General features: G+C 47.8%; 1 protein-coding gene across 1 annotated transcript; it reads right to left on the bottom strand.

Moving 5' to 3' along the window:
* Positions 1–19908: 19908 nt before the first annotated feature.
* Positions 19909–68174, bottom strand: TUNAR (TCL1 upstream neural differentiation-associated RNA). Its single transcript, XM_060293666.1, has 3 exons — positions 67797–68174; positions 67204–67521; positions 19909–22348 (listed from the first exon to the last, which is right to left on the bottom strand). Exons 2-3 carry the CDS (start codon positions 67213–67215, stop codon positions 22163–22165), a joined length of 198 nt encoding a protein of 65 aa, XP_060149649.1. The 5' UTR covers positions 67216–67521; positions 67797–68174; the 3' UTR covers positions 19909–22162.
* Between the last annotated feature and the right edge of the window lie 3915 nt (positions 68175–72089).

Genomic DNA, 72089 nt, shown 5'->3' with positions numbered 1-72089 from the left:
TACTGCATTTTTTTGTGAGATGATATACGCATATTCTTGGGCACATATTCAATCATGAATGATGTTTCCTCGCTCCCTCTTTCGGCTGTTTTACCTAAAATCACTAATTCCAAGTGCAGGACTCCACACGGTGCTGTTGCTAAGGCAGTGTGTGGCAGATTACCAGAGCACCAGCCAATAGGCTACGGCATGTTTCTCACACTTCCCTTAACGTTTTCCCTTCTTATTGCATCAGTACTGGTCTATGTCCCTAAACTCTTTCATCTCTAACATAGTCCCAAACTGGTTTACCTCCCTGGGCGTGATTTCTACCACTTGAATCCATCCCCCATACTCCAGCCAGAGTTATGTTCGTAGAGCACAGCTCAGCCAAAGCCACTAGCCAGCTTAAAAACTATCAGTGTCTTCTCTTTTCCAACAGAGCTGAGCCCAGGCTCACTGAGATAGCGGTCAACACTTGCTGACACCTGGTTCCAAATTTCCTTACTCTGCACTACTCTCTCCACTCACCCAATGCTCTGAGAGCTGAATTTCTCTGTTCGCTGTGTATTTCTGCATATCATACTTTTGAGTCTTCCCTACTGTTGCGCCTCTTACCTGGGATGCCGTTGGTCCCATCTTCATGCCAAGAGCAACTCAGCTTTCGAGGATTAGCTCTATAATAACTAGAACTAGAGGTCATCTTTCCCTTCGCTGACACTTAAAACTAGTTCAATGTACTCTCTACGACTCACATATCACCACCACCACTACCGCTACAGACCAAATGTATGTGTCCTCCCAAATTCATATACATATTGAAATCCTAACCCCCAATGTGTTAGGAGATGGGGGTCTTTGGGATGTGATTAGCTCATGAGGTTGAAACCCTCATGAATGGGCTTAGTGTCCTTATAAAAGAGACCCCAGAGAGATCCCTTCCCTCTTCTGCCATGTGAGGACACAGCAGGGAGATGCCATCTATGTACCAGGAAGATGGCCCTCATCAGATAGTGAATCTGCCAGTGCCTTGATGGTTTGATTTCCTAACCTCTAAAACTGTGAGAATAAAGGTCTGTTGTTTAAGATACCCAGTGTGTGGTATTCTGTTATAGCAGCTCAAATTAATTTAGAGCGCTGCCACCATTACTATGGTCTCCCTCTTCATCCTATACCTCTTACTACTATTATCTAAATATGTCTTCTTTGTCATTCTAAGCAGAGCACTTCAAGGGCAGGGTTAACATTTGTGTGGGCTTTGTATCCAATCCCTTACAGTTCCCTGGGTCCTGGGTTAGGAGTCTCAGTAACTGAGACCCACAAGTGAGTGAAACTTTTCACTTTTCTCCTTTCTTTACCCAATCCTTGCTGTATCACCAGTTTGACTGTTCAGGTTCCATAACACCGATGGGGCTGTTTTTAAGCTGGAGACACTGAGTGAATAAATCAGCAAGTGAGCGTGGCTTCCTCTCTGGTTCCATGGGCTGATGTGGCTACAGGAAAACATTTCCTTTCCCTGGTGCCAAGTGGTCAGCTTCTTTGCTTTCTCTCTGGCATTGATCTCTTCCTCCCAGGGGCAGGTGAGTTGGGTCACTGTCCTGGATGTCCAGACCAGCGTGGATAAATGCACTCACACCGGTCTCTCAGTTCCAACAGGTCTGCAGTATTGGCTTCTGACCTGAAGCATTAAAGCCAGCAGGTTTAGACCAATAGGGCCCGCCCACACTTCCAGAGGTGGCAGAGGCTGCTACATGCTCACCTGAACCCGTTCCTTGTCCCTCCTGGTTACATCCTCAGTTGACTCTTCCCAGACTCCCTTGCAGCTAGGTCAGAACTTGTGGCTGCCTTTTAGCCAATGGAACAGGGGTACATGTGGTACATTGCTGTGGTAGAGCTGTCTCACATGTAGTCCAAGAGCTGATTATTGAATTTTCAGGAATTTTCTGAACTGGTTGTGAACTGTTATTAGCTGGAAATCAACCATGGTGGGGGATTTGCACCATGAAAATTGGCAAATGCTACAAATCAGATTTTTTCCCCCTAAAAAGAGCCCATTGTTAACCACGTACCAGCATATCACTGCATGTTTGCCCCCTCCAAGACTGGCTTATGAAGTCCTCCCATACACACTCCTTGCTCTTTCTGCCACCAGGACTAAGAAAAGGACAAAGCCATAAGGCATAAGGAGCCTGGGTTCTGAAATGACCAAACGTAACCAGGAACACTGACTTTGGACTATGACAGAAGTAAGAAATACAATTTACTATGTTCGGCCCACAAGAATTTGGGTTCTGTCTGTTGCTGCAGATAGCATTACTTTTCCTGATTAGTATAGCAGAGTTTGGATAAGAGAGGAAAGTTTGAATTCTGGCTCTGCTACTTGTAAGTTATATGACCCTGGTCAAGTTGCATAACCTAACGGGTTCTCTGTGAACTGGGGATAATGAAACCATCCATCTCATAGGGACCTTGCAGTTTGGAATGAGATCGTGAGCAGAAAGCACTTAGCACAGCACTTGGCACAAAGTAAGTGCATGTCAGTGTCTCTGATAGTTAACGTTGTCCTCGGCATGGGATTTTGGTCCCCAAATTGCCACTTTGCTTCCTGCCTGGCATTGCTCCTTGTGTTTCATCTCTTTTAGGAAGCTTATAGAGTGAGGAGGCTACAGTTTGGTGCATGTTCTGAGTATTCCCTGGATCCCTGGTTATGATAAGCACCCCCTCATCCTGTCATTTTTGATGAATAAAATAGTAAAACAATGTAACATCTAATAGTGGAGAAGACAACTAGCTTCCCTCTGAAGGAAGAGGGGTTCCCCAAGTTACTTCCTATTGAAGTTTTGCAAGTACTAAGATTTAACATGATGAAAAACTGGTTACTGTCTCAGGTGCTTTGAGCAAGAACCCAGACTCACTAAATGAAATAAAGTCCAACAGGGAAGGAACTTGTTTAATGTAATCCTAATGTCACATCTTTGCATGAGCCCTTAGCAGAAGATCTCAGATGGTTCTGGACACATATGTAGCTGGGTGATTCTCTTCCCGTCTTCCAAAAAGAGCTCTCCTTCCATGGGAGGTTAATCTATAAGCAGGGAAAGGAAATCGATGGAGGCCTGGTGGTTGCAGTGGATTTCTCTCAGGTGTTGTTTCAAATCAATTTCATTCAATAAACATTTGCTGAGCACCTACTGTAGCAGGCACTGTGCTGGGCATTGAGGGCCTCAGACGGAAGTTGAGGTGGGCGTGTCCACAGGGACATCAGTCTAATAGAGACCAGGGTGAGTCTTCAAGTCCTGACAGACCAAGGCAGGTGTCCCACGGAGGCATAGAGAGAAGGCTGAGGGGCTCCAGGGAGGGAGTGAAGGGTCAGGAAGATGGTCTGGACCACCTCACGGAGAACTTTGAATGCTAGGCCAAAGGTTTAGAATAACAGAGGCTGTTGAAGCAAGAAAACATGATCAGAGGTGGGTGTCAAAGAGAACAGCCTGGAGTGGAGACCAAGACAGGATTGGTGGCAAAGAGACTGTAAGTGGCAAGCCCATTCTGCAGCCCAGGAGCAGGGTCGTTGATGAACATGTACTCCAGGGGTCAATTGGCTCAGGTTCAAATCCAATTCCATCAAGAATTAGCCATGTGACTTTTGGTGACTCTCTTCACCTTTCTGTGCCTCAATTTCTCTATCTGTAAAGTGGGGATAATAATAGCACCAATCTCATAAGTTTGTTATGAAGCCCAGTTGGAGCAATGTCCCCGAAAGCACCTGGCACGTATGCTCACCTGGCAAAAGTTAGCTCTCAGTATGATCACCTATTGAAGCGCCTAAGATGTGACAGGCACTGGGGAAAATGTGCAAAGACAAGCACAGTCACTGACCATGGCTCTTGGGAGAGAGAGCTCAGTAACCGTGTCTAGCATCTGTCAATTGCTTATGACGATTTGAAACACCCAACATGCTTTATCTCAGCATTCTATGAGCTGGATACCATTACTTACCTGAATAGTAGAGATGAGGAAACTGAGGCACAGAGAGGTTAAACAATCAGCCCAGGTCGCAGAGTTAGAAGGAATGGAGACAGATTTAATCCCGGGCCTGTTCTGACTTCCTCTTAATCGTTGCATCAGCACAGAGGGCTGTGTTTGCACAAAGAAGGGCCCCCAATAAAGGGTTGGGGGCAGGGCAGGTTTCTCAGAGGACGTGATGTCTAGACCAGGGCCAGAGGGCTAAGTGGGTGTTAACTTGCCCCAATTTTTATCCATTCTAAGTGATTCATTTCCCCACATTATAACTTCTCTGGTTTGGGGGTACACCTATAAATGATGGTATGTGATAAATAACGGGCAGCATTCTTTTCTTTCTTAGAAGCACATAAAATGATGCAGCCTAGAAATACAGGTTGATGGGTGAGGGCACAGGTAGGAGAAGCGAGGCGGACGAGCTTCAGGTGAAGGGGGGCATAGGCAAAGGGCCTTGGGAAGAGGAGAATCTGGCCCAAAGGAGCGGCTCTCGTGCCCAGGGCTGGAGGCTTCTTGCTGTGTTACAGATCAAGCATAGAGCTGCTGTCTTGCACGTAGGGAATGAGCGCTCTTGAACTTCTGTAGCAATAAATTCTGCTGTGATGGAAATGAGGAAGCACTACCCTTGGCATGCCCGTAAAGACTGGGAATGAGAGGGCCAGGGCTGCCCATGGTGACTGTTATTCTCTCCCTGAATGGGATTGTAACGCTTTCCCACCCCATACCCCCACTCCTTGCCCTCCCCTTCCTGTCCCCAAATCATCATCTCCCTCTGTGGCCTGCATCCCAGGCTGCCTCAATACAGATTTACTCTACCACCATAGAGAGAGCCGTTGGGAATTGGGGGCTATATCTTATTCGTTATTACGACTCCCACCCCACCCTGCAGTGTGGTGTATAACGCCCTGCACACAGTCAGCGCAAAATAAATTCTGGCTGCATTGAATCAGAAGAAAAGAAACCTGGAATCCCGTTCCAGGTCGCTTCACTTTACAGTGAACCTTCGCATTGACACTTATAAACGACCTGGTTCGGGGCAGCTCGGATCATAAAGAAGCCATGGCAGGTAACTGGCTTTATTTTCTGAGCATTCCTTCATTCCTGTACCTAGGAATGACAGCACAGAACCTGGGGGATTTCTGAAAAATTCTCAGATCCCATCTCAGAATTGGAGATATCATCATTTACAGGAATACAGCTGTGAATCCGGAATAATAATAATAATATAGTAATAAGAAAACAGAAACCCACTGAAAATGACTTAAAGAAAGAAATTTATCAGTTCTTGCCACTGAAAATCAGAAGCATACTATCATTAGGTATGGCTGGATCAGGGGGCTCAAATTAAGTCATTTCTAGTAAGTTCTTCCACATAGTGCCCCGTCTTTAGATTTAAGGGATCCTGAGTCAAACACTGTGGCAGGTGTTACCAGCTTCCAACCTGCAGGAGAGCCTCATTACTCTTTGAGTCATCTCCTTGAAGGCCATCTTTCGAGGTGAAGGGGGAGACATTCCCTGTCCTCCAAGTCCTTTCCAAAGAAACACTTCCTGCAAGCCCTTCTCCAAGCTCCAGACATGACCCCTTTGTACCCTCAGTGTGAGCAAGGGGCTATCTCAACACCCACTTTGACATCTAATATCTGCTATATCTTGGTGTTTCAGTCAAAGCTATTAGACATCCTATTATATAATTTCTGTGCAGCTCTAGGGGAAAGTTGGAAATGGAAATTGACTTTAAGAAGCTTGAAAAGCGAAGATAACTTAGAAAGGATCAGAGTGAGTGATGGGTACTTAAAAGGTCTGCTCATGGGATTGAGGGCAAGGGTACCTCATCCCCAAGTCTCTGTTTTCTTACCAAGATGCCTTCAAAAGCACTTCATGGGCGTGTGATTAAGATTGAACCACGCAGTGATTTGCACAGAGCCGTAGCAGGCCCTGGATAATAACGGTGAGTCACTGTGCTTGGTTACTCACACCCATGGAAACTCATTCAATTCTCACAACAATCCTATGTAGCAGGCTCTGTTGTTAACACTCCCGTTTCACAAGGATGATCGTTAAAGCGCAAAGAGGTTGAGTAACTTGCCAAGGTCTTCTGGTTAGTAAGTAGTAAAGACAGGATTTGAACCTAGAGAGGCGAACTCTAAGACCTTGGTCTTAACCGCTGTGCCATGCAATCTCCTGATAAGTTATAGCTCCTTTGCCCCTGTCCCTTGCATTGAATTCAGCTGGCTTTTCCCCAGCCTTCCCTCCCATGTTGTCCACACCTAGTTCCATCTTCATTGTAGTTTGACAAGTTACACAGCACTGTGCGGTTGATTGTGCCAAAAACTTTGGAGTTATAGCCTATGGATGGACGTTTGGAAGAGTTTGCACAAATCTGGGTTTTGGAACAAATCCAGTTCTTTACGTAGGTGACAGTCTGCATGCCAGATTTATGAAGCCAATCTATATTCTCCATTTGGACAAGGATTCTCCGGGAATAAAGGATTCTCAGCCTAGCTGCTGGCTGTGAACAAAGAAAACAAATATATCACATTACTTGGCAGGAAAGAGTGCCACACTTCCAAGTGACATCAGGAAAACAGGTTGTGTCTTTTTCCCACCAGCTGGTAACCACACCCTCTACAGAGGCAGCCAGCCTGTAGCCCAAAGCAGCCTGTGAGGTAGGAGCTGTGCCAGGTCTGGCCTTTCCACATGTGTCCTTAGGGAGGCAGGCAGTTCTCATCTGGTCATGCTACCTCCTCAGAGTATGACTCTGGGCTAGTTACTTCCCCTGCTTGAGCCTGTCTTCCCAATTGTAAAACAGAGCAAGGAGTGAACTAGAGGATGCCAAAGGTCCCCCTTGCTATGTACGATTATAAATTCATGGGTCCCTGCATACTACGCAGTGAGGGGTTTGGATGCTGTGGAAGATACACAGGACACGAAGCAAGACGGAAATCAGCATTTTGTAATCAGATGTGTTACGTAAAGCATGGTCGGGAGGGAAGGTAATGTTCGGGTTCTCAGGATCTCAGAATAGGTTTATATCTTTTGTTGCTCCTATCCTGGTGTACACAGACCCTGACAGAGTGTGAGAGGAGATTCTGGGCTGTTGTCTTGTGTTGAGCCCTTTTGATTGCTAGTAACAACGAACAACGAATTTCTTTTTCAGTTCCAAGGACCACAGCCCAGGAAGGGAAGAGATGCACCTGGGCCTGAGGGACTCCTACTCATCTTTGTGTCTTATTGCATGTAAGCTTCAGTCTCTTGGACCAGTTTCCTCTCATAGCCGGAAATCAAATGAGCAACGTAGAGCAGTGGTTAAGCATGTCAATCTGCTTGGGCTTAAATTGAAGCTCTTCTACTTATTAGCTCTGTCCCATTAGCAGACCTGTTAACCTCTCCAAGCCTCAGTGTTCCCAACCGTAGGATGTGGATGATATCAGAAACTACCCCATAAAGTGTTGCAAATACTATTGAGTGTTCAGTAAATGTTAGCTATTATGAGAATCATGATGATGCTGTCACAGCCTTGCCATCCAAGGGGCGATACTCCTCCTAATCTTTAGTCTAATTGTCGGTTCTGGTGATTATCCCTGGACCATTCAATGCTGGCCATGTGGGAAATTACTATGATTGACTCACCATGAGCCAATCAAGAGTAAGGGGGAGTACAGAGAGGTAGGATCTGGAAGAAGATGACAGCTCCTTTCTAGAATCACCTCAACTAAGAGAAAATCACCGTGCAGAAGAATGAGTTCTGTTTTAGCAAAAAAGATTGTAGATGTCCAAGATCCAGTAGCAGATTCCCCCCTAACTAACAAAGCCAACATTTCAGGGCCTCTCAGAGCTGAACATGATTTTTACAAGGCCCTGGGCGGGTCACTGGCAACATGTTCACAGGGTCATATGTTTTGGTCAAAGTAAAATATTTTAACCACAGTTGGTTAATGTTGCTGTCTCTTTCCCATCTGATTTCCCCTCCATCACACCTTCCTCTGTGTCAGGTGACACTGGAGTGGCAACACCTGCATCTGGCTAAAGGGACATTGAGTTAGGGACACATTTATTTTTAGTTTTGTGGAATGAACTTATGTCATTCAGTGACTTTCATATATAGTTAAGCTGTTACTAGCTCACCCAGCGCAGGAAGACCTTCCAGGAAAATTGTCACTCATTTAACTGACTTAACTGGCATTAAGACCAAAAGTACAAGGCCAGGGATGGATTCTTAACATGAATATGATCTGTGGCACCTACCACCAGAAATATGTGGTCAACAGAGGAGGAGAAATAAGGTTTGAAATATACAAGGAAGAAGCTTACCTGGAAAATTTCTGATGCCTTCAAGCTTCCAGAGTCTCATAGTTGGATGGTTTTAAGCATACATGACAACTTGGATTTTAGAGCAGGAGTAAGGAGAATGTCTGCACATTATAAAACTGCTTAAGTCTTACACCGTGGGTGACATCTTAAAGAGCCTAGCAAATATCTTGGAGACTCAGAAGACACAAGATGCAAAAACTTTATTCTAAATGTGGGCGTTTAGTTGGCATTTAAAATTTTCATTTCCCTGATGATTAATAACATTTTTATGTGATCATGGGTCATTTGTACATTTTCCTTTGTGAAATTTCTGTTCAAGTCTTTTGCTCATTTAAAAAAATTGGGTTGTCTTTCTTTTTATTATTGAACTGCATAAGATATTTGTGCATTCTAATTATAAGTCCTTTATCAGATAAATGTATCATGAATATTTTCTTCCAGCCTGTGTCGAGTTTTCTAATGGTGTCTTTTGATGAATAAAAGTTCTGAATTTTATGAAGTCTAATTTATCACTTTAGTGTTTTTTAATGAGTGCTTTCTGTGTCCCATCTAGGAAATCTTCACTTATCCCAAGGATGAGATATTCCCTTGTGTTTTCTTTAGGCAACTTTATAGGTTTAGCTTTTACATTGGTCTTTGACTCACGTCCAACTAATTTTGTATAATTTGTATGAGACAGGGAGTAAAGGTTCAGAATTTCCCCCCACATGGATATTCAATTGATTGAGCACTATTTGTTGAAAAGATTTTCATTTCCCCATTAAATTACACTAGAACTTCTGTAAATAATCAATTGCCCTATTAGGTATGGGTTTATTCCTGACTTCTCTATGCTGTTCCCTTCATCCCTCTGTTGCTCTTTACACCAAATACAACAACATCTTGGTAATAGTAGCTTCAGAGAGAGTCTTGAAATTAAGTGAGGGGCTTCCCTGGTGGCGCAGTGGTTGAGAGTCCGCCTGCTGATGCAGGGGACACGGGTTTGTGCCCCGGTCCGGGAAGATCCCACATGCTGCGGAGCGGCTGGGCCCGTGAGCCTGCTCGTCCGGAGCCTGTGCTCCGCAGCGGGAGAGGCCACAACAGTGAGAGACCCGCGTACCGCAAAAAAAAAAAAAGAAATTAAGTGATGTAAATCCTCAAACTTTGTTCTTCTTTTAAGACACTATTTTCGGGTGGTTTTTTTTTTTGTATTTTATTTATTTATTTATAATTTAATTTAATTTATTTTTTTATACGGCAGGTTCTTATTAGGCATCCATTTCATACACATCAGTGTACACATGTCAATCCCAATCACTCAATTCATCACCCCCCCACCCCGCCACTTTCCCCCCTTGGTGTCCATACATTTGTTCTCTACATCTGTGTCTCAATTTCTGCCCTGCAGGGTGGTTCATCTGTACCATTTTTCTAGGTTCCACATATATGCGTTAATATACGATATTTGTTTCTCTCTTTCTGACTTACTTCACTCTGTATGACACTCCCTAGATCCATCCACATCTCTACAAATGACCCAATTTCATTCCTTTTTATGGCTGAGTAATATTCCATTGTATATATGTACCACATCTCCTTTATCCATTCGTCTGTCGATGGGCATTTAGGTTGCTTCCATGACCTGGCTACTGTAAATAGTGCTGCAATGAACACTGGGGTGCATGTGTCTTTTTGAATTATGGTTTTCTCTGGGTATATGCCCAGTAGTGGGATTGCTGGATCATATGGTAATTCTGTTTTTAGTTTTTTAAGAAACCTTCATACTGTTCTCCACAGTGGCTGTATCAATTTACATTCCCACCAACAGTGCAAGAGGGTCCCCTTTTCCCCACACCCTCTCCAGCATTTGTTGTTTGTAGATTTTCTGATGACACCCTTCTAACTGGTGTGAGGTGATACTTCATTGTAGTTTTGATTTACATTTCTCTAATAATTAGTGATGCTGAGCAGCTTTTCATGTGCTTCTTGGCCATCTGTATGTCTTCTTTGGAGAAATGTCTATTTAGGTCTTCTGCCCATTTTGGGATTGGGTTGTTTGTTTTTTTGTTATTGAGCTGCATGAGCTGTTTATATATTTTGGAGATTAATCCTTTGTCCGTTGATTCATTTGCAAATATTTTCTCCGATTCTGAGGGTTGTCTTTTGGTCTTGTTTATGGTTTCCTTTGCTGTGCAAAAGCTTTGACGTTTCATTAGGTCCCATTTGTTTATTTTTGTTTTTATTTCCATTTCTCTAGGAGGTGGATCAAAAAGGATCTTACTATGATTGCTGGACATTTTTCTTTTATAGTTTCTATGGCCTTGTTTTCAAGTTTAGTGATCTTATGTATGTCCAAACTGCTGTAAACCCTATCCAGTGAATTTCTTTTATTTTAGAAATTGCATTTTAGAAATTGCATTTTTCAATTGGCTGTTTTATATAACTTCTACTTCTCTACTGAGATGCCTCATCTGTTCACTCATTACTTCCATCTTTTCCTTTAAATTCTGAAACATATTTACATATCATCTATTCTGAAGACTTTTTCTGCTAATTCCAAAATCTCTGTTATCTCTGGGACTGTTTCTTTTGGGGGTTATATTTTCTTGTTTTGTATTTGTAGCAATCTTTTATTGTATATTGGAAATTGTGAATGCTACATTGTTGGGAGTCTAAATTTCATTGTAACACCATATTTATTTATTTATTCGTTTATTTATTTAATTGATGCACCTTTATAGGGTGTTATGTTTTGTTCTATCTGGCAGTTAATTTACTGGCAGACCAGCATGATTTGTTTTTGTAGGCTCGTTTTTAAGCTTTGTTTGGGGGTTAGAGCAGTCTAACCCTATGGCATGAGTTTCTGGCCCTCAGTGGAATGCCTGGTATATTTAGTAAAGTCTCTCTACTCTGGGTAATTGGAATTCCTATATATCCCAGCTATGTTTGACATACAGAGTTTCTGTTCAGCTCACAAACTCCCAGTAGTTGCCAGACCCTCTGTCAGGTAGCAGAGAGTCTCACCCTTCCCATTTATGGCATATTACCTGGCAAAGACTACAGGGGACCCTTATACAGATTTCTGGATCTCCTTCCCTGGGCAATTCCCCTTTCTCCAAATGCTGTACTGCAAAATAAAGGTATCTCAGCTTTCCCAAATTCTGGTTTCTGCCTCTTCAGCTCAGTGAGACTGCTATACTCTGCTTAGGCTCTTCCTCCCATATTATTATCCAGATAATTCCTACAGGCAGAAAACCAGAAAGATCTAGGAGCTCATCTCATGTGTTTCCCTTCTCTAAGAATCAAAGTCCTGTGTGCCTGTTGGCTAATAATGTTGAAAACAGTGGCTTCATATAGTTTGTCTATATTTTAGTTGTTTCCGGTAAGAAGGATGATCTGGTATAAGTTACTCCATCATGGTCAAACGTAGAAGTCTGCTCAGACGTTTAAAATCCAGTAATTTGTTGTGATGTTTTTGATCATTATAAGTAAAGGTTCACTTTAGTATCTAATTTTGCATTTCTAATTTTGTATTCTTTTTCTTAAGGAGGGCCCCAAATTGTAGAAACTGTAGACTCCACAAAACTGAATCTGTCTTTTTAGAAGACTATTTTCTTGAATAAAAATAAAAGTTTATTGCACAAGCCGAAAAGAGCTCCACAGAAACCCAAGGGGAGGAATGGGGGCACTGCCAAGTTCAGGAAAACTCAAACTTGGAAGTGTCAGAAATACAAGTTTCTCCCTACCATAGTATTTTCACCTCACTTTGCCTGTATTAGTCAGCTATGGCTGAAAAACAACCATAGAATCTCAGTGGTAGACAACAATAACAATTTCTTTCTCATTCACACGTCTTCAGGTTGACAAGTGGCTCAGGCTGCAGGTGTGTGTTGGCTGGGGAAACTCTGATCCTGATGGCTCATTTTCAGACTCAGGTGGCAGTGGTGGCAGATACCCAGAATATACTCTCTCATGGTTATGTTAGAAGCTCAACAGGGAAAACCCAAATGCAGAAGCACAGAACCCAAGTGCAGAATCCAAATGCAGAATGTGATGCTACTATATCATGTTCACTAGCATTCCTTTAGCCAAAACAACTTATGTATCCAAACCTAAAGTAAAGGCTGGGGAATTAACCATGGGAGGTGGGAAGAGGGAGGAGAATATATGTTACTATTACTGTATAGGAATAAAAAAATTAGAATCAATTATTCAAGCTACCACACTGTCCATATACTTCATTTGCTTCTTCTGCTTACTGTACTCCAAGCCTTCAGGCTGTGCATTTTCCCAGCCATCTGTACATCATGAAAGCTGTCAATATATTTATCCTTCTGACCTAGATCCCTGCTGGAAACTTCTACGTATATAGCTTAGAAATTGGATTGGCCCAGTTCATCTTTTCGAGCCAGGTTACATATGTTGTGGTCCTTGGCTTGTCAATGGAATGGCCACCCTTGGCTCAGTCATCCATCCCTGGACAAATGGTGGCTAGCTCTGAGCTAAGAAGAGTCTGGCACTGTTTTCCCGCAGAGTACTAACTGTGAGGCAGCCTCAGCTAGAAGGGGAATTTTGGAATGGATGGTACCATGACTGGTATCTCTTGTGCTAGGAAGCAATACTGGGCAAATCATAAGAACTTCTGCAGTAGTTTTTGCCTCAAAGATTCTTCCACGTGGCAGGAAGCATGAGAAGTGGTGGGAGCTGACGGTGGTTGAAGGATAGTGGTGGAGGATACAGCAAATGAAGGAGTGTACTGACCCCTTCTAGGAAGGCTGGGCATAAGGTAACAGATGGAGGCAAAGTGCTATTGAAAATATCTACTCATCTGTATGGCATAAGAACTAGCTAATGAGAATGGGATTCCAACCAATAAGAACAGGTGTCAGCCCTGACAGCGAGCACCTCCATGCTGGTGTCTACCAGCTAAAGACCAGCTCTGGAAGGAGGAGAGGAAACAGGAGGGAAGATCTAGAATGAGACTCCCAAATCACCTTGCATCCCAATTATTGGAGACATAGTTAGGATTATATGAAGTATAATGGAAGTATTCTAAACTTCAGGAGGAAGAATAAGTCTTGGTGTGTTACAATCCATCCCTGGAGATGCCATTCAGATATCATTGCCTCTAAGAAAAAAGTGCTCAGACAAGTAATTTGTCTCAAGGCCATACAACTAGTAAGTAGCAGAACTCTTCAACTCCTTACACTTTCCAATGCCAGATCACTTCGCAAAAGGGGTCTAGAATGTCATGTTAGAAGAGATGGTTACTAAGGCTGACTTCAAAGGAACTGAGTGGAGCCCTTTACTCTTTTGTCTTGGTGAAATAAGGAAAATAACTTCCACTCAGTAAGCACATTCTATATGCCAAGCACCGTGCTAGGCACTGGACACGCATGGTCTGTAAACCTTACCGAATTTTTGCAAGGTAGCATCCTATTTTATAGATGAGAAAATTGAGGCTCACAGAAATGTACCTCAGAAATACAAATGCCATCTACTGTAGGAGAGTAGCAGAGACAAAGAACTTCATGGTGACCTCTTCAGCAGCCATGACTACGGCTCTGTCTTCTGGAAAAGCAAAGACCCAGCAGAGGGGACAGGAGAACTGGCTTGGGGGTTCAGGAAGGATGTACTCATTCCTGATTGAGACTGATGTCTGGTCTCCAGCTGCTGCATCCATTCCACAGAGATTCTTCTGAGGATCACCTGGCATGCAGGGGGTTAAAATACACGGCAAGTTCTGTCTACATGGAGGACTTAAAAAATTTCCCATCCTGTCATACTGTTCACAACACACACACACACATACACACCTTTGTCTTCCTAATAATTATTTCTCTTTTCATTTTCTTTGTGAGTAGAAAACAGAGCTAAAATTTCAAATTACTGATGAAGTAATTGAACTTGTGCTCAAATTGTGCTCAGATTTTAATATGGAGTTACTTCCAAGTCCCTAATATTTAGTTTTTCAATTAAATAGACCTTTGCCATCATCCCACGTGAAGCTACGCACAATTTCGTCACCACTGAATCTGATTCTTTTATCCTTATTATTATTCTTTAGTGGAAAAAAGATTTTAAACACACACCTTTTAATTGCTCTTATTAATAGCTAATAGAAGCTTACTTTCCTTACTTCCCAAAATGCTATTACATAAAAATGTAATCTACACACCTACACTGAGAGACCAGATTTATTAAATTCATGACATGAAAATGAAATATTCATTCAGAAATATTGAGAGTCCGGTCCAAGATCAATAGTCAGTCAGTGGCAGAGTTGGGGCTTGAACACGGATTTTCCGGCTTTGAGCCCCATCCCCATTCTGGATGATATCCTGGTCCTCAAAAAAAGTGAGATGGTGGTCCCTGGTGAGGAGAGAGTGATGGACTTCGTGCACACACTTATTGCTCAAATACCCACAGGCAATGGAATCACCCACCGACTTTTCTGGGGGAAAGTGTGGGAAGAAAGAACTACCACCCAGCTCGGGTGGCCAAGCCAACATCAAACCAGAATATTGCATTGAAGCTGAGTTCAAGTCTCTTTAGTACAGAGGCAGAATCTTTAGAGCTTTAGAACCCAAAGTTCTGCAGCAGAGTCTTCAGAACTAAAAACACTAAAGTGGACTCTTTAGAACAGAAAACAAGCTACCAAGGAAAAAACATGGCCAACGTTGTCAGGTAATGACCTCAGAGGCTGGGACAATAGGGACTCCGCTGGCAAGAAGGTGATACAACCAGGGGAAGGACAAGCGCATTGGGTCGTGTTGCCCGATTCCTGTTCAGAATTATAAATACGAGTCTCTGGGAACTGATCAAGGGGTTAGCTAAGCTAACATGTATGGACACGCCAGTGGAACCTACAAGTTTATTCTGGAATATACAAGTTTGTGAGGAAATGTCTGAAGTCCACCTTTCCTGGGCTGGAGGTCCCAGAGGTTCAGTGACCTGTAGGCATCTCAGCAGCTTTAATTTGTGGCTGGTCCACACCAGTGGATCATCAGTCTGTGCTTTTGGCCTTTCATGATAGAAGCGTCTTCCTGATTAAGAGAAAGATGTCAGCTTGCAGGTCAGGGAGATTCGAGGAACAACCTTTGCATCTTGGCAGAATTCAGGCTGGCTCACCTCTGCTTGATCTAACTTTGATTCTTTTAAGTCCCAATGAGACAGATACTAGTGAAAACCATTGTCCTTTTATTGCTTACTAGCTACAGTGCTTAGAACTATTCAGCTGTTACTCTTTGGCTTCCTGCCCTTGGCTGGGGGTGAGACACTTTGACTCTCTGTACAGGACTTTGGGTTGTGCTATCCTGCAGTGATTAGGGGCAGGTGACAGAGTTGAACGTCTAGGCTTTGGAGCCAAGTCTCTGCATACCTGGCAGGCTGCTGTCCCAGATAGGGAGAGGTGTGTTAATCATTTATTACCTTGCTGTAGAGACATCTGATCATGACTCTTACCTCATTCTGCATTCCCCATTATTGTCTAATAGAAATAGAGTAAATAAGCACATCTCTTAACAAAGAATCTTGTAGTGAAAAATTATACATTATGTGATCTTATTTCTCGTGGCAGCATGTAGCCCTTCTGTGAAAAGTATACACAGTTTTGTATAACTTGTTTACAAACAACAGAAAATATTAAGTCTGTTCATTCCATCTGCTTCCCATGAGAGGAAAGAATCATTATGTAATGATGTCAGAGGGTATTCCAGCCCCCAAGGGGATCTTTCTGGAGGCGTCTCATATAGAAGTCCTTCCTTTAGGGGATGGGCACCAGAGGGTCTTCTAGGAGAGTTTCGCAGAAGAAAAAGCAAGAATCTGGCCTCTGGAACTTTCTCTTCCTAATGTGTGTCGTTATAATAGCCAGTCTGGGCTCCCGAAGCAGCTATTAGGAAAGCGCTTAGATGGCCAGTGAGATTGTTTCTATTACAAACAGTGAAACACGAGATGGGTGGGCTTTCTGGTGTTCTTCAGGCCGTTGATGGAAAAAGAGAGCCCTAAGTCTAGGCATGGGTGATGGCAACAGCGAGGGAAAGGAAGCAAACTGGGGTTTAGAGGAGAGAGAGAGGGAGGAAAGAACAGAGGGAGGGGAAGAGGGAGAGAGAGAGAAGGAGGGTGAGAGGGAAATGTGGGAGAGAAAGAGACAGAGAATCAGACAAGAATTGTTCCTATATTAGATATACATAGGTGTTTGTTAGAAGGAATATGAAAGAAAGTTTTGGCCCAGCGTTTCTTTAGTAAATGGTACCCATACGCAGTGTGTGACGCATGAAGCGAACTGTTGATAAGATCTATAACTTCAGGGTTTCTACAGGCTATGGCCCTGCACTGAGCGCAGAGTTCTAATAGCGAGCAGACGTGCCAGCCTATCCGCCCGTGATTCTGCCACCCAGCCACGTGCACAGCTTTCGGCCGGGAGCTGTATCGGCCTTCCCTCAGTTGACTTTCATGATGACCTGTGAGGCAGATGTTACGATCAGCTTTTTATAGATAAAGAAACACAGGGGAATAAAGACGAAGTGACCTGTACAAGACCAGCACAGCCACCAGAGTCCCAGGGGCTCAGAATCAGGCCCGAGCCCAGATGGTCATCCTGGGTTCACCTGGATCAACATCTCCAAACATGCCTGATCATCTGGGAGATGCATTAAAAAGACCCCAGGCCAGGCTCCACGCCAGAGCTATTAACCAGAGATCTCGGGGAGAGGCCCGAGAATATGCATTCTTAAAAAAGCATCCAGGTGATCCCCACCTTCATTTTAGTTTGGGAAACAATGACTTATGGGGATACCACCTCAGACCACTCTAAGGGGTGCTGGGCAAGGGAAGGGCAATGCTTGGGATTTTTTTTTTTTGAAGTATAGTTGATTTACAGTGGTATGTTACTTTCTGCTCTACAGCAGAGTGAATCAGTTATACATATACATACAGCCACTCTTTTTTAGACTATTTTCCCATATAGGTCATTACAGAGTACTGAGTAGAGTTCCCTGTGCTATACGGTAGGTCCTTCTTCGTAATCTATTCTATATACAGTAGCGCATATAGGTCAATCCCAATCTCCCAATTTATCCCTCCCCCCATGGTAAGCATAAGTTGGTTTTCTACATCTGTGACTCTGTTTTGTAAATAAGTGCATTTGTACCATTGTTTTAGATTCCACATATAATGCTTGGGATATTTTAAAGAGCAAGGCTGAGTAGTTCGTAGAAAACACTGACAACCACCTAAAAACCACCAACAGTGAGAGAATGGGAAAGTACGTGATGGTACATCTAAGCAACAGAATACCAAATGGCCCTTACAAGCGGTTTGTCTAAATAGATTGATGAATATAGGCGCATATTCACAACTGTTAATGAAAAAATATATGCGGGCAACGTTTGCAGCATGGCGCCATTTGTGTGAATTGTAATATTTAATATTTTTTAAAATATTTATTTCCCCTACTGTTTATAGGGAGATGTCTGGATGGCCATCTAGAATGTTTTTGGATCTAGAAAATAACAGAAATGAGGGAAGCTGTCCACTGTCACAGGGAACGTGGGGACAGTGACCTAAAGAGTGGCCCTACCTAAAGGCAGTGGAATTTTAAAACTCCAAGGAAAATGGTCTCACCAAACAGATATGCAGGCCACCTCGTCTATAATTTCTATGCTAAACACTAGCAGTGGTTGCCTCTAGGTGGCGGTATTTGGGGATTCTTCATTCTACAGAACTTTATTTTAATTCTGTAGAGTTTTTTTAACTGCAATTTTTTCAGCTGTAACTATGCATGTGTGATTTATGAAAAAAGTGAGAAAGGAAGAGTCGTTCTGAGTTGCTTGTCCATCAGTCCCCTTTCGTTGTTGGCATAAAAGGCCTCTCTCCAGCGCCCCCTGCAGGAGAGGGCACCTCAAAGCTGTGCTCTTTGGGGTTAGGTTGTCACATTTCTGAGGACGAGGCAGGGGCAGAGCCCTAGATCCTCTGAGAGCCCATTTGCTTTGCATAGAAATCCCAGAACAAGCAATGGGAAAGGTCTTGTGGTCCAATACCCAATACCCAGCAGCAATACCCAATAACCAGCAGCCCTTTTCATGAAAGTAAATCTCTGCATTTTCCTTTCCCAGGCTACCTTTGAGAACCCTGGACTACAGAGCTATGTGACTTTGGGACTTGATCTTGTCTGGGCCTCAGTTGGTTATTGGTTACTAAAAAGAAAAGAAAAAAAAAAAAAACATAGGAAAAGGGTCTCTCTGTCCTGTCCTCACCCCATCCTATAGAATCACAGGGGCCTCAAGCCCCTCTTCTGCCTTCCCACAGTCCGGGTCCCTCACACCGAACTTCAAAGTCTTTGAGGCATCCTGTCCCCAGCCCCCTGGAGATCTTTATTTCGGGGTTTAAGTGTCATTCTTTGGCTGTCAAGGTGAAGGCAGCAACTTCTGGAGCCGCTGACGTCATGGTCCCCAGGCCTTTGCTACGTCAACTCACCTTTCCAGGCCACGCTTTTTCCATCAGTTAAATGGGGTTAAAATACCTACCTGATGGGGTTGGGGGCTATTAGCACCCCTCGTTGATAGATGAGGGAAACCAAGGCTCACAGAGCTGTGTGAATCGCCTGCCATCACCTAGATCATATGAGGCAGAGATGGGATTCAAGCCCAGGCTGTTTCTGGCCATCGGCAAGCACCTCGCAGCCCCAAACCACCAGGGCACACTGCCATGCGTGCCTGGCTCTCCCCTGCCAGAGGCTGGGCTTTCTGGGGTAGAAGTTAAAGGCAACGATTCAGCCACACCGACCAGGCCAGCTGCCTTGTGACAAAGGAGAGGCAGGCGTGGTGGGAAGCTGTGTGCTGGGACTAGCCAGACGGCTCCAGCAAGGCTCAGACCCACAGTCTGGACCACACAAGGTACAGACGGCACACAGATGTGGAGCCAGGTCTAATTCTACTGGTTTCCAGGTGTGCGACCTTGGAAAAGTCATTAGCTGTTTTGAGCCCCTTTCTCTTTATCTTGTAATCTGGGGGTAGGCGTGCATACCTCACGGTGTTGATGTGAGGGTCCCGTATGCTGGTTGGGAAGTATACAGCCCTCGTGTCATTTAGGTCGTTGCTATTGGTGCCAAGGCTGGGCTCGGCGTGCTTAGACACTCAAGATCCAGGGCCACGGGCTGCTTTCCCGTCACATCCCCTCAAGATGCCTTGGGACCCTGGGGGAAGCTGCGAGTTCGCCCAGTGCGTGTTCTCGGACTTTCCTAAATTAGAGCAGAAATGAAGGCCTCTCTCTGCAAGAGAACAGTGCTGCCACTTTGGTTGGCAGTCACTGAACGGGCAGCGTTATTTCTAGGCTGTGGATTAGGACAATCTAGAAGAACCATCGGGGAGCTGTTGAGATGATTGGAAAGGCAGTTCTTCCCCTCAATAAAGTCCAAATGAGTACACTTGGAAACTCACCAGGGCTTCTACAGTCCAAACGGAACAGTTTCAGTTGAACAGTCATGTTGTTTTGTGTGCTTTTTTTTAATAAAACAACAATATGTATAGATAAAGGAATGACACGGAGTTTTAAAAATACCAGGACGCTGCAGGGGAAAAAAGGACGTCGGTAGTTTTGTTTTTGTTTTTTTTTTTCCATTGCACCTTTATTGTTTACTCTGTCCACTGTTAAGAATTCTTACATAGTCTTTCTAGAACCACACAGAACCTGTGAGACGGCCCCCTCCCCTGATAGTCCATTATATTTCTAACCAGCCTCTTGGCCCTCGTCCTTACACGTGGGACATTCTGCCAGGGTGCAAGGAGTTCCCAGGCGTTGTTTATTTTTATGAGGGAGGGATGGAGGGGTGCAGAGCTGCCCTCAGCAAAGCCATCGGTTTGCATCTGACCCCCGAGGGCCCTTTCCTGGACCATCCCCACCTCTCTATTCCCTCTTTTCCCAGCATTTGACCGACCCTCACTGGGCTAGGGAATCAGACAGACCGGGGGTTTGCATCCTGACTCACCACTAGAAGCCACCTGATCTCAGGGAAGTTTCCCAATCTCTCTGAGCTCTCCTTTCTTCTTCTACAATGTGGGATAAAGACTCCCTAGCTCACTTACTGGGAAGATTCAGTGACTTAAAGGAATACAGGGTCTGGCGCAGCGCCTGGCACATGTACTCCCTGAATGCACATCAACTTTGTTTCTTCTGGTGGGGAAGAGAAGACACCTGATGAGAGCCGGGTGCTCAGGGCATTTGCTTTATAAAAGGGCCTGGTCCCTAGCAGAGTCCAAGAAATGACTCTCTAACAGTAGAATTTCAGACACCACAACAGAGGGATGGAGAGACCTGGCGGTGGAGATCTCCTGGGCATCATTCGAATCCAACTAGGCAGACTGCTGCTTCTTTTGCCCACGGGCAAGGCTGACACTAGCAGAAGGAATTCTAACACTCCTTTTTAAAGGCCGTGCCGCTGCAGCCAGTGAAAGGCCCATTTCAGGGAGCAGAACAGGGCAAATTCACATTGATGCAACTGTTCCTGCCAGGGAGGAAGTAGCTTCATGTGGGTATAAACCAGGAACTTTAAGAAATGCAGCAATCTTCTAGGGTGATCATTGCATCCCCTTCTAGTGCCCTGGTAAAAGTCACCTGTCTCAGGGGTGTCCTCACAGCCTGAAACACCCAGGTGAGCTCCTACAGTGGGGAGTCCATGTGCCATTTACACCCCACCTACTTTGAAAAGGATCCCAGGCGGCTCATTAAGGAAGGAATGATGCACCTAAAGCTCAGCTTTCCCCCTTGTCCTTCCCATCTTTCATAGTATGTGGCCATTAAAATCAAATGTGCTCAACAAATGGTCACAAGAATGCTGCCAATAAGAAGCTGGATACTCCATCCTACAGTCGATCTGCAGATGCAGCCGCGCTCCTCCTCCATGGTAGTCCTTGTAAAACATTGTTTAAAGCTGATCTATCACTCAGCCCTTGTTCATGCATAATTCTCAGTAAGGATACGGTACGTCCAAGGTCCACATGCCCACGATCGTTTTATATCTCCGATACAACAATAAAAAGCCGCTCGACAGACAATCTTAAAACATGCGCCAACCAAGATCACGGCTGGTATTACAGAGAAACGTCCTCCAGACTGAGAAGAGCTAGAGGGAGGAGAAGGTAAACAATACAAGATGACAGAATGAGGACTAGCGTGATTACACAACAGAACGTCTGCAGTCTAGGGGTTTAAGCAGGTAGAACCAAAGAAAGCTCTATGGATCCAGGAGCGCCTCCCCAAATATCTGGTTCATGCTAAAAAATAGAGCACGTTTATTAAAAATATATATTTATAAACCTCGATATGAACAGATACACACGTCAAGCCAATGAAAAAAGAAAAATAAGTTATCTTCCCAGTATCAAATAGACACTTTTGATGAATGGGATGCTTGCCCAAGGATGGTCCCTGTGGTTTTTTGTACCAAACAGCTCATCGAGTTAGGAGGAACTGCGTGTCCTGGGAGACACACCATGAGCTGCGTCCACTGTGAGCTGCGTCCTCCCTGTTCCTCTTTTTGAACATGTGACATCCGTCAGCGACCTGGGATAATGAACCTCTGCACCCATCCGCTCCCAGACGACGTCAAAGGCGAGTCTCCCAAGCGTCCTTTCGGGTCCCCTGCCAACGGCGTTGAGTTCCCTGCTGTGTGAATGAGTTTTGCTGGATTCATTGTGCTTCAGTGTCTGATCCTCGCAGCAGGATCGGTTTCTTCTGGTGACCCTTTATCAAGTTCGAAGGTACATCTGATTGAACGGTGTGTGTAGGTCAAAGCCACTTGTTTGCGCAGTGTCCTGTCACTGATCTGCAGACACACAGGACTCTTTTGGCCATCGCAAGGCCTGCGCACCCTCTGGGCCATTCACAGAGTGGTGTATATGTACACAAATATGATGACGACTAGGTTCAGAATGGTCCCAAGAATTCCCAGCATCGCCAAGACACTCTCTTCTTTGCTCTCTTTTTCTTGGCCTCCTCTGTCTTCATCATTTCCACTCGTGATTACCATCTTGGTTGCAAATGTCTTTATCTTCCTCCCCAGGCTAACCTGTAGTTGGAAAGAGGCAGCACAAAAGATGATGGTTTATAAGCATCCTCTCCATAGCCAGGCAGATTGGGCAGGGCAGTGATTTCCTGTCTGGGGACTAGATCTCAGGTGGGGGTGAAAAATCTTCCATGGAACCAATCTTGGGACCCATTGCTCTTGGCCGTGGAGAAATGGCAGAGCACGACTGATCCATTTCAAGGATGAATGTCCTGACACGGGCATAAAGAGATCAGCCCTGGAGTCCAGCCTGGGCGCCACCTACTCCACTGAGGTTTTGATTTAGCCCTTTTCCTTGAAGCAGACAGCTGCACAGTAGTCTGACTGAAACATGTGGGCTCTCCCACAGCGACGGCAATTTGACACACGTTCACATATTGGATCCCACCCTAGAGAAGCGCTGTCCGGCATATGCACGAAGTGTGTAGGAGGGCATCACAGCCACACTGTGTTCTAAGTGCCGGCTGCCCTGTGAGCAGGGGTGACTGCACCTAGGGAAGGTGGTTAACTGAGACCAGACTGGATGGAAAGGAGGTGGGGAGAACATCATAAGGAACCTGCATCACCTCCAGCAGGAGCATAAATTGGTATAACCATTCTGGAAAGTTCCTTGGCATTACCTAGAGAAGCGAAGAGACATATATTCTACAACTGGGCTGAGCACCTGATCTCCTACATGTCCACCCTAGAGAAATCCCTACACCTGTGCACCTGGAGACGGGGACAGGATCACTTCTGTGAGCTTCATCCGTGACAGAAGAGGACTGGAAGTTACCCAAACAGGCACCAAGAGTTGAAGAGACCAACGCATGGCCCATACAATGGACATGTCCACCAAAAAGAATATTATATGCACTGAGGCTACACGTGACGGCGTGGATGAGGCCCCAACACTTCAGGTAGTGTGAAAAAGCATATTGCACAGAATACACACAGCATATGTCAATTCATAAAGGCTCAAAACAGGCCAAAGCAAACCTATATATTTAGAGACATATACTTTGATGTTTTTTAAAAAGCAAGAGAATGATTAACACAAAATTCAGTAGAGTGGCTTCGTATAGGTGAGGACAGAGTGGAAAGCCATTGGGAGGAGCCAAAGGCCTTCAATATACAGGTCATTTTCCATTTTTTAGGCTGGATGGGGGGGTACACGGGGGTTCATTTTTATCCTTATCCTTTCAACTGTTTCAGAGATTCTCCGGAATGTATGATATATTTTGCAATAACTAAAATCTTTTCTTTTTATTCTTTAAAATGATAAATGTGGCCATCCAGGGGGCCTAGTGGGCAGCTGAAGCCTTCTTTTCCACTGATTACTAATCCAAACAATATGTAAGAAATGAACTATGTATGTGGGGTATCGACAGCTTGTCTGATGGGATGTGACACGGACCAGGCCAGGGCCCCTGGCTGCATCTCTTCCAACAGAGAGCTGTGTCTTTAGAGCTGGAAGGCTATTCATGCTCTAGAGTTGTGACAGTTAATTTTATATGTCAACCTGACTGGGGTGCCAAGACATTTGCCAAACATGATTCTGGGTGTGTCTGTGAGGGTGTTTCTGGATGAGATGAACATTTGAATTGGTAGACTGAGTAAAGCAGATTGCCCTCCCCAGTGTGGGTGGGCCTCATCTCATCAGTTGAAGGCCTGAATAGCAGAGGAGGGCTGAGTAAGAGGGAACTCCTCCTGCCTGACTGCCTTTGAGGTGGGACATCAGGTTTTTCCTGCTTTCGAATCCAAACTGAAACCTAGGTGCTTCCCAGGTCCTGAGCCTGCAGGCCTTCAGACTGAAATGAAACCATCAGCTCTCCTGAGTCTCCTGGTTGCTGACTCACCCTGCAGATCCTGAGACTTGCTGGCCTCCATAATGACATAAACCAATTTCTTATAATAAACCCCCATCTATCTATCTATCTATCAATCATCTATTATCTACCTATCTATCAACTATCTATATATCCATCTATCATCCTTCTGTTATCTATCTACCTACCTATTATCTATCTATATATCTATCATCTTTCTGCTATCTATGTATCTATCTATCTCTTATCTGTGTATCTATCTATCTCTTATTGGTTCTGTTTCTCTGGAGAACCCTGAGTAATCAATTCAGGACTCAGAGGATATCTCAGGACAAATATGTGAGAAGGATCACGAAAAGGAGTCCGGGAAGGTGAGGAGTATGGTTGCAAGGTGAAATGTCTGCATGTCTCTTCCTCTGGGTACGGGAACCCCTGAAAGGGCCAGGTCATGCCTTGTGGATCAAGTTTGGATTTGGAACACAGCGTATGTGGATAGATGTCTGTGTGGAGGAGAGAGACAGACAGTCAGTGAAGACTAGGGGAATTAATGCAACAGGAATGAATGAATGAACAAATGAACATCTTAATGGGAAGTTTCACTTCCTTCACAACTTTGGTTTACTTGGTAGGCTCAGAGGGGGTTCCTACCCCCCTGAAGTGATTGGAGCTGACTTCATCTTTTCAGAGCTGTCCACTCTGTCCTAGACAATGAAATGAAACTTCTTGGAATAACTCCTGTATGTAGGATGTAATTTCTAATTAAAATTGCTTTAAAAAAAAAAAAAAAAGCTTTGGCTAGGCAAACCTTCTAACTGGAACTGTTTGGCTTTCTCTCTTTTTCTCCCTAGTACAGTTTTTAATGATGTATAATACACATAAAGAAAAGTGCACGGACTTTAAGTGTACAGCCTGATAAGTGTTCATGTCTGTTAGCTGTCACCAATATCAAGAAACAGAACCTTCCAGTACCCCAGGAGGCCCTATGGCCCCCTATTCCACTCACAATCTCTTTCTTCCTTCTTCTCAAAGCCATCATCCTGACTTCTAACATCCTAGGCTGGTTTTGCCTGTTTATGAATTTTATAGAAATAGAACCACACAGCACGTCCTCTTTTGACTCTTTTTCCCCCCAAGGTTATATTGGTCAGATTCACCCATGTTGTGTGTAGCTGTGGCTCATTCTCAGTGTGAACAGTATCCCATTATATAAACAGACTCACATGTTTCTGCATTTATTTTACTGCTGATGGGCATTGCGTTGTTTTCAGTTTGAAGCCATTATGCTGCTATGAACATTCTTGTACATTTCTGTTGGCAAACACATGTATGCATTTTCCCCAATGTTTTAAATGAAAATTTTCAACATACAGCAAAGTCTAAAAAGAATTTATAGTGAGCACCCATACACTCAACAACTCAATTTCACCACTAGCATGTTACTATACTTGCTTAATCAGATACCTATCCATGCATCTATCCGTCCATCTTTTGGGGGGTATATTTCAAGGTAGACTTCAAATATAATTACACTTCCCCTTAGATACTGCAGCATGCATGTATTAACTAGAGTTCAATATTTGTTTACAAGGCTTTCTTTCGATGTAAAATTTATGTGTGTGCAATTTCCTATTGGTTGCATACATCCAAGAGAAGAACTGCTGGGATATAGGGTATGCATGTGAAAGTGCTTGTATCTGCCTGCTTGTTTGTGAGTGCTAGATTGGTCCCTTCTTTTATTTTGGTGACTCCATGGCCTAGCCTTTGCATGGAGTCACAGGAAGGCATAGGTACATCCACTCCCTTCTCTGCCCTGGGCAGACGTCTACCCAAGCGCCAGTTATCTGTTTCATGGGTCTCTTGTTTCTTGTAGTTTCCTTAGCTAGACTGCAGGCCCTGAGAGAGCAAGCTTTTGGATCTCCACCTCTAAGCACAGGGCTTGGCAGGGACCAGGCATTTGGGTAAAGCATGCTGAATGAATGAGGGGGTACTGAAGAGGAATCTGGCATCCCCCCCGACCCCATCTTTGCAGGGCAGGGAAAAGATCACCAAGGTCGGTCTAAAGAGATACAATGAGTGCTGCCCTTAAAACCAAAGACCCATCATTGCAGTCACTCAAGCAAAACAAAGTGCCGGTCGTGGAGGCTGCTTTGGTTTCAAGGCTGAATTTAGCCTCTTCCCTGAGTTAACCCGAAATAGCTCTGACTTAGGAGGAAGTGGAAGAGAATAATGAGGTCGACTGTGTTTACTTTCTGAGCTCTCTGCAGCAAACCAAGAGCCCGGAAGAGGTCCTCTCCGACTCACAAAAGAGTTGCATCCCCAGAGTTTGCTTCCAAGGTGCGTGAGTTATCACCCTGAATTTCCCCAGAGAAACCGTGTTGGGAGTGCAGCTAGATTCCCAAGGGAGCTACAGGGGGCTTCCTAGCAAAGAAGTGGTTGGGACACTGCTTTCTTTGGGAAATGTTATCTGGCCAGGGCGTGGAGGAGAATGAAAGAGGCTGGAGATTAGCTTGGAAACCAGACCAGTAATAGAGATGGGAGGGGAAAATAAAACCAAAATAAAACAGAAAGCAAAGACTGGGGCCGGGCAGTATCTGACATGAGGCCTGCTACACAGGCATAAATTCATCCATTCGCTCACTCGCTCATTCCTTCCTGCCAGGATATGCAGCGGGGGGTAGTGGGAATTAACTGCTAACGGGAAAGGTGTTTCTTTTGGGGGTGATAAAAATGTTCTAAACTTAAGATTTTGGTGATGGTTGCCCAACTCCGTGAATATACTAAAACCACTGAATTGTACACTTTGAAAAGGTGAATTTTGTGGTTTGTGGATTATATCTCAATAAAGATGTTTATTTTAAAAAGACAGCATCTGCAATAATAGCTGAAATATAAATTATCTAGGAATAAATCTAACAACAACGTGTAAATGTGTAAAATCTTTATAAAGAAAATTAAGAGTAGTTTACAAACAGACATAAAGGTACGTCTACATGAAAACGTAGCTATACATCTTCAAGGAGTGTGAGAGTCAATATCCAGAAAACACGAGTTCTTCCCAAGGTGATCCCTATAGATTTACTGCAGTCAAAATTTCTACAGGGTCTTTGGTGCCCCTTGGCAGGCTGATTCTAAAGTGTATATCAAAGTGCAAAGAGATAATGACAGCCAAATTATTTACTAAAAAAGAGTAAGGTAGGGGCACTTGCCTTATAAGACATCACAAATTACTATACAGCTTTAGTAGTTAAGCTTTAGACAAATAAGCCAAAAGAACGGAAATGGGGCTACACATACGTGGACACGGCTCATCACTGGGGGAAAATGGGCCTTTGGATACACAGTGCTGGAATAATTGAGTATATGGAAAAATAAATAAAATCAAACCAGTATTTCACCAGTTCCAGTTGGATTATACACAACCGTGAAAAGGAAAACTTAAGAACTTTTATAAGACAATATAATGAGCATCTTTATGACCTTGGTGTAGAGAAGGATACCTCAACAAGACATAAAAGCTCCCCATGCGGAGCCTGTAAGAGTTGTCTTACAAAAGTTCTTAAGTTTTCCTTTTCACGGCTGTCTATAATCCAACTGGAATTGGTGAAATACTGGTTTGATTTTATTTATTTTTCCATATACTCAATTATTCCAGCAGGGTATATGTATAGCTGATCCACTTTGTTGTAAAGCAGAAACTAACACACCATTGTAAAGCAATTATACTCCAATAGAGATGTTAAAAAAAAAAAGATCTATGCACATGCATATTTGCCATACTGATTTATACAATAAACTGAAAGAAAAAGAAACATCATAATGCACAACAAGGATTGGTTAAATAAATGATGGTAATAAAAAAGGGAAAAAAAGACATAAAATCTCAAACGATAAAGGAAAATATTAATGAATTCAGGGACATTAAATTTAATACCTCTGTTTATCAAAAAATGTCATAAAAATAGAGTTAAGCGACAATCTGGAATATACGTGTGTGTGTGTGTGCGCGTGTGTGTGTATGTACTGTGTGTCTATCATATGTATGCTATATACACTATATATATCATACATATCTAGTTAGTGTCAAGTCAGCAAGAAAATGATACACTTCCAGTAGAAAACTGGGCAAAAACCATGTCCAGGCACTTCTCAAAAGAATAAATAACCACAAAGAAGTTAAACTTCAGTAAGCAGAGAAACGCAAACTAAAACACAATGAGTTACCATCCAACAGCCAACAGATCGACAAGAGCTAAAAACTTCAAGATCACCACTCAATACTCACGAGGCTGTAAAGCAAAAGGGACTCTTACACACCAGCTGCAGGAGTACAACTTGGTCTCTGTCACTCTGGAAAACAGGATGCTACCATCTTATAAAGATGAACATACTCAGACCCTGGTGACCGCCATCCCAACTGCAGGCACACACCTGGATACACCTGCACCGCTGTCCCAGGGTATGCAGCCAAGCATGTTGACCGACAGCAATGTCAGTGTTAGCGACATGCTGGAAACCACAAAAGTGTCCATCCATGGTGGACTGTCATATATCCATACACCGGAATTCTACATGGCGCGAAAAGAAATGAAATGCTGCAGCCTGCAAGAATGAATCACGAATACAGTGTTGCATGAAAAACACGTGTCGCCAAAGACTACATAAGGGATGTTTCCATTTGTATGAAGTTCAGAAACGAGGAAAACCTAACAATGTGTCATTTAGAGGTATAAGTGTGATAAAATTACAAAGAAAACGAGAGAATAATAAACCCAAAAGCCAGGGGAGCAATTACTACTAAGTGCAGAAGGGAAGTGGATGGGATCAGGGCGGGGTGCTCCAGGAACCCTTGAAGTACTGGTAGTATTTCTTAAGTGGGGTGGTGGGTACATGGGTGATAGTTCTTTATACCTTATATTTTCTAAATAGGCTTTTGTTATCTCTCCAATAATTAATACATCAATTAATGAATAAAGAATTATTTCAACTGAATACTCAATAATAAAACAATGCTTATAATAAAAACAAATTTATAATTTATTAAGATGACTTTAAAAAACAGATCCACAGGGTTCTAAAGACTAGGGGTATTGAGTGTCATGCTAAGTGCCAGGAGGAACCCTGTACTCTGTAGCCAGGAAAGGGGCCACTCTCTCTGCAATGACAGAGCATCCTTAGGGAGCGATGGACAATTCGGTTTTGGACATGGCTCTCAGCAAACTGGTCCTCCGCTGGGCTGCTTCTGATAAACACACTGGAGAGTTTTTAGTAGTTGGCCTATTTAGTATGTCTTGGACAATCAGCTCCATGAGTCTAGGGTGCTGGGTATGGCCTGGGTGTAGAGGCTGCAGGGCCAGCAGGGAGAGCCCTGAACAGAAGTCAGGCCTCAGTGTGGTTCCTGGAGACACAGCGACTCAGGGCTGCCAGGGACCCAGGTCGCTATGCAGTGCACATGCCCAGCGCCCGTGCCCTTCCTTCAGCATCAGTGTGTCACTTTCCCTCTGGGAAGTTAACGTCTCAGTGAACGCTGTCAATCAAGGTACCAAGGAGATGGGCCTGGAACCAGGCTAAGCCCATGTGAGGCTCTTTCTGGAACTCAATCTTTGGTGGGATGATGGAAGGTGGGGCAACCCTAGATGCTGATCATCGCGGCCACGGCACCGAATGAGATTCTAGTAGCTGCTGCCTCCTCGGGGCCTGGAGCCAGTCTGACTTCTGGCCTTTTTTTTTTTTTTTTTAATTTTTACTGGAGTAGAGTTGATTTACAGTGCTGTGTCAGTTTCTGCTGTACAGCAAAGTGAATCAGTTATACATATACATATAGCCACTCTTTTTAAGATTCTATTCCCATATAGGGCATTACAGAGTATTGAGTAGAGTTCCCTGTGCTATACAGAAGGTCCTTATTAGTTATTTTACATATAGTAGTGTGTATAGTAAGTCTCCTACAAACGAACGAGTTTCGTTCCGAGAGCGCGTTTGTGAAGTCCAATTTGTTCGTAAGTCCAACAAAGTTAGCCTAGGTACCCAACTAACACGATCGGCTATACAGTACTGTACTGTAATAGGTTTATAATACTTTTCACACAAATAATACATAACAAACACAAAAATAAAGAAAACATTCTTACAGTACAGTACCTTGAAAAGTACAGTAGTATCAGCTGTATCACCACTGCTTTTATGCTTGCTTCCAGACATCCTGGGCTTGAAATAAAGATACTGTACTACTGTACTCTCTATAGTCCTGTACAGTAAAGTACACAAAAGCACAACCACGTGTAGAGGATGCATGCACGTGACAATGTACGCCAGACACGCGAACTAACTCACGTACTGGACACATGGACGCACATTCGCATCTTTGAAAGTTCGCAACTTGAAGGTTCGTATGAAGGGGACTTACTGTATATGTCAATCCCAATCTCCCAATTTATCCCTCCCCTCCTTTTCCCCCCAGTATCCATAAGTTTATTTTCTCCATCTGTAACTCTATTTCTGTTTTGTAGATAAGTTCATTTTTTAAAGCTGGGTTCACCATTTCCTTCCATCCCATGAATTACCTCAAATCCCTGCAAAAATAGTGTGTTTTTGCTTAAGGCAGAACCCGTTTCTTACCAACACCTGCTGTTTACAAACAAAGATCCTTCACTCGTACAGAAGTGACATTCAAGTTTATTTTGTTTGCTTCCTCATTTGACCTTTGAATTCCCCCTAGAAGAACTCCACTAAGTGTTCACTGGGCCTCGACTTGAATCCCTCTTGTCACTCTGGAATTTACCACCTGTCAGGACAGCTTATTCTACCTGCTGACAGCTCAGTCAGGAAAGTTCTTCTTTGCTTTAGAATAAAATATTCTCGCTGTACCTCCCACCCCGTGAAACTACTTCCATCACTAGGAAACAGCAAAAATAAGTCCTTGTCATCTTTTGCAAGGCAACACCTCAGGTTTTGAAAAACTGATATGCAGTGGGAAGAGATGATAACTCTGGCCTCAAATACATCTGACATCCAATCTCGGCTCCGTGGTTTACCAGCTGGGTGACTTGGGCAAGCTGCTTCACCTCTCTGACTCAGTTTCCTTATCTGTAAAGGGGAGGTAATACTTAGCTTGTAGGATTAAATAGAACGGTCGTGAACTGCCTAGCTCAAGGACTGGGAACTACTATGGTCAAATGATGATGATGACGGTGATAGAGGCTCGTGCTCATGCCCCAACGAGCCCCCTTTTCTCCAGCTAAGCACCCCCCGTCCCCCACTTGTTTACACAGTCCCTCCTAATCATGATCCTTCTCTTGGAAAGGCACATTCTAAAATCACAGCGTTTACAAGAAAAGCATTACTCCAGGAAAGGTTTTCCCAGCCCAGATGGGCCAGAGCTATCTCCTTCCTCTTTCTGAGGCAGCACACCCATTAATGCTGCCCAGAACCACACCGGCTTTGGGGCCACCGCACCGTGCTGTGGAGTCGTGATGCTGCAAAGCCACGTGGACCTCACTTCCGGTTGGAGGGAAGTGAGTGTTTTGAACCCAAGACAGGACGGAGTGTTTGGACTGCATTACATTTCAGCACCTTGGCTCCTAGATGACCTCTTCTCCCCAACCAGTCATTCTCCGCCAGCTTCAGACCATCCAAACGCTGGATGTGCACCTCCTCCGTGCTATTGCCTAGATGACTCACTTCCCAGTTTTCGACCAGGTTTCCAGGTTACTGCAAATTGATTCATAGCCTCACCAGCTGTTTGCCTTCTCCTCCTGCCCATATTTCTCCATCTTTTCTATAAGATGCCATGAAGTCCAGCTAGGACTTCCAGGTCTACCAGACCAGTGACCTTGCCAGAGGAGAACATGGCTGAGAGATGCAGTCCTAGGGACCCACGCTGGGTCCCGGCACCCTCTGTCCCCTCGACTCACTTGTAGGGTCTCGTTCTCTACACCAATTTCTCAGAGCCTTTTATTAAGAGTCACAGACCTGGGCTTCCCTGGTGGTGCAGTGGTTGGGAGTCCGCCTGCCGATGCAGGGGACGCGGGTTCGTGCCCTGGTCCGGGAAGATCCCACGTGCCGCGGAGCAGCTGGGCCCGTGAGCCATGGCCGCTGAGCCTGTGCGTTCGGAGCCTGTGCTCTGCAACAGGAGAGGCCACAACGGTGAGAGGCCCGCGTACCGCGCAAAAAAAAAAAAAAGTCACAGACCTTCCTTCAACTGCCACTTGGTGATCAATAGTCAATAAGAAATGAAAAAACCCACAGGATTATGACCCACGGAAACATCGCACAGCAGTTAAAAACGATGATGAAAAGACCAAGTGGCCTAAAGGCAGATGCCCAGGCTAGGAAAACACAGGATATTACAATTCAGGTCTACTTAGGATTATAAATAATAGTTTTCAAACCTCACTAGTACAGGAAAAAAATGCATGAGGAAGAATATTTGGAAATTTTCTGTAATGTAGTTGATTACATTATTTTACTTTTATATTCCCTTTTATATTCAAAACACATACATACGTAAATAAAACCATGAAGACTGCAAGCGCTTCTGTCTTTCTACAACCCTTCGAGAACCTTACCACCCAGGTGACAAGGACAAAGCGTTCGATGCTGGTGGGCAAGCAGCCACTTCTGTGACAGCATCTCTCTGCTGGAGGCAAGGAAGGAGGGAAGGAGCTGGAATTCCAGCTGGGAAATGGGCGTGGGTGTGTGTGAGAAGACAAATGATAAAGGTTCTGACACCATTTCTATTACAACAGAGATACTTAGGCTGAATGGAATTGGCTTCAGTACCCTTTAATTCTAGTAGAAACTCATTTTTCAAAATAATGCCAGTCTTGGGACTAAATCTGTGTTCCCTGACATGCTGGAAGGTGCCACACACTGAAGACAGGAGTGGAGAGACGATTTCGTCCAAGTTCTTTCCATGACTCGCTGACTGCCTTCTCAGGAGTGGCTCTGGCTCAGCTGTAGTTCCAAATTTCTGCATCTCTAGGACATTTAGATATTGTGGGGTGAGGACATTTCACTCCAATTCCATTTAACAAGGATGAGCCTCTGCCTGGAAATTCAGAAACGCTGGGTGACAAATGCACTGGATGATGCTCGAGCATTAAGGAAGCAACGAATTTTCCCTGGAGAAGAGACCTCAGTGGTCACTTAAAACACAGCATCCCCTGGGGAACCTGAAAGCCAGACTTCCCATGAGTATGCCCTGGGCATCCACATAGAGCAACGGGCATGCCCCAGTGAAAGACAAAGCCTTTGGCCCTCAAGCACCTCATGACCCAAGGAGGGGAAAACACAGCGTCACTATTGTGATGTGAGCCCAGGGCATGGCAGGGGGCGGAGCGGGGGCCACAGAATGGGGGAGTCCTGATTTACTTGATGGGAAGGAGCTAAGCTGAGACCGAAAAGGCTAGCAGGACTAACTCGGCCCGTAGTAGGAGAAAACTAGGTGTTAGGAGACTGGCAGGTGCAAAAAATAACGTGAATGTGCAGAAGCCTACACACAGAGTCTGGGCGATGAAGCATCATGGTGAGTGTGGTGAGAGCTGACGCCGCGGGGTGGGGAGAAGAGGCCAGACAGGGGCTCTTGTAAACCACTCAGAGAGTTTTGGAATGTATTCAGTACACCATGCAACAGGTACTTGGATGTTCATTTCATGTTTATTATCTCAATTATACATACACGCTATTTATATAGGAGATACTCCATAATAAATTTAAAAACCCATTTAGCTCCTAAAAGCAGACCACAGTAAGTAAAAGTTGGAAACTTGCTCTCCAAGATGAAATGTTTGGGCCAGGTGGATGCCAGCTCTGCCAACATTCCACAGTGAAGCCTCGGTCCTTGCCTTCTGAGGCCTCAGGAAATCAGCTGGGAGCCACTCTCCGAATGACAGACAACTTACACCCAGGCAGGGTCCTCTGCAGAATCTGGGCAAGAGTTCTCCAAAGGACAAACTCTTCCCTATGTGCCCATGCCCAGCCTAGGGGGCCACAGAATGGTCTGTCTGGGTTTCATTAGATGCTACTCAAGGGAGATGGCGGCCTGGACATCCCTGGTGAATGTAACCCCATGAGTTCTGAAGAACCATTGAAGAGAGAACATTTGTAAAGCATTTAACCTGCTCAGCAAAGATTTGCAATTATTATTATTATTATTACCAAGTTCAAGCTTGTACTGCTCACCACATGACAGGCTAATAAATGAGAGACCATTTGTTGGGGCAAGGAGTAGCGACTTTATTGAGAAAGCCAGCGGACTCCTGTCCCAAAGAACCATCTTGCCTGAGTTAGAATTTAGGCTTCTTTTATACTAAAAGGGGAAGGAGTAAAGGCAAAAATTTCCTGGTTCCGGTCAGCCTTCCAAGGAGATGTGTTAATGTATTCCTTCCTGCAGTCATTCACAGGTGAGCCTAGTCAGGAGGTTTCCTGTGAGCTAAACAAAGATATTTTAGCTTAACAGTCATTATCTGGGAGGCAGGGTTCCCAGAAATGGGCCATTGTGTATAATTTAAGCTTATAGACAACATCTCTTTAGTGATTAACTTGTAATAAAATACAGAGATTCTTCCCTATTACATTATTATTATTAACAAGCAGAGTGTTGTCCCTTACTGTCAAGATATTGCTGGATCTAGCTTTGCACATGAGGCCTGTCATGATGTGACCAGTAACTACTTCTCCACCTACCCATGGTGATACCAATCACACCTGCTAATTAGTTAAGTACAAGGTATGAGCCAAGCTCTCTATTGTCATCCAGCCTGTCAGCCACTCGACAAATTTTTATTGAGCACCTACTATATGCCAGGCCCTATTCTGGAGTATTGGGATACAGCAGCAGCAGCACAGACAAAAATAAGTGCTAGTCCCCTTTAAGAGATAAGGAATTGAGACTAAAAATAGTTACTGAACACCTACAACCTACCAGGCACTGCCCTAGGTACTAGGGATATTGCAGTGAATAAAACAAAGAACTCATCAAAAACTGAGTCAGGATTAAGCCCAGTCGCCGAAATCCTTCTCACCTGCTGCCTCCCTCTCGTGCCCCTCACTCTGGTCTGGCAGTCCCCAGCCCCCAACTCCTGCCGTGTCCTTAACCGCAGTGCATCCACGCTCTCTCTCTCTTCCTGGCTTGAACAACCGCCACTCATCCTTCCGGGCTCAGCTCACTTGGCTGCATCTCCAAGGACCCCTTCCTGACGTCGGGAGGCCCACTGCAGACTGTGTCTGAGAATCTCCAACCCTATTCTGTAACCATCCCTTTTTCTGGGTCCTTCCCCACTAATCTGTGAGCTCCTTCGGCAGGGGATGGGCCTGGGTCTGATTCATCTCCAGGTCCCCCAGCCCTTGCACCTGCCCTGGAATACCAATGGCGCTCAGTGTATTGAGACGGCAAGTGAGTGAATGAAAAGATGGACCTCAAGGTAGCCTGGTGAGGTCCAGCTTCCAGGTTAGGGGAGGAAAAGTCAGGAGAGACAGCTGAATGGGTGACAGGGACAGCCCAGCCCAGCACACCCAGTTGGACCTCACTATAAAAAGACAGGCCATGAGGAGAACCTGTGTTAAAAGAGCAAGCCATCTTTCCCAACTCTCCAGGCAGGGGCTGGTTAATGTTTGCATGGGGGGATGCATGGTGGGGAGAGCGAGGGGTCATCAGCCCTGAGGTCAGGTCAGAGAGATCACCCCTGCTCCAGCAGCTCCTGGAATCTTCCTTCTCTTGTCCACCATCTACAAATGGCGACACCATTTGCACTCAGAGTGAGCAATGGACAGACCGGGACCAGCTTCCTACCTGCTCCTACCTGGGGAAGAGCCTGGGCAAATCTCCCTGGGCTCAGCCTGTCCAAGTGACCAAGGAGAAGTGGGCCCAGATGATAAGATATGGGGGCCCTCAGTCGACGTGCTTATTTTCTTTTCCACCTTGAAGTCCGATGAAAGGGAGGCTGTGTGGGGTATGAAAAGTTTAAATACTGATATAAAGAGGAAAAACAGCTCCCTGTACTAACAAACACTTAGGGGTAAATTAATCAGTATTTCTCTTGCTCAGAGAAGAATACATTTTTAGTTGTGGGGAAAATTAATTATATCAGCCTAGACTTCCCTGAGAAACACGTCATCAGGTAGCTCTGGGGTGAGACTGCTTAAACCCATCAGTGGAAATGAGACACAGCTCCACCAGAAACATCACACCTGCCTGCCTGCTACTTCCGCTGGGCCGTGTACCTTACTTGACAGTAGACCCCACCTCCAATTCCTAAGAGCAGCAGGATGTAGGGAGAGAGGCTGGCACTCTGGGCAGCTGGATGTGAGTTCCAGCTTGTCCCCCGGTGAGTTATATCACCTTAAATACATCAGCCTCTGTCTCCAGTCCACATCTATAATTGACTCGAGATAGACACAAACCTGGACTTTCAAGAAACAAATATTTGGGCTTCCCTGGTGGCACAGTGGTGAAGAGTCCGCCTGCCAATGCAGGGGACACAGGTTCAAGCCCTGGTCAGGGAAGATCCCACATGCTGCAGAGCAACTAAGCCCGTGCGCCACAACTACTGAGCCATCTGCTGAAGTGGAAATCACTCGGTGCTGGAGGGAGAGACACAGATGCTAAGGGGTCCATCCTTGGTTACAAGGAGCTCCAGAATTGAAGGGAACTTATGAAACATTCTGTCCAACGTCCTCAGCCAGGGCTGGAGTCCTGGGGAGAAGGGCTCAGGCCCTGCAGGGTTCCCCGACTGGGCTGCCTCTCGGCTCCCCTACCCCTCTGCAGACCCTCCCCGCCCTGCTTCTCAGTAGCAACCAGGACCCAGGGCTACCATCTCTCAGGGGCTGAGTCTCAGGGCCCTGGGTTCTGGTCACTTTATTTTTTAAAAAAAAATTATTAATTTTACCTGTTTATTTTTACTTTTATTATTATTATTTTATTGGCCGGACCACACGGCTTGTGGGATCTTAGTTCCCTGACCAGGGATTGAACCCAGGCCCTCAGCAGTGAAAGTGCTAAAAGCTTGGAGTCCTAACCACTGGGCCGCCAGGGAACTCCCCCAGTCACTTCGGATTCCACATTTGCAGGCTGACCGCAGGCCTGGTCAGCACACCCCTGCGCTGCACTTCTTAAGGCCAGGCTTCTGCCTGAGCACAGGCTCCCAGTTCCTGTCTGAGAAGCCTGCTTGGTGACCCCGGGCCTGGGCCACTGACTTTCGTGTCCATCTCCATCCTCCAGGGAAAGAGTGTTTTGCTCTAGAACCTGCCTGGTGGCTGGAGCTCTGCTCCTGAGGCCGGGGGGTCAGGCTACCACCTTCCTGAGTCCTGCCTGTGCCCAACTGCCCCTTGGCACTGCCCATCTTATGGCATGAGCCCCACTGCCCAGTGTCCCACAGACCCTCAATGTCAACTGCTTACCAGGCCTCAGTGCATCTGCCAGATTGACTTTCCCCAGCTCCCCAAAGAGGCGGGTCCAGGCCTAAGCCAACCACCCAGGCCAAGCGGCCTGTCTCCAGGTGTGTCAGGCAGGGCCCCAGATCTATTGTCAGGGAACTCACAGAACCCACGTTACGTGAAAATGAGCTGTCAAACACGTTCACACCCTACGCCGTCTGCCAAAGCCCTCTTCGCCAGCTGTGGTGAGTCACAGATGACCACAAAGCCATCTGAGCCTCTCTCCCCTGGACAGGCAGGCATCCTTGTCCCCTCCCCTGGGGTGACAGCACACAGTGGCAGTGACCCTGTGCCAGTTTCTGGGTCCGGCCTTAAGAGATGGACAGCTTCCACTTCCTGGACTTTGGAGCACTCCACTCTGGGGGAAGCCCGGTGCCCTGTGAGAAGTTCAACTACCCTAGGACTGCCTGCCGTGAAGAAGCGCAAGCCTGGTCCATGCAGAGGAATGAGGAGAGAGAGGCCTAACGGTCCCAGCTGTGCCAGCCCAGGTACCAAATGTCTGAGCGGAGGAGCCTTCAAAGCCAAGTGATGCCAACACAAGAGTCCCCACGTGGGAACAGCCCAGCCAGGCCCACTCCACCCACAGAGCCTCGAGAGATAGTAACAACTTTTGTTTCAAGCCACGAAGTTTAGGCTGGTTATTCAGCCATAGGTAACACTGGCTAAAAGAAGCTCTTGTTTGCAATCCTTCAGGAAAAGGAGGTTTTTCTTCTTCAAGCAACAGCAAGTGATTCCAGCAGAATCTGATAAACAGGCAGACAGAGCCTTCTGGGGGAAGAGCAAAGATCATGGACATCAATTTTCTCATCTGTAAAATGGGATCATAATTCCCTGGGGATTCGGATGAGAGCCGTGTGAGGAGGATAATGGACCAAGCTGACTGCATCTGTGATTTGTGTCCAATGTGTGTCATTGCGTGTGTGAGGAGGGCGTTCATTCTGGAATCCGTGCACCTCAGTTCAAACAGATCCAGAGACCTAGCAGGTCTCTAGGGATCGAGTCTGGTTGCCTCTCACCTGGACAATCCTGCTTGGCTAAGCCATCATCTCTTACCTCCTGGTAGCTGAGGGACCCTGGACACACTAAGGGCAGTCAGCAGAGCCTGGGGTGACGGAGCCCTTCCTAAGGCCTAGGCAGTGTTCTGGGCACTTTACATCCACTGACAATTTTAACCCTCACAACAACCAAAGAGGAGGAGGTGCTGTCATCATGTTTTATCAGTGAGCAAATTCGGGCCAGTGAGAGGAAGGGACGTCCCAAGGCAGGTCTCACGGCTGGCAGGTGTAAGAGAGCCGGACTTAACCCACACATCTGGCCCCAAGCCCACGCTCCCAAGTGCCCTGTTCTATCGCTTCCTAGCAAAGGACCACAAGCCCCCCCGCCTCCCTCCTTTCATCTCTGAGCCTCAGTTTCCTGGTGTACAAAACGCAATGATAACACGTACCTGCTAAGTGTTACGTGGATTAAATGAGAACTCATCCTCGGTGCCCAGCACACCTCCCTCCCTCCCCCAGCACCACACTTTATGGGTGAAGGTTGCAAATAAAGGGTATCTACTGAGAAAATGTATGTTCCTTTTCCTCCCCCAAAGATCCCACCAGGGAAAGGACAATCCTTTTAAGGAAATCCAACTTGAAGATCTTGATCAGATGAGAAACAGATAGAAGCTGAAGTGGTTGCAGAGGAATGTGGACCCCTCCCTGCAGACCATACGGAGGCATCAGTCTCTATTCTTTGCCCCAGGGTCCAAGCTCAGAAGTTTAACTAGACTATGAAAGGGATGTGGCCAGAAAGTCCTTTTAAGAAGTGGGCTCCCCATCCCGGCACTTGGGTGCCCTCATTTCTAAATGCCTCTGGGGAGATCCCACGGTTTCTGAAGGGCACAGCCTAGAACAGCGCCTGTAATTGAGATTTCTTAGCGCTCAGGTCTTGCTGAGCAAACAGCTCTGCCGGCAGCTGCAGATCAACAGCCTGTATTTCATCAATATTTTTCTTTGGAGGGCTGTACCTATCCACACTGCACTTTCTCAGGAGCATTTGCATTATAATGTGATTTTTTCGACACGACCAGACAGCTGGGTGGGTTCTACCATCTACCAAGATACCCAAATCCCATCTCTGCATGTGGATCTCTCCAATGGTGCTCGTGTCCTGGCTGGAAATAGCATCCGTCTGAATGACAGGTTTTTTGAAGAAACTGCTACTGACATGCGGAGAGAAGTCAGGGTTACAATTTTGATCCAGTACTTGTCCAAAACTAATTGGAATTTTTTAAAATGGATTTTGCTACCAGGTGTCATCCTCCCCAAAATATGCATAATGCAGCTCCTGCCTACCTGTCCAAATTCCTCCCACGCTCCCTCTCAGTCATTCCTGTACCAACTACACTAGCACCTGCCACCTTTTTCGCAAATACCACCCCAGGGCCTTTGCACTTGCTGTTTCCCTCTATCAGAACACACTTTGCCGAAACTTTTGAGCTGACTTGCTCTCATAGTATTCAGGTTTTGCTCAGATATCGTGCCACCAGAGAAGTCTTCCTGGCCACCCTGTCTGTAAAGGTCCTCACTCTTCACTCTTCATTCACATGTTTACTTCATTTTCCTCAAGGAAATGATCACTACTTGAAAGAAAAGTATTTTTCGTTTCTCCTCATCCTCACTTTGAAGATTAGCCACGTGAGGGCAGTCTTGTCCTCCACTGGAGCCCCAGTGCCAAGAACAATGTCAAGTATACTGAAGAGACTCAATAAGTTGTTTTAAACAAATGCATAAGTGCCCATTTTCCAGAAAAGGAAGTTGTGGCTCACTGGAGGTAAGTGATTTGTCCATGACTGTGGGAGCCAGAGGCATCAACCCTTACACTGTCGTGAGCCCAAAACTATTGGATTAATTCCTACATTCTTCATTTGCATAATTTCTATTTCCTGACTCAGTCCAAGCACACCGGCTCCCTTGACATCTCCGCTACCATCTCCATGGAGCTTGGCGCCCAGAAGATGCTCAGAAAACGTTTGTGGAAACAGGTCTGAATGCGTGAGCAGAGCCCCCTCCCCCTGATTCACATGGGGTGGGGTGGGGGAATGGGAACATTAAGGTTCTTCCCATCTGACCACTCGCTGAACACTCAGTCCCTCATCTCTAATAATTTCCCCACGTTTTTGCCCAGATTTCTGTTGGAGCATCTCAGGGCTGCAGGAATCACTGCCTCCCATGAGCAATCGCTCTTGTCAGCGCCAGTCAGAAAGTTCTTCCACCAGCCAGACAATAGCTCATGCTCATTTCTCTGCTAAGCACACACCTTCTGGAGCTATTCCTTGGCTTGCTTCCTACTCATCTCAAATGTTATGTTAGAAAATAAAAGAGAGAATCAATAAAGGATCACTGAAGATAAAAGGCTGGGGAAAAAACGTTCTTAAAAAAAGAGATAAAGAAGGCCAGAAAAAAAAGGAAAATAAGGAATTAAAGGTACTTGTAAATCATGTGCCCTCAGTCCTGTCTCATGGCACATAAATGGGCCAGACTTCCCTCCACGAGCCCGTTTGTCCATAAAGTGGAGATGGGGGCCAGGTGGGTTTGCCCCTTCTAAAGGCATGTGTTTCCCTTCTGCTGCCGCTATTTGTTAACGCTGACAGTACTTAGGGCCAGCACCACTCGCCCTTCTGAAACTAGCACTGCCTGGGACCTTTAGCCACCTTGTCATGCATGGTAACAGCTACCATAGATTAAGCGCTGACCGTGTTCGGGCCACCTGCTCACTCCCCAGCACAGCCCTGTGCACGCAGCAGCCACTGTGTCTTCATCCAACAAGCTTAGGGCTACCAAAGGGGGAGGGGGAGGGGGAGAGGAGGGGAGGAGGGGGGAGGGAAGGGGAGGGAGAGGGGAGGGGAGGGGAGGGGAGGGGGAGGGGAGGAGGAGGGAGAGGGATAAACCAGGAGTTAGGGATGAGCAGATGCAAACTACCATCTATAAAACAGATAAACAAGGTCCTACTGTATGACTCAGGGAACTAGATTCAATATCCTGTAATAAACCATAATGGAAAAGAATATACATATATGTGTATAACTGAATCACTTTGCTGTACACCAGAAACTAACATGAAATTTTAAATCAACTATACTCCAATTAAAAAAAAAAGAAAAAAAAGAAGAAAAGAAACCCAAGCCTCCAAGCGGCAAAGTCTTCCGCTGCCCTGGGCTCTGTCCACTGGGGCCTGGCTACCCTGGAAGAGGCCTTGCTCTTCTGTACCTCTGGACCCCGGCTCTTGCTCTATCCTCAGCCATGTCCTGCTGTCCTCACCTAATAACAAAATTCAACTCACACTGGGCACAGAGGCTGAGACTCATGCTGAGGGCAAAGACTGTACCTTCCTCAACCCTTGTAATTAGCACAGTGTTATGCTTACAGAAGTCTTTACATACATTTGCTGAATAAATGAAAACCACCAAGGAACAGTGAAAATCTCCCAGTAAGTGCTTCCATCTCGGATCCCGCGTGATTTGAGGACCTCCCTGAAGCTGAACGACTGTTGTGAATTTCCTTTAAGTGATTTTACTGTTTCTGTAAGTCAGAACATTCAAAGGAGAAAGTTCTCAATAGCAGAAGATGAGGGTAAATGAACTAAAATACATGTAGTTAATTTTATTCCACATTTTCCTAATTCTGCACCTTATCTGGAGTCATAAACCTCTTCGAATTCTTCCCTATGCAGGTAGAAAGCCCTGGGGGATCTAGGAGTCCCTCTAGGGGGCGCTGTTCCACAGGCTGGTACATGCGGGTCCCTACGTGGCATCCCCAATGCGAGGGTCTCCTGTCCTGAGAGGGAGGAGCCTGGGTATTTTCTGGGGGTTTGGGGGAGACTGGGAGTAGCTTCTGCAGCCCTCACCTTTGGGCAAAGGACACTGGGCCAGGGAGGAGCAACCAGCCCAGGACTGATCTGCATGTTCCCTGACAAACAGGGAACTTGGAAACTTGGAAGGAATTCAAGCAGGCCTCCTACTGGGGGACAAAGACAAGTGGATGGGAAATCTGACACCAGTCAAAGGAAATGAGAGAAAAGGAGAAAAAACCCGAGGGTTTACACCTGTGTGGGGTGTGGGACGAGTGTTGACTGTGCACCAGGTCTGTCACTGGCCAGCCTGTCACTGGCCAGCCATGTGACTTCAAGCAGTCCACACCCCCTTTGCAGGTCTCACTGTCCCCATCTTTAAATTAGGTGGGGTGGGCAAGATACCAGACAATCTCCAGCGTTGCTTCCAGCTCCTACATCCCATTATTCAAGTCTAAGTTGAGAAATATATGAGAGAGTAGATTGAGATCAGAAAGCCAGGCATCTATCGAAGCTACCAGGATCTGCCAGCAGAAATAACTCTTCCTCCTTTGCAAAGAAGCTGGGCCAACTGCTTTCCCTGGTATTGCACAGAGCACGCTGCATCTCACTGATGCTCTTTGACTACCCTCAGCCTCTTCTGCTACACTTTGCAGAATGAGAAACGTGTCTTACTCCTTTCTGGATCGCCAGCACCTAGCACAGTGCTTGGCACACCGTGAGCACGCAATAACACTTGCCAGACAGATGGGTGGGGCTCTGGCAGGTCTCTCCAGGATGGCTCACCACACCCTCTCTGGTGGAGACTGCTGTCTTACCAAATCCGTGTTCCACTTTTCCCTGGCACACAGCCAGGCTTCATTTCCCATCTGCCTTGCAGGTAGGTGTGGTCACGTGACTGAGGTCTTGCCAAAGGGATGTGAGCAAAGTGACGTATGCCAGGGCTTTGGGAGGCCGAGCAGCCGAGCTGCTCTCTTTGTCATTCCTCCAGCCTGGATGGCGACAAGGTCCTAGAGGATGGCGGAGACCCAAGATGGGGAAGCTGGGTCCCTGCATCACTGCATGGAGGAGAGCTGTCCACCCACCCGACACGCCCACACCACCGGGCTATTTATGCACGAGAAATAAACTTCTATTGTGTCTGAACCAGTACATTTTGGGGTCATTTGTTACAGTCCTTCTACTTGCCCTACCTAGCATTATCTTTGCCCTTTTAAAAATGGAAAAGAAAACTCTTGAATTGCAAAAGGGGAAGGTGACAGAAAAGCTGATGTTTTTGCAATTTTTTCTTTGGAACTGGTGTTTCTAGGGCTTTGAGGATCAAAGTTCCTGTCCTCTTACTGACACACCGATGCCACCTTTCTCCCACAACCGACTATGAGCAGAAAATTCCAGGGCTCCAACGGTCAGCAAAGTGAATGAGTCTGGGCCTAAAACCTACCTAAAATCTATCGAGTCTTTTGGAAAACAGGTACTGAAGGTCTAGTAGGTATAAGGCACTGGGATGGATGCCCTAAATTTGCTGTCTATTTTTCCAAACCCTAAATCAGTCTGCGTGATCTGAGAAGCACAAATTCAATCAGCACAGTCAGAGGCAGTAGAAAAGAATAACTGACATTGAGAGAGTCCCAGAACCTCCAAGATGTATGGAAGCCAGAGGGCACGGTATCCAGACATGAAAGATCTAGGCCTTTTTACAGGGTGGGGTGGATAGCCATGTATGAAAAGAAAGTACCACCCGGCTACTGAGAAGCAGCGTTTCAGAGAAAAGCAGATCAGAAATCAGAAGGTTGGAATTTACCAGCTGTGCCCTTCCTCCCTGTGTGACCTTGGCCAGTTATTCAATCTTCCTGAGTCTGATCACTTATTAGCCAAGGAAGACACTCACAACAGCTGCTAGACTTTTCTCAACTCCGGATAAACAGGCACATAAGCAAATGAGCAACACGAGAGAAAGATCCAGATAAACAAACACAAAAAACTGACCTTAGAGGAGAGAGAAATAACTCACAGATTAAAGCAAATAAACAAACAAAAAGCTCTAATGACTATCCCGCCACTCAGTATATTAATGGCTATAAAACAAAAACCGATTTCCTACTAGGAAAAGGAGCAATCAGAGAATAAGGAAGAGCTCTTAAGAATTAAAAATATCAGGGCCAAAATGTTTTTTAGAAATAATTTTTGAAAAAGATGGACAGGAAAATGAAGCCAACAAAATCTAGAATACATTTCTAGGAGAAAGGCAAAGAAATAAGAAAATACGAGAAAAAAAGGTGACAGTACCTATTAGACCCATTCTGGAAGGTTTAAACGCCAACAAAGAAGGCGTTCAGAAATGTGGAAAGGAAACAAATTGATTTTTAAAAAATCAAATATATTAGGACCTCCCAGAGCTAAAGGACCAAGTCTTCAGATTACAGGGATCTGTTAACTGTCCAGAAGAATGAACGAATGAAGGGTATCCTCATGTAATGCATAAATGCCAAGGATGAAGAAAAAGTCCTAAAATCCGCCAGGAAAGAAAAAAGAGGAAAATAAAAAAAACTACAAGGAACCTAGAATCAGGTTTCTCATGGGCAACGTGGAAAGCTCTCAAAATTCAAGATTCTTTAGGAAAATCATTTTGAACCTGGAAGTCTGCCCTCAGTGTGAGTATAAGACACAGACATTTGCAGACAGTCTACTTTCCATGTATCTTTTCTTAGGAGGTTCCAACCCAGGAGAGCAGCAAAGGGGAGCCCAGAAAGATCTCTAGGGAGCAGGTGTGCAGAGGAAGCAGCACCGTTTGGTTCAGGAACGGAGAGGGTCCTGAGAGGATAAAAACGAAAACCAAAAACTGGGAGGGGCTCAACAGAACAGGTGGTGTGAAAAGAACGAAGATATGACAAAGGCAGATAAAAGCAAGAAGGAAAAAAAAAGGCAACTAGAAATTCCAGGGGGGAGGAAAAAACAAAAAACAAAATCCTTCATAATAAGGTCATGATACAAACATGAAGCAAACGAAAATATGGCATGATTTTAAGCAATGGATGGAGTACGAGCAAAGAGAATCCATTTGACTCTGTTACGGGACATTCTGCCTCGAGCGATCCAGGGGTTGTGACGCGGATCTCCGGAGGGAGAAATGTTATCCCAGCACATGGTTTAACCCAGGATCAGATACTTCTGATACAGCAATAATTGTATCAATGCTGCCTGCCGTGTCTGAGTTTTAAAGTCAATCTACAGGCAAAGCATATGGCAGAGAATATAGGACAGGAGGTAAATATAAACACCCCAATGTAATATCAACCCTATAAGGTGCGTGATTCTGAATCTGAGGGGGAAGGCAGGAAAAATGGCAAGACACTGATAACCTCATCTTCCAAAATGCAGAGACAGAAGCACTGTGAAAGGATGATGGGCAAAGACATTTATTTAAAAAATGAAAAAGTAACTGATTGAAGCACTTTAATAAAAATAGGTTAAGAATGGTCAGGGGAGGAGTCAAACCACCTTCTGCACTTTAGCTGACATCCACAGTTATGGCCCAAAGGTGATGAATCCACTGCCTGGATGTGAATCCGGGCTCACGCAGAAACGGGAACGGTCGAGGTGAGGATTAAATGAGTTTATATAAGGAGCATCCCCAGAACAGTGCTCGCCACAAAATAAGAATGCAAAATATATCAGGTATTTTACTGTACCCCTGCCTACACAATTTGATGTGTTACAATGTACGTGTATTGATTTTAAAATTTTTCAAATGTTAAATTAAGAGATATGCCAAGCAGAGCTATTTGAAGGAACAAATGCAAAAGTGAATTTGAATCAGGGCAGGAGGTGTAAAGTACTATTTTAGAGGCTGTTTCATAAGCAGGACAAGGAGGCTCCTGCTGGGAGCTAACGGGTGGCCCGGAAAATATGGGAGGGGGGCTTTGGTGAGGAAGACTCCCCAGCGAGAAGCCTGGAAGGAGATTCTGTTCTTTGCGCTCCTAAACTGTTTGCAAACTGTAGAGCTCTCTATTGCTGCATTAGATCGACATAAAGTAGTAGTTTTTTTTTTTTTTTCTCCAAATAATACAGACACAAAACAAGTCTGTACACCTTTGGGGGGGCCTGGGGACTTTAAAGAACTATTTGCAAGTGGGATTCAAACAGCTGCTCTGGTGCTTACATTATTTGCAGAGCTAGGCAAATGCGGCAGAGGTCTTTCTGTTTTCATGAAAAGAGAAACAGCGGAGGCTCGAATGGCCTCCGGAGTTCAGGTTGGGGTGATGCAGGCCCTGGCCTGACTCTAGCCTGCCCCAGCCCCTTCTCAAAAGTCCCGGCTTTATTATGAACCAAACAGGGCAGGAGGTACCTCGTCCCAAAAGATGTGGCTGGAATGAACCTTGTCGCCCAAGACAGCCTCCAGTGGGCTCAGAGCGAGGCCTGCACACTTCCCTGAATTAGATGCGTCCGTCCAATCTCTGTTTCTCGGCTCTGCCTCAGTCTCCCATGAAACCCAAATACTTAGGCCCTGACACTCCGCCTGGCTCGTGCCAGTTCCCTCCTTTCATGAGCCTGGACTCTGAGTTAGGGAAGCAGAGGCTGGGTGGTGCCGGGGGACCTGCACACGTGCGGAGCCAAAGAGAAGACCGGCTTTGAACGGCATCACTGGCATGTGAATGCCTCACTGGCAGCGTGACCTTGAGAATATTTCCTAATCTCACTGAGCTTTTGCTTTCTCAATGATTCATGAATTTATTTAACAGATAGTTTACTAAGCACCTACCTGGGGCCAGGGACCATGCTAGGTGCACAAGGCACGATGTACGCATTCAAGGATTAGCAAGGAGAAGACACTTGGGGGTGGATGCTGTGATGGGAAAGCCCTGTGCGCTAGAGAAGCCAGCGATGTGGGACCACAGGCTGAGGTGGGAGCGGCCAAGGTCAGGGAGAAGGGGCTGCCCGAGGTGGTACCTAGCCAAGATTGAAACAGCGGCAAAAGCAAGAAAGTGCTCCAGAGGACACAAGAGAAGGCGTAAGGGCTCAAAGGAAGGAAAAACGGATGTGAAAGAAGTTCTGAAGGTTTAGGGCATAGAGTGGTAATGGGGAGGGAAGATTCCAGAAAACTCTGCCAGGAAGAGCAGAGGCTGAGTCCCTGAGGGTGCCTTGTATGGATTCGAGATCACTGCTAATATGCGATGATAATTCCCACTTTGTGGAAATGTTGGGAGGCTTAGTGAACTGTGACCCTGGGGTGAGGGTTGACCCCTGGGACCTCGTGTGAGCCTGTATTGGCAGCCACCCAGTAAAGCACAGTTGACTGGTTGACGTGACCATCCCACTGCCTGGATTTTGGCTTGCCTCTTCCTGCAGCAACTCTCCACTCCCCTGACCCCCACACACATGAACACACACGCACCGAATACAGGTCCACATGCGTGCTCTGCTGGAGCCCAGCTCTGTGGACACCGAGCCAGGCTGGGCTCCCAGCACTTCTCCCAGCAGGTCAAACCTGCCTGCACATCTGTCTTTCCCGCCCCAGGTCTGGCGTCCCGCCCCTCCCACTGGCCCTTGTCAGGTCCCTGCATGTTTTGCCTAGAGCTCTCCCCTCCCCAGTTCTTCCTGCCTGGACTGCCCTCTTTCACGAGGCTGATTGCTACCCCTCCTCTAAGACACAGCTCAGAGTTTTCCCTCCCCAGGAAGCCCCTCTGATGAGCCTCTTCCGGCTTCAGTGCTGGTCCACACTCCCTGCTCTTACCTGGCCGACAGCATTTGTCACGTCCCCTAGAGACACCACTGTCTGACCCAACTCCTAGAGCGGTGAGTCTGCCTGATCCGTCTCTGCCCTCGGCTCCAACCCAGCACCAGCAGAGAGGAGCTACTGGACAGGGGTTACGCGTGGATGAATGGTCCACCCAGTGGGGATGCCACATAGCGCCCCAGCGACTCCAAAAGAGCCCTCGGAATGAGGACACTTCGGGCGCCTGGATCCTCCCATCCTGCCCGTAGCGACCTCTGGACCTTGGCTGTATACCCTTGCAGTCCCATCAGCGGCTTGCTGAGGGGGACGGCAGGCAGGATCCTCTTTTTAGACCTCTTGAAGCTCCACAGGCAGAGAGAAGCAGGTCAACTGGTGGAAAAGCTTGTTCTTTCAGGCACAGCACGGCCTTAGGGATCTTTTTTAAAATGTAAAAACCTAACAATCTATATAGACCCACAGCTCAGCACCTGCAGAAGGTCACGGGCCTGATTCCAAACCTCCTTCCTCTGTCGACTGGGAACAGTTTATACCAAGAAAAAAAATGTTTCGATGAGCACAAAGGCCACCAGAGGCCCCACAAGGCCTGTCCCCCTCCAGCCTCGAGCCCGATCGTCTCAAAGCGGGACCGCCTCTCTCCCTCCTCTGCTCTCCGGCTGCCCGGAGTTAGACGAGGCCGGAGTCTGCTGGGCTCCAACAGGCATGACTGTCTAATTTGTCCAATTCATTTAGTGGTCCCCAACCCCTTGCACAGATGTGGCACACAGCGTGTGTTCAATGACAGCTCATTAGCGGGAACTGTATCGTCTTGTCCCCAAGGAGAGGAGCTCTGACGAAATGGCATTTGCTTCACCCCAAAAGGACACCAAGTCCAAGGAGATGGGCTCTTTTCCCTGAAACACTCTCCCATCCCACTGGCCCTTTCTCCAGTGCCCACGGCCACTGACCCAGCTTGGGACCACCCGGCACTGGCTGCCCCTCTTCCCTCTTCCAGAAACCTGCTGTCTCCCCTTGAGCACAGTTTGCCCAGACTGTGCGTGGCAAAATCGGCTCTCTGCTTTGAATCAGCAGGAGCCAGGATGTCTGTGGCTAGTCCCACCACAAGCATCATGTCTGCAAGGCTGGGCCTTGGGCTGAACGATGAGTCAGACCCAGCAGGGCAGGGCCGGGGCCCAGTAGTGGAGCCACAATCGGTCCAGGTCTCGCATCTCAGCCCTGGAGGCAGGGTCCGTGGGAGCTTTCAGCAGTACTGCTGCCCAGGCCACACCTCAGACTAGCTGAATCCCAATGCAAAGTGAGGGAGCCCAGGCATTTCCACATGCTCCCTGGGAAAAATGTCCTCCAAGGCAGCGGGGGTTGGGGACTCAGCACTCAGCACGTTGCCTCGGGCAACGGGTCTCCTCAACTGCGCCCGTGGACTACGCATCTGGCACTCTGCTGACTGCTGGCGGAGGCGGTGGTCTTTCAGGAGCATCCCCTGCCCTCAGGGAGCATTCAGGCAACTTGGGGGATAAAGGCCACACGGAGGGTGAGGACAGATCTAAACCATCAGAGCCATAAGGAGCCGGTAGAGCATGACCCTTGCCCTGCTGGCCCTGGGCCACTCGGATTCTTTCTGCAGCAAACTTTTTTCCTTAAACAGCCAGGCAGCCTATATTTTCAGGTTTGCCAACCCCACGCCCACCCAGGTTGCCCCAGGCTCCCGTTTCCTAAGACCCTGAATTCCCATCCTGCAAACCGAAATGTCCCAGGCTGCCTTCTGTGCTACCAATAGGACAGACTGCTTCTGCCCAGACTCCCGTGCTGCCCTCACCCCTGCCCCCCCGCTCCTCTTGGGTCTCCTCTAGTTCTCGGCAGAAGGCCTCTTATAGAATTCTCTAAAGGGTCCCTGCCTATGCTCCGCTCTCTGGTCTCCTCTAGTGACATGATGTTCCCACCTCATGGACCACAGTTGCTGCAGACTTGACAGATCTAGAGCATAACTCATCTGCATGTTTCCACTTGCAAACGCAAGAAGTTTCTACAGGGGACCAAACGCACCGTCCTTTCCTATGATCTGTTCCCACCGGGGCCACGTTACCGCCCATCCCTGCGAGAGGAGCCACCTTTGACTATGCTCTGTTCTTCAGTCAAGTCCTGCCACTTCCTCCTTAAACATCCCCTGGGTTATAACCAGAGTTGGCATTTTTCGAGTGTGTGGTTTTAATGAACACACACGGGCTCATCGAATGCCGCAGCAGCCCTGCAGTGCACATGGAGTGAAGAGATTCGCCCTGGGGTGTCTCGGGGGCCCCAAGTGCCTGCCACAGGGTGACTGAATTTGTAAGTACATGGCAGCTGCCATGCATCCAAAGCTGTGCTGAAGGGAAAGCAGAGATGGCCAGACGTCCCTGCCCTGGAGATGTCTGTTAGCTGGCAGGGCAAAGAACCAGACTAGCTCGAACGTCTAAGCTCTGTGCCACCTCCCCGAACACAGCTGTCCCTTGGCCACCCTGAAATCAGAATGATACCCAGACCGAGCAAGGCGCCAGGTGCTCTCTGGAGCCCCAAGGAAGGATGCTACAGCCAGCCGGGAGCGACCACGCTCCCCCAAACACGTAACGTGCCCATGCTGCCATCCAGTCACTGCGTCCAGGCTCTGGCGGCATCCCAAACAGGTGCCAAAGCTGCAGGACCCACCCCCACGGGCGCTAAGCGGGCAGCAGCTGAGTTTTCGCTCAGGGGCCAGAGGGATCCAGGGGCTCCCTGGGGGCATGTGCTGAGTCAACCTGAGAAGGGGACAGGTAAGACCCCCCCACGGGCTCGAGAGAAGTGACTACTCATAGAACCTTCTGGTTGAGGACATGACATGGTCCACTAGAGACCCCGCCACCCAGGCAGTCTCTCAATGGAATGGGTTGAACTGTGTCCCCCAAAAGATATGTTCAAGTCCTAACCACTGGTACCCGTGACCTTATTTGGGTCTCTGCAGATGTAAGCAAATTAAGATAAGGCCATACTGGATGAGGGTGGGTCCTAAGGGACATCTGGATACAGAGAAACAGGACACACAGGGAGAACGTCACGTGAAGATGTAGGCAGAGGTTGGAATGATGCAGCTATAAGCCATTGAACACCAAGGATTGCCAGCAACCACGAGAAGCCTGGAAGAGGCAAGCTTTTCCCCTACAACCTTCAGAAGGAGCTTGGCCATGCTGACACCTTGATTTCGGACTCCTGACCTCCAGATTACACTTCTGTTGTTTTGAGCCACCCAGCTTGTGTTATTGTTACTGCAGCCCCGGAAACTAAGCATTCAGCAAGGACACATGACAAAGGAAAGCCCAGGTGAGAAAAACCCTCCCACTTGCAGGTGTACTGCATAACCACAGGGCTATGAACTTGGTAAGAAGTCATCCATCGGGGTGAGACTTGGCAGTACAGAGACCCTGGTCCACATTCCCGCTCTACCCGTGTGACCCGAGGCACACTCCCAAGGTAGTCTAAGCCTTTTTCTTCATCTGTCATTTGGGGCCATGAAGCCCCGCCCACCCACAGAGCTGCTAAATTCGACTGTGCCCGTGATGGGCTTTATAAACAAAATCATTGTATGAATTACAACAAGACTCTCAGGGAAGAGGGTGGACGTTGTTCTAAAGGCGGTGGTTTTCTCCAAGAAGGGAATTAACATTCAAAGTCGAGGTCACTCTCAAGGCTGCCCCCCAGGGAGGCGAAACCTTGCTGTAGCTTTTACACCGAATGCATTTTCAGTAATCAGTCCATTTGCATCTCTCTGCATATGCCAAACATTTGCTTTATTTAAAAGTGTTTTCCAGCACAGATTTCTAATTGCAAATGTTGGTTCAACCTCCACATTACCAACAGACTGTCTTTTTACATCACAGACTGGCTGGTGCCGCTTCCCTGCACCCCAAGCTCGGCTGGCTCTGACTGCACAGTCTGGCCAGTCTGCCAGACCTGCATCCACACTCCTGTGTCCATCCCCTGCCTGGGGTGCCTCCTTCCCTCCTCTGGCCAGTGCTTCCTTCTTGTTCTTCAGGAGTAAACACTTCTTTGGGGAAGTTTCCAGAGTCACTCTGTTAGTCTCTAAGCAGCTCGTTCATTCTGCTAGCTCACCCGTATCACAGGCTTGCCTCTGTTATAGATGGGACCCCATCCATCTCCTTCACCCGAAAGGACCCTTTTTTAGGAGTCAACAACCTGGAATCAAATCCCGCTCCTTTTCTTGCTGTCTGTGCCACTCTGGACAACGCCCTGAGCTTCATTTTCTCCATCTCACAAGGGGGAGGCAGTGGGAGGCTGGGGATTAAATAGTGCACGGCAGGCTCTGAGCCCAGTGCCAGCACATACCAGTGTTTTGTTACTATGGGTCCACAGACCAGATCAGGTCTATGACCAAGGTCTTAGTTCTCTTAGGCAAAATGAAAACAAACCAAGAACAATGCATGGTGACTGGTTAATTAATTAGACTTAAATAAATGAATTAATGAAAAATAATTACTCTTTGAAAATTCCAAAAGTAGGGTTTTCCTATTTTTTCTTAATATTTATCATATGATGGTGGTAACAGAGGGCAGATTGGAATTTGACAATCTCATGCCAACTCCTCGATTAAACAAATTTCCCCACCTGTGTGTACCAGAAGGCTGGCAACCGCAACCCTAAACCAGGAAATGGGGTAGTGAAACGCCAGCCCTGCACGCCCGTCCTGGGAAACCTTCCCAATTACAGGTGAGGAGAGTCAGCTCTCCCCACGTGACCCCACCCACCCAGCCACAGCTGCTTAGAACAGAAGACCCCACCCAAGCCAGGCCACTTAGCTTTTCTCCTGGGAATCTAGGCCCCCAAGGAGACGGAGTGAGTTGTGAGGTCACGCAGACACAGGGCTGAGGCTGTCATTTTGGGGTGACCATTACTGAGCCGTGTGCTCAGAGGAGTAGCAAGGGAAAAGCAGAGTTGAGAGACGGGGGGAGGAGGGAGGGACCAGATGGTGAGACCTGGGGCTCCAGACAGCGGGCAAGGGAGGCGTCCCGACAGCTGATCATGATTTTTCTGTGAGCATTTCTCCTTTGCGAAGCCAGACTTCAATTCTGGCTTTAGTTTTCATGAAATGCTGATTCCTTATCCACAATCTCCTAGTGATTATAATTCACGTGTTGACTTTTCTGTCTTTCTGCCCCTCTGGGTTCCACGAGGACAGACACCAGGTAGGACCTGTGGGCACACAGAAGCTACTCAATGAAAAGTCTCTGGGTGGCCGGAAGGATGATTATAAGCCTGCTTGGGGAGCAGGTGTTGATTCTTGCCACCCCATGTGCCAGTCAAGATGCAGGACCTCCAGGGCTTCCCTGGTGGTGCAGTGGTTAAGAATCTGCCTGCCAGAAGACCTAAATAGACATTTCTCCAAAGAAGATACACAGATGCCCACAAACACATGAAAGGATGCTCAACATCACTAATCATTCGAGAAATGCAAATCAGAACTACAGTGAGGTATCACCTCATACCAGTCAGAACGGCCATCATCAAAAAATCTACAAACAATAAATGCTGAAGACGGTGTGGAGAAAAGGAAACCCTTCTGCACTGTTGGTGGGAATGTAAATTGATACAACCACTATGGAGAACAGTATGGAGGTTCCTTAAAAAACTAAAAATAGAACTACCATACGACCCAGCAATCCCACTACTGGGCATATACCCTGAGAAAACCATAATTCAAAATGTCATGTACCACAATGCTCACTGCAGCTCTATTTACAATAGCCAGGACATGGAAGCAACCTAAGTGTCCACTGACAGATGAATGGATAAAGAAGATGCGGCACATATATACAATGGAATATTACTCAGCCATAAAAAGGAACAAAACTGAGTTATTTGTAGTGAGGTGGATGGACCTAGAGTCTGTTATACAGCGTGAAGTAAGTCAGAAAGAGAAAAACAAATACCGTATGCTAACACATATATATGGAATGTAAAAAAAAAAATGGTTCTGAAGAACCTAGGGGCAGGATAGGAATAAAGATGCAGATGTAGAGAATGGACTTGAGGACACGGGGAGGGGGAAGGGTAAGCTGGGACAAAGTGAGAGAGTGGCATGGACATGTATACACTACCAAATGTAAAATAGATAGCTAGTGAGAAGCAGCCACATAGCACAGGGAGATCAGCTCGGTGCTTTGTGACCACCTAGAAGGGTGGGATAGGGAGGGTGGGAGGGAGATGCAAGAGGGAGGAGATATGGGGATATATGTATATGTATATCTGATTCACTTTGTTACACAGCAGAAACTAACACACCATTGTAAAGCAATTATACTCCAATAAAGATGTTAAAAAAAAAAAAGAATCTGCCTGCCAATGCAGGGGACACGGGTCCCAGCCCCGGTCCGGGAAGATCCCACATGCCGCGGAGCAACTAAGCCCGTGCGCCACAACTACTGAAGCCCGCGCGCCTACAGTCCGTGCTCCGCAACAAGAGAAGCCACCACAATGAGAAGCCCGCGCACCGCAACGAAGAGCAGTACCTGCTCGCCACAACTAGAGAAAGCCTGTGCGCAGCGACAAAGACCCAACGCAGCCAAAAATAAATAAATAAAACAAATAACTTTTTAAAAAGAATGTGCATTAAAAACAAAAGAGAGAGAGAAGTAGTGTCTGTGCAGGGAGGAGAGGGAAGGAGAGGAGGGTGAGGGAACGAGGGCAGGGAGGGTAGGTGCAGGCAGGCCTGACTTTTCCATCAGATGCAGGGGGCACAGGGCTCAAGACTCATAGAAACGTTTCCACTTCTTTTAAAATCAGAAGGAAAAAAATGAACTTTTATTTAGAAGAAAATGATTTAATATATAACATTAAAATATTCATCCTGATATCAACTCAATCATGAGATACAACTTTTAATACTTGTTGATGCAGAAATGTTCACGGAGGCGAACGTGCTAAAGGGTCCAAGAAAGTGAGCAGAGGCCAGGGTGCGGGGGAGGGAGGCAAGGGGACGAAAGGGGAGGCGAGGTGGGGCATACACAGGGCCTGCACCAGCACCTCTTTGAACCGAAAAGCAGACATCGTGTTCTTAGCAGCTTTGCTGGCTGCTTCGGGGAGCACACCTGAAAGGCGGACAGGAGGGTGCCGGGGTTTAGGGAGCTCCGGTTTCCCACAGAGCAAGGTGGTCAGTGTTTACAAATGTCAGGGGGGTGGCCGGATGTGCTCAGGATCACATCGCCTGGGTCACACCCTTACTCTGCCGCCTACCAAAGTCCACCCCCTGTACAAGCCACCTATGCTCTCCATGGTGGCTTAAAACGTGCCCCAAATTCTGCAACGCCCTTCCCATCAATGTGGGCTCCAATGTGGGCAGCCTTAGTAATTTGTTTCTAAGGGACAGAATATGCCGGAAGTGATGCTGTGTCATTTCCAAGGCTTGGCCATAAAAGGCGATACAGACGGCCCTCCCACACCTCCCTCCTTCTTGGGACATGTGCATTGGAGCCCTGAGCCACAATGTAGGAAGTCCAGCTGGCCTGGCCCACCTGCTGGAGAGACCACGTAGAGAGGCTACACAGAGATCCCAGGAGCCCCCCACACCCCCAGGCTGTGTGCGTCCTCCTGGGCCAGGTACCAGGCATGGAAGTGCGGAAGCTTCTGGGTGATTCCAGCCACAGCCACAACCTGACTGTGATCTCACAGGCCTTCAGCAAGAACCATCGAGCTGAGCCCAGGCGGCCCCTGGACTTAAAGGATGACTAGTGTTTGAAGCCACTATTTGGAGGTGTTTCCTATGCAGCAATAAATACTCTCTAAGCCTTAGTTTCCCCATCTGTAAAATGGGAATAAGAAAAGTAACTGCTTTATTGAGCTGTTGCTCAGATTCAATAAACTAGTCCATGGAAAGTACTTATTTAGCACAAAGTCTCCACCCAGAGTAAGCACCTAGTATATAAAAGCTATGATCATCACTAACTGTTATTATTACGGTCATTGTACAGAAGAGAAAACAAGGTCCAAAAAGGCTAAAGCAAATTGCCTAAGAATCGCACAGTGAGTTAGATGCTCCATGGTTTGACTCTGAAAACAGGTTCAACTAAAACACGCATGCCCCCCGGAAGAGGGTGTGACAGTAATCAAAATCTCACTGAAGAACCTGCCAGTCCCGTCTGGAAGGGGCTAGGTCCTTGACCAGAAGAACAGAGGGACTGAGGTCAGACACTCTGAACGTCTTCAGAATAATCCCACTGCCCACCTGCGTGGCACCCATACATTTTCTAAAACATTTAGCCTCCCTCCACATGAGGATAGTACTTTTTAGCTCTGCTCTACTCTTCCATTATAAATAAGTGTAAATAAGGTGATGAAACCTACGAAACCTGCCAGCAGGTAGATTACCTCTGTCCCAAACTGCCATGACATACGGGCCTCGCAAGATTATTTATCTAAAACATACATTTACCAAGTTTGGGGGTAATAAACTGGGAAAGTTTGCAAACAATTCCTTCATGTTCCTGAGGGCTGTGATGGACTCAGTTCACGAACGGGAACTGTACTTATATATCTGCCTAATAAAGCCTTGAAGGTTTTACTGTTGTGAAGTCAGCCGGCAGGACTGACATCCATCAGCTTCTCACGCATTCGGGAGAACCTCCTTGATAAGGCGAAACACAGCCAGGAGAGCCGGGTTGGTCCCGAAGCTCAAACAGATCCCTTTCCACGTAGCACCCCTCACTCAGCCACTAAGAGGCCTGGAGCCACTCCTACCGCTAAGCGAGCTCTGTCCCTGGCGCTGGGGATGCAGGAACAGACAGTTGGGAGGAGACAGAGACACCGATGAGGATGCCAATGGCGGTTTGGGCTGGACTCGGGTACATCCAAGGAGCCTGGAGAGTCTGGGTGGCAGGCTTTCCTGGATAACTGGTGGGGCTTTTCATGATACCCTGAGCTCCAAACGGACCTCAGCCTCAGTTCTTCCCATGGCCAGACGCTGAGAAGCATTCTGATTTGCTCTGATACTGTTCTCTCCTTGCATCAAACACCCACACAAGCTTCACAAACGAGCAAGTGAGGAAAGGGCCAGAGATCCAGGGGTATTCCCAGCCCCCTCCAATTCTGGTCGCCCAGGACCCTGGCTCTGGGCCTGGCTTCCAAGAGGAAGGGCAAAGGAACAAGGAGAAAGCCACATCCTCTGCGACTGGTTGGGGACAAAGCGGTGTGAGCACAAACTGTCCATTTCCACGTGGACTTGCGCCAACACTGGGCACTGGCCAGCTTCAAAGATCATGACCAACTCCAGAATGACTTGATGCCCTGCTGGGTTCCAAGCCCACTGTGTGACCTTGGGCCAGTTGCTTCGCCTCCCTGGGCCTCGATTTTTTATCTATAAATGGGGCCATTGGGAGGGCGGAGCTGCATCCCTCCCCTGAGCCCACATTCTGGGGTGATGAGGTCCCCAGCAGGCGGCAGCTCTTCAAACTGCCCGGGATGCTTTGCCCTTGGCATGATTTTGCAGTCAGCCTGTCCTAAAGAAGGCTCTTTTCCAGGGCCAAACTCCCCAGAAACAGCTAAGAATTTGCCCACTGGCCTGTGGAACAGGCCTTTTCTCTCCCTCCCCTTCTCTTAGCAATGAGAAGGTAGAGGACCCCTGGGACCCTCTTCCTTGCGTCTGCCCCACTGGCTCTGCAGAAGTCACCCATCCCACCGAGCATGTTGATTTCAAAGTTAACGATCAGAATGGCATGGCCTTTGCTTCCTGAAACTGACCCCTTTCCCGCCCACGCCCACCGAGCCCGTTGCTGGGAAGCTGGCCGGCGAACGCATGCCCTGGATTCTCTCAGCTGTGTTTGTAGGTCTGGGAGCATTGTTTTTAGGCCAGGAGCAGCCTGAATGCATTTGCAGAGGTGCAGGGAGACCCACGGCTCAGTGAATCAGGCTGGGACACTGCCTGCTCCACTTCCCGTTGGCCGGAGTCCACGACGGCTGGACAGCAAGTGCTACAGCCAATGGCCACCTCGCTTCCCCTCCGAGTCCCACAGGGTCAGTGGAGCCGGGGTCTGGGCAGCGGGGCCTGGAGGATCACTCAACAGATACAGAGCAGTAGACACAGGGCAATCAGAGAAACAGGGCCTGGAGGTCATGCCCCAGACAGTCACACTCATCCTGCACAGACGATGCCTTATTTTTATACACCTTTTAATACATTTATACCTTTTACACACCTTCACCATAATACAGCCGAGCAGGAAGCAGGACCACCAGCTGTCTTGTTAAAGCCCACACCCTCACGCAAGCACTTCCCACGGCTCCATCACCTGTGAGACACGGCACACTCCTTAACCCGGCACTCCAGGCCCACTCCCGCTGGGACAGGACTGACGCACCTCTGCTCCAGCAGCCCGACGCTACAGCCCTGCACCACCTGCTCACCCACCCCTGATGGTCCGGCCTCTGCACATTTGCTCACACTCTCCCTCCTGCCCGGAATGCCTTTCGCCCTCATCTCTGCTTGACAAGTTCCTACTCATCTCTCAAGACTCATGCTCCCACCCTCCCCCATCCAAAGCCATCGTTCCCACCTTTGCCTTCTCGGGGCACGTGAACCACTCTAATTAGCTACAGGGTCGTTACACGTTTTCCCGACTGTCTCGGGGTCCATTGAAGACAGACAGCATCTTTTTTTCCCTTTATCCCCACACCATCCTACCTGATGGCCTCTCAGTGACGGCCTGGTCCATGTGTCCACTGCAGGAACCTGTGAGATGGATGCTAAGAGTGAAAATGGTTCTTTCCACGAGATTCAAGGAGAAGCACCTACCATGTGCAGGACACAGCAGGGCCTGAGGTTTTCATGGCCTTTTTCGTACGATACACTGCCAGGCAGGCTGGCTTCAAGGGACCCTGAACTAGTGCCATGTGTTGACTTGTCTAAGACACGGTTTATGTCTTAAATCTCTATACCAGCTTATGCGGTCAGGTCTCCTTGGAAGCGAATCTTACAAGATGGTCCATCTCTCCCTCCTACCCAGCACGCACTCAATATTTCTGAGATCGGTTTGCTTCAGCCGGGCCCCAGGAGAGCCACTCCTGAAAAACAGGCCAGAGCTCCTCTTCCCCGGTGGGAGAAGACACAGGCCAGAAGACTGTGGTCCAGGCCTCCCTGTTCCATCCGTATGAAAGCAAGAGCCAGAGTTGGAGACGAAACCAAGCAGACCCCAGAGCCGCTGCGTCTCCCGTGTACGGCAGGCCTGCAGTGATGCCTGGACATAGCTGCCGCCCTGGGAATGTTTGTGGACGGAAGAGGAGGGACGGCAGGGCCCCCAGGGTTAACTGTGGCTGAAGAGACATCCAGCCTAAGGGAGGGGATCGGGGTCTTTCTAGAAGATTCCTCTGAAAGAGATCTCCAGGCCCACTTCAGTGATCCCGTCCAGTGATGACTCCCCCCATAATATGGTGCTCTGAATTAAAGGGCTGCTCCTGAAACAGTATGTACTTGGTGGAGGGCCTGGAAGCTGAGACTGGCCCCAGTGAGCGTGAGAGCATCCGTCCGTAGAGAGTTTCAAAGCAGTGGGGAGACAGAGAACAGCACCTCCTCGGGGCTGTTCCCCACCGGCCGAGCCCCCTTCCTTGTCAGTCCCCAGGTCCCATGGGCTCATGGAGAGTGACAGGGCTCTCGGGCAGCTGTGTGCGTTTCAGGAACGGCACGAAGCCGGTGTGGCTAGAAGGGGAGAAGCAAGGGGAGATGGCAGGAGCGGAGGTCGGACCCAGGGCCAGATCGTGCAGGGCCCTGGAGGCCTTCCCAAAGTCGTTGGCCATTGCTCTCAGGGACACTGGCGAGCTCTGAGCTCTGAGCAGAAAAGGTCATGGTCCTTTAGACGCTCCCTCTGGGGGCCACTGGAAAGCAAACTGTAGAGGGCCGCAGGGAAGCAGAAAGAGAATGGCTTGGGTGGAGGTGGGGGGAGTGGCCAGCATGGGAGGCGGCGCCACATTCTGAGTGTTTTGGAGCAAGAAGGGGACGAGTGATTAACTACCTAGAAGAATCTGGTTCTCGCATTTTTATTGCTCCTGAGAGAAGAATTACTGGGAGGGTGCTAAAAATACAGATTCTGGGCCCCTACCCTCTGAGGTTCTGACTCAATAGGTCTGCCACGAGGCCCAGGAATCTGTATTTTAGCAAGCTCCCCGGATGCTTCCACGGAAGTGGTACCTGGATCCCTCTTGGAAAAAAACCCTGCATGACTCAGTCCTTGCACTTCACAGCCGAGGGAAGCCAGTGGAGGGCCAGAGTGGGGCTGAGGCTTGTCCCCAGGTGCCCAGGTGAGACAGGGCTGACAAGCAGGCCCCCTCACTCCCAGGCTGGGCTCTCCTCACTGGCCTCCTTGCTCCGCTGCAGATTTGGGATGGGCCCTAAAGGGCAGTGGTACCGTCCCAGGCCTACAGGAACAGAAGCCATGTGTGGATACACTGCAGCTGTCTGTGGTCCACCACTGCAGCCCCAATGCCCTGCAGTGCCTGGAACAGAGCTGGTGTTCACTGAATCTTTGTTCTACTGTTGACAATCAACACCTGTCCGATGGAAGAACAACCCCAGTGATCACCAGTGATCAGGCAGGACCAGAGAGGCACACCCAGTGGAGGAGATAGCACCATGGCTGGAGAGATGGACAGAGCAGCTCTCCAATTCCACAGGGATACCTGGAGCAGGCTTATGACAACTTCAGCACCTGTACGACATTTTCAGACGGGTGTTGATCTTGTCGGTAACACTGAGAAAAGTCTCAACACTCCCTTCTAGAGAACAAGTGTATTCTTCTATCCTGCTTTCTGGGTGGAGAACACGGGCTTCCACTTCTACCTTTAATGTTTAACACTGCAAAGCCGGGCTTACTTTTTCAGAAGTTTTCAATAAAGCCCTCTCAGCAAGTGAACTGGGACTACGTGCACTCATAAATCACTTTCTGCTTATTCATGATGCTGTCAAAGCACATTCACTTTATTTAAAAACAGAAGACTTGTCAATAGGATCATTAAAAGATGACTGCCGGGCTTCCCTGGTGGCGCAGTGGTTGAGAGTCTGCCTGCCGATGCAGGGGACACGGGTTCGTGCCCCGGTCCAGGAAGATCCCACATGCCGCGGAGCGGCTGGGCCCGTGAGCCATGGCCGCTGAGCCTGCGCAGCCGGAGCCTGTGCTCCGCAACGGGAGAGGCCACAACAGTGAGAGGCCCACGTACCGCAAAAAAAAAAAAAAAAAAAGATTGCCATTATCATCCATCTTCTGAATGAAAAGGAAGCAAGAATCTTTGGGGGGGCAGGGCGGGTCACACAGAGGCCAACGTAACTTGAGTGGCTTATCTGTGGCAGAACGAAACGGTCTTGGTCAGGATCCCAGACTATATTAGCAGACATAGGCTCAAAACCTGGGATGATGGAAAGACAGGAGGCCCTGGGCATTCCTTATGTGTGCTTCTGCTTGGGGATGCTAAAGGAGGCATAGAGAGTGGCTCATCACAGTTTGTTGAGAAACTGAAGTGAGAATACACAGAGCCTCCCGAACACCCCACCTGACCTGTGATTCTGGTTTCCGTGATGTCGAGTGCAGAAGCGTTCCGCCTAGCAAATGCTAAGGCAAGCCCTCGACGTCCACCAGAAGGGCCTGTAAGGGTGCAGGCTTTCAAACCCACGCAGAGTCTCATTTACACTCGTCACAAGCCACATACAAAGACGGCATGAAACATATAAAATTCTTTAGTAAATTTAGGAAAATTCTGTGCTTCTCAATGCTGGAAATGGGTGTTAAATCATTTCTACTTACTAGGCCCCAAATAAGTGTTCACAGGAATCACAAATCAGAGGCCAGGGACTTCACAGCCTTCTTGCCTAACTGCCGATGCCTCTGTATGGCCACTTCTGCATTCTCTGCCGTTGACTAGCCAAAGGTACTAAAAATCTGGCCCAGAACTGAAGCTACCAGGAATCTGTTCTCTCAAGGCTTGGGAGCAAAGGGTACAAACTCTACAGGTCTCACTAGGGACATGCAATGTAATTTATCATTCACTAGGGACATGCAATGTAATTTCTCATTCACGACATCGAAAAATTGTGCTGGCTGCTAAGATGTTTTGGTGTTTTACAGATGACAGGTGAATCACAATCGAGTTTTCCAACTCATTCTGTCTGCTTTTTCTCATTAATCACCTTCCATGAAACTCGAAGCTCTTGGCACAGAAGCCATTCAGGAAACCAGAAGAGGTGGAGGGAAGGTCCTTTTTGTTAAGACATCACTCCTATGACATGGGCAAGGCCAGCATCAGAGCTAGAAGGAATTTAAACTGCTGGCAAAGACAGCCAGCTTGAGTATCGTTACTAGAATGTAAGGAAGGGTGATTTCAATGACTTCCCTTTACCCTCTGTAAATTGTGTGTTGCAGACAGGATACTGGAATCTTCTGTCCTGGGTATGGATGATAGCCATCCAGATTTGTAGAGCTATCAGCAAAGACGGCAGCAGCTACGCTAGCGTGGGTGGACTTCCGCAGGCTCCACGAAGTATCTGCTGTTACGGCATCTCTATTTGTTACGGCATCTCTATTTGGGGGCTTGAAAAGTTCTTGAAACTGACAATTCCTCCTCTAAGTCCTGGAAACTCTTAAGAGCTATAGGTGAACCTTTAAGTTCCTGCATATGCTCCTTCTACTTCTTTCTCTAGTTTGCTGTCTGGGGGAGGATTAACCCGTGGCATGCTGGAAGAGGAGTCACGCTCTTTCCGAAAGCTTCTGTTACATAACTTTTATTCTGCGTCCCTTTTCGCGAGGTGCAGGCTGGCAACGCCTTCCAAAATATCCCACGTGCCAGCTTGTGATCACTTCCCATAGAACCCAGGGTGACATGGCACCTAAGGAGTTATTTTAGCTTCCCCCGAAGAACTACCAACGCTAACCCTTGTAGGGTAACACTTGGCTTATTTCTGAGTATCTTTCAACTCTAATACATTCGACATAGAGTTCAAAGAAATCCAACATTTTGGATTCAGGAGTCTCTCAAGAACGACATCACCCCCATATGTCATATACATCAAATCTTTGGCATGCCCTCTCTGTGCCATACTGTTATTTAAAATTTGGGGAAGAAGGACAGGGTTCGATTTCCAGACACACTGCAGCATCAGTGGACATGAAGTGTGGCAGGTAAGGGAAGGATGCTTTCAACCCCAGCAGAACGCACTTGAAATCGTGCTTGTTTCTGCCATTCAATAACCGTGCGACTTCGAGCGACGCGCTTCAGCTCTCCAAGCTCAGGCTCCAAATCTAGAACAAGGGTTCGTAAGATCTACTTTGCAGAGCCGGCGGGACAAAATGTTTAAGGACTGGTGGTTCCTTTCTCCCACCCTCTTTATCTGACGATGACTGCAGCTTCGCTAGGAAACCTGACCTCTGACCACAGACTATTTAAAGTGTGACAAGTAAGCCTGCCCAGAGAACCCGGCAAAAACACCACTGCCAAATCTACGAACTTCTCACCATTTTTCAGCTTCAGCTGAATTCAAGGCTCTAATTAAAGTACTTTCCATTTTCAAAACAACTGCAAACAGTAATTACATACTTCCCCTCCTACCTTCCAGGAACAGCCTAAGACTACGGCGAAACCTCCATGTCCCCTGGACCTCGAGCTATAAAGCTAGATGTGACACTTCTCCTACCCCGTTGACCCAAATTACATAGTGGCTCCCGCCGCATGGACCCTAGAGAGGGTCCTGGCTCAGCCCTCTCCGTTGTGTGCCAAGATGCCACCCGCAAGGTGCCATGACGGGAAAGCTGGCATTATTGCCTTTAAGACGAAAAGTTCTTTCATCACACAGGGTAGAGTCCCCGCTTAGGATAATCAATACACTTTTTTACAATCACCAGTTCTTTACTGTTTATACAGATATTTAATTGAAAATGTTATGTAACCTCAAAGTACAGGGCACTCTGGAGCTATTAATAACCAGCTACATCCAGATTCCGAGGACTCTTCGGGCTTAGAGTTGGAGGGGGTCTCCTGGCACTGATGTACACACATGCACATGAACACAGGGACACATACAAACATACACACTCATTGCACAGATGTAAATGAAGACCCCAAGAATGGAGATGACTTATCCAAGGTCACAAAGCCAATTCAGAGCAGAGGCAAGAATAAATCCCAGGTCTCCTGGCCTCTGGAGGATGTTCCTCTTAGAGAAAAGGAACACACCCCATAGGTACCTGCGTACATCCTCAACACTGCACAAATGCTGCAGCATCCGAAGTGGGTTCTCACAATGCGGGGCTTGTCAGCTCTGATCAAAAGACTTCCTGGTCTAGACTCCCGAGTTAGAAATGGGATGCCCACCAGGGAAACGTCTCATTGTTGTCATTCATTTGTGATGCATACCCCTCCTGCTCTCCCAAGAGAAACATGAGGCACCTAGAATATACCTGAACGTGAGGCCATTATATATGGTGTGGAAGAGGTCAGGTTTAGCAATCTTCCAGAAAAGAAGTGGGTTGAAGACAAAACAGAATCGAAAAGGGAGACTTTTTTTTCTCAATTGCACACTTTCACGCCAGGAGGGTAAAAAAGAGCAAAAAATAAGAGAGAACTGATGCATTAAAAACTGAGTATGAGGAACAGGAGTCATATTTTTCTGTGGAATCAGGCTCTGGGTAGCAATAGTACGATATGTGACATAAAAACTGTTCTCTCATAATTACATCATCATTTCCAAAAGTAACTTCATGAAGATTGTTTCTCTGCCTTCATTTTTATTCAAAACCTCACCCGTCAGTCATGCGGAGCTAAAACACACAATGCTGGTAGATTGATATGTCCACACAAGATGCCTTACTCGCCATTCACAGACCCCATGAGCTTGTCAAAAATGAAAGCTTTGCTTTGGTTCCGTAAATATCGAACAGTCATAAGACCCGCTGGGAGCACAGTTTCTGGGAAAAAAAGGTGGGCCGTGCCCGTTTCATTTGAGATTCAGTAACACTTTAAAAGGTTCATTGATCCGCATCTTTAAAAGACCTATAACAACCCCATTAAGTGCCCACAGGGCAAGTTGATGAATTTAGCTGTAATTACAGGCAAAGACCAAGTCAGGGTCTAAACCTCCTAGTGGCCCCCCTTTCTTGTGACAGTCCCTCTATTCCTGCTGAGACAGGCTCCACCCTTCCCTAATATAATCAGCAAACAATGGAGAGAGGAGAGTCTAAAAATCACTTTATTTACTTGCTTTAATTGTTTAGGCGGAGAAGGTTTTACCTATGCAGCTATGACAGTTTCTTTCTGAAAGGCACAGGCAGGCTCACCAGCTGGTCCCTTTCGAGCCAGCTGGACATCTAGCTGATGCGTTGTATTTCATCAGTTCTTAGGGGTCAATGTCATCTCTCCAAATGAAATGCCTAACCTGTCCCATGAACCCAATCTGGCACGTTGGGACATTTTATAGCCACCATGCTTTAGCTCAATAAATCATCCGCTAAAGCACTGCCCAGGCTTCACCTCCTTTGGGTGGAACCTGAATTTTGCAGCTCCCTCGGGCACCATATCCTCCTCTTGGAAATCAACAACCTATTTGATCAACAAGCTATCTTTCCAAATGTGTGGGTCTGATCAGCTCTCACCCCCTAGCTCCGGCCTGTAACCCCCTCTTCTGCCACTCGAAGAATCCCTTCACTGGAAGGGATCTGAGAGTTCATCCAGTGTGACCCGTCATTTCACTGACAGGGAAACCGATGGCCTTTCCCTGTACTGACACCAACACTGTCCGAGTCCTGCAGACCACCAAGCTCAACGCTTGGTCACTCAAGCGAGTAAACAAGCCCCTCGGACCAGGACCAAGTGATTCCGCGTGGCTTTCCCTCTCAGGGTCGACCTAAATGCACTTAAGCAAACAGTTAAGAGCTACAAAACCAGAGAGTTGGGGGCAAGCTAAGGCCTCCTGTCTACATTACCCTCCCCCCTCCTTTTCTTCTGGATTGAGATGTGGGAAGTTCTGATGACATGGAAGGTTGGCAAATTTGAACCAAGATAAAATTTCGGGCAGGGCTGGTTCCTACACAGTGGCCATCTGGGATCAGCCTGTTAAGTAACCATCTCTAAGACGTACACAACCAGGGGCACGAGCTTTGATTAGCCCTCACACCACAGAAAGGTCTACGACATGGTTCTGAGGCCGAGCATGTGCTGGACACACACAGCAGAGAGGAGGCACACAGGAGGATCTGAACTCTGCCCTTTCCAACCTTGAAGAGGCCTGGGAGAAACAGAATCCCAGGAAAGAGAGCACCCAGGGGAACATATCCTCCTCCTACCTGAACAGAAGTGGTCACGCACTTACAGTTCACGTAAGGGTGAGCAGCTATGTGATGGAGGGATGGACAAAAAAATTAAAAATACATGCTTCCAGCAATCTATTTCATCCAAGCAGATACTCATCAGCACAAGTCTTTTCACACACACACAGTAACTCCAGACGGAAGCAGTTAGTAGAAGAAATGGGACAGGTGTGTTTGTTACAAAAGGATCAGCTCGAGGGAGAGGTGGAAACAGCACCCTGGTTTCCAATCCTGGTCTCCCTGCTTGCGCTTCCTGGCCCTGTGACCTTGATTAAGTCATTCAGCCTCCCTGGGCCTCAGTTTCCTCAACTGAGCCAGAGAATAAGGGGAACGCACTTCCTCTGGTGGTCTGGAGACACACTACCCAGCACAGCCTGGACACCAGTTTCGAGGTCACTATATGTGAGTCGTCTCCCTCCACAAATGAAGCGTCTGAACCCAGGTTGCATATAGCATTATCGAGACCAAACAGGTCTCCTCCTGCCTGCGTGTCAAGCCCGCATCTGCCTCCCTGATGGCCCGGGAAAGCACCAGGTCTCGAAGGCGCCCGGGCAGTTCGGCCTCTAGGCAGGGTCTGGGGAACAGGGGAATCCAGGGGTTCAGTAAGAAATCCCGCAGGCTCTAGGTGGGGGCCGAGCAGGGGGCTCGGAGGCAGCCTCTGGGGCCGTGAGAAGGGGCTTTGTTTCCGCGGCGGAGGGCCTGGCTTACCGAGCAGCGCATCCGGAGGCGGGCGGGGGGCGCGCGGGGCACGCAGCAGAGCCACAGCCTGGCCCGGGCCCGGGGTGCCTGAGCCGCAGGAAGGCGAAGAGGAGGAGAAAGAGAAGGCTGCCGCCGGCTCCTGCCTCATTCTCCCGGGCAGCGCCGATCCGCTGGCCGCTGCCAGCTGGGGCTGGCCGCCGGGCGCCGGACCCCGCGCGCGCGGCTCATGTCCCGGTCCGCCGCTGTCGAGGTGTGCGCGCAGCCGGGTAGTCTCCGGGCGGCGCCCCGGGGCTCCTCATGCCCCGCGCCGGGGCTCGGCAGGAGGACCTCGGGGAGGCAGCGCGGAAGAGAAGAGAGGAAGAGAGAGCGTGAGAGCGCGCAGAGCTGCGCCCCGCGGGTCCAGGGGCGGCAGGCACCCAGCAGGACCGCGCCGCCCCACCCACCGCGCCGCTGAGCCCCGCGCCGCACGCCCGCCCAGTGGGGCGCGGAGCCCCGGAAACTTTAGCACATGGCTGGTCCGGCGGCCGTGGTGGCGGGAGCTGTCCCGGTCTTCCCGCTCCCCCTCCTCCCCGCCCCAGCCCCGACCCCCGAGAGCAGCTTACCGGCGGCGACGGCGACCGCGACAGTGGGGCGCCCACTCTGCCGCGCGCAGAGCTGTGCGCACCGGCCGGGAAGGAGGAAGGGGCTGGCTGCGTCGGGGTCCCTGCAAGGGAGGGGCACCTCGGCGGCGGCGAACCGCGCGGGTCAGGCGTCCTGGGAGGAGGGGGCGGGCCAGCCTGGTCAGCAGGCCCGGACAGGGAAGGGTCCCTGCGCCCCCGGACCCCGCTCCGCAGCGCAGCTGCTGACGACACGCCCGGGCTTCCCCGGCCCCGGGTCTGCGGAGCCCGCCCTGTTACCTAGCGACTCGTTCTGGGGAGCCCACGCTGACTCGCACTACTAGCGGGGCTGCGGCAGCCGAGGGGAGGGGAGGGGAGGGGAGGGGAGGGGGAGCTCCGGAGGTGGGGGAGGGCGGGTGGCTGCAGCCGGAGCTCCTCCTTCTGCTTCCCCCTCTGCGTTGGGGAGGGGCCCGGGGAAGACGTCCTACACACGGCCCCGGAGTATGGGGGTGAGAGGAAGGCCCACACCGAGGTGGAGGTCGGGTGGGAGGCGCGGAGATGCGCCTTCCCCTTCGCTAAGGATGCAGCAGCAGGTGGCGGCGACGTGGCCCGTGGAGGCCCGGCGCTTACAGGCGCGCGTATATGGGCCCGGCCGGGGCGGGAGCGTGAGGAATGTGGCAGTGGACGCGTGGGGGTGTGTGACACACTCCCACCCACGTGACGTACTTGGGGACACGAGGACTCGGGTGGCGGAGGAGCCTCCTTCCTCTGGTCTCTCTCACTCCTTCCTGGACATTTTGCTCCTGCGCTGTCTCTTCATCATGGAAGCCCAGGATGTCGGGGGCAGTTTCGTTGTAATCAAACCAACCCCGGTGTTGGCACCTCCCCACCCTACCGCACCCTACCCCACCCCTGTATCCAGTTGCTCACATTGGGGGTAGACACTTCAATCTGGCTCGGGATGCCTTCCCATTTGGGGATTTGGGGCCCCTCCAATTTCCCGCAATATGTATATGGAATGTGCCCTAAGTTACTTCACATCTTCCGTAAAATAGCGCGTTCATCCCCAAAGCCTGTAGCTAAACGCTAGCACCTAAGTTGCCCCACAAATGTGAACATGTATTAGCTGTAAAGCTACAGCCAGTCTCCTGATCTAGGACCTCCCCAAAATATACCCCAAAGCCCAGGAAAGTGGGGCAAGGGTCTGTGAAAGTCCTCATCGCAGGTAGGGACCGCTTTTCTGGATGAGGGAGATGACTTGCCACTGGGAGCCTCAAAGCAAGCAGAGCTCAGGCCTCCTGATTTCCAAGCTCCCACACACCACCACTGCCCCTCTTCAGCAGCTGGGTGCAGAGAGCCTCACTTCCCCACTCCTGGGAAGACCACTCATTCCTGCCGCCTCACCCCCTGGACCAAGCCCACACCCCTTCCTCACCCTACTGTCCTCTCTTCCTCTCTGGTGTGGATATGGGGAGAAAGAGGCAGAAGATGACCCCACAGAGGAGAAGGGGGACCTCTTTGCCCAAGAAAGTTCCCATATCCTAGCAGGGGGTCTCACCAGGGCAGATCCCATCCCTGAGGGGCTTTGGGAAATACCAGGACCCCAGCGGGTTTTGTTAGCCCATTGACAGGATTCTTCCTCCGATGGTGATGATGATGATTACCATAGTTATTATTCAGATGTCAGTAACTCTTGCTGAAAAACCCTGCAAACCCATCCAAACAGAAACCTGTATCTTAAGAAACAGAGGCCCAAAGGCAGCAGCACTTTTCTGAGAAAACCACTTTGCATCCCAGCCCATGTGCCAGTTGAGATCCAACATTTTCTAGTGAAATTGGGAGCAACACTGTCGCCCAACCAGTTTTTATGGGTGGTGGCAGCCAGGCAGCTGGTCCACAGAAACTCCAGAAGGACTGCTTCCTGGCACCATACTGGCAGCCGGCTCTTTCTTCAGCCCAGATTTCCCAATATGCAGATATAATTGGACATCTGATTTGGTCAGGGAACCCAGTGCTCACAGTAAACAAAATCCCAAAGTTTGTATTCCATGCACAACCAGTATCTGGGCCCCACTATTTCAGGAAACAAGGCAGCCTGTGAGGAAATGTGATTTGACAGTCCAAACATCTCATTCACTGTGCACAAAGATTTGAAAAATATTGGCTTGCGTCAAAGCCAAAGCCAGCACGTTCATCCTTTACAGTGTGTGTATGGGGGCGGGGCAAGAGGGCAACAGGTGGGACTCCCTCTGCATCATATTGTTATTCCTCATGCTTTTCTTAATACAGGTGGGGAATATATGAGCGCGTTGAGATTAAGGAAACCCGTGAACCCCCAGGGCCACATCTTTCCAGGATGTCCATCTGCATGGCAGTGGAGGAACATCTCCTCAAATTTGTAAGGACTGTTCACTGGAAGTTGGGCACAATACTAGTCACTAGGGGTGCAAAGATGAATTAGATAAACGCTCTGTCCTCTGAGTCCTCCTCGAGACATTTATAGAGGGCTTAACTCATGCCCAGGTATTCTAGGTACCGAGGGCTCTATCTACAAGTGCTAATTTTAACTTCATTAACCCCTCTCTGCGGGATGCTCAAAAAGGTTATATATAGGTTCCCTAAAGTCACGTAGCTGGCAAATGAATGGACTTGGGAGTTGCAGCCTGGTCTCCCTAACCCCAAAGGCCATGCTCCTAACCATTTTTCTATTTTGTCTGCCAGGCTAAAGAAAAATGGAGACAACAATATTATAGAAAATGTCTGCCTGACATTTAGGATTACAAATGAGATGTGTGTATAAAGTCACCAGGATTTGTTCCTGGAACAGTTAACTCTCAATAAAAGCTACCTATTGTTAATCATTAGACCCTCAATTTTATTTTGAATTCATAAGCTCTGCCTTATCGGGATTACCAAGTACTATTCTTGGAGGCATAGACAGAAGTGATAAAAGTGCAGACATCTGTCTGCAGGACTGCAGCTGGCTGCACAGAGGAGGTGGCATTTGAGTTGGATCTCCAGGCATGAGTAGGTGTTGGGTATGTGGAGAGGACATGAACAGGAATGGACTGATCGAGAGGACTGTATAGGGGAAATTCGCAGAGCTATGAATAAGCAGCTCATGTGGGCAGGAGTTAAGACCCAAGACAGGAAAGCAAGAGGATGGACAGGAGCTGTGGAGACCACGGTTTCTGAGTGCTGGCCCCCTCCCTGAAGGCACAAGCAAGGACATCTTTTGAGCCGGGGCTATGGGGTGGTGAGTGGGGAGGGACAATGCGGCAGAGAGCCAGAGAGGGGACCCAGCCTCCCGGCAGCCACCAGGCAAAGGTTTACTGGCCGTGCTTGACGGGGGCAATGGGGTCATGATGCCTGCCAACCTCAGTGCTTTGCAGGGCCACTGCGAGGGTCAGAGCCCACTGCGTGGGTCACTAAGTGCGAGAGCAGGCTTGGCAACGTGTCGTGGGTACATTGTATGCACAGGAGGCCTGACTCGTTCACCCATTCTCGGGATTTTTTTACAACTCATTCATTCATTTATGTGTTCATTCATTGAATATTATAATATTACATTTAATATTGTGTTTATTGAGCATCTACTCTGTGCCCAGCACTCTGTTGGCTCTAGGCATTCAGCAGTGAACACACCGTGGTCCCTGCCCTCATTTTACTCACAGTCTAGTGGGGAGACAGACCAGTCAGCAGGGTGGGGTGGCAAGACCGGGGCTCAGTGCTGTGTTGCCTGCAGGCCATGTGGTCGCACAGAAGAGGGGCTCTTCCCTGGATTCAGGGCATTGAGGAAGTTTTCCTTGGTGGGATGATCCCTCGGCCTCAAAGCTGATACCTAGCAGACCTCATGGCTGGAACCTGGGGCTTCTGCCTGGGTGGTCTGGTCCTGGTGATTGCAGCCTCTGGGATACGCAGCGTTGGTGCTAACAGGGCGGCTGAGATAAAGGATAGGGCCTGTGGAGTGGGGAGAGGGTGTCTTAAAGGACAGGTAAAATGTAACACTGTTTTTGCCTAGAAAAGAGGCTTTAGGTCTGAATCTTTCCTTTCCAACACCCATATTAACGTGGTTATCAAAATAAAATAACTCAGCCAACCACACTTAAGAAGAGGTGAGAGGGGCTTCCCTGGTGGCGCAGTGGTTGAGAGTCTGCCTGCTGATGCAGGGGACGCGGATTCGTGCCCCGGTCTGGGAGGATCCCACATGCCGCGGAGCGGCTGGGCCCGTGAGCCATGGCTGCTGAGCCTGCGTGTCCGGAGCCTGTGCTCCACAACGGGAGAGGCCACAACAGTGAG

This window comes from Globicephala melas, chromosome 2, assembly GCF_963455315.2.
Source record: "Globicephala melas chromosome 2, mGloMel1.2, whole genome shotgun sequence".
Classification (NCBI taxonomy): domain Eukaryota; kingdom Metazoa; phylum Chordata; class Mammalia; order Artiodactyla; family Delphinidae; genus Globicephala; species Globicephala melas.
The sequence above is the reverse complement of the archived record's forward strand: the minus strand, read 5'-3'. Positions and strand labels throughout refer to the sequence as shown.